This window comes from Bubalus bubalis, chromosome 5 (assembly GCF_019923935.1).
Source record: "Bubalus bubalis isolate 160015118507 breed Murrah chromosome 5, NDDB_SH_1, whole genome shotgun sequence".
NCBI lineage: Eukaryota > Metazoa > Chordata > Mammalia > Artiodactyla > Bovidae > Bubalus > Bubalus bubalis.
Window position 1 is genome coordinate 5,227,002 of NC_059161.1, and position 72,089 is coordinate 5,299,090.

Genomic DNA, 72,089 nt, shown 5'->3' on the forward strand with positions numbered 1-72,089 from the left:
CAGGGCCTAAGAATTCCCCAGTTTACATCCAAAGCCTCCCAGACCTAAGGCTGAAAAAGATAAAAAAAAAAAAAATCCTTTTAAACAAAGGAACTTTTAAAAAATACACAATATACAGAGCCTGCTCATTGCAGAAAACCCCCTCAGGGGGGCCTCACCCAAGCGGGGGAAAAAAAAAAAAAAAAAAAGAAGAAAGAAAAATAAAAAAAAAAAAAAAAGTGAAAAAAAAAAAAAAGGAAAGAAAATAGAGAAAGATCTAGAGAAAGAGCTAAAGAGTGAAAAGGAGAGGAACAGAGAAGGAAGGAATCAGGGAACGCATCAAGATAGAAAAAGGAAGTTAAAAAAGGAGATACACAGAAAAAGATAGGAAAAAAAAAAATTAGGGAAAAAAAGAGGGTAAAGAAAAAAAAACGAAGGAAAGAGAAGGGTAACAAAAAAGGAAGGGTGAGAAAAAAGTGAGAAAGGCAAGAAGAGAGAGAGAGACAATAAGAGACACTGTGACCAGGTGCCCTGGCGAGCTCCCTCCCGCTCTGCGCAAACCTTTAAAAAACAAAAAACTTATCCACCACTTTCTGATTTAAGGCCATCGCCGCTGCCTCCGTTTGCGCTTTTCAGGGCCCAAGAGTTCCCCGCTTTGCCCCCAAAGCCTCTCAAAGTGTTGCCTAAGCCTGAAAAAGATAAAAAGTTTTTGAACAGTGGAGCTTTTAAAACAGACTACACAATATACAGAACGTGCTCCTTGGAGAAAACCCCCTCAGGGGGGTCTCACCCAGGCTAAGAGAAAAACCTTAAGGGGATTTAACAACAATATTAACCCTTGACTAGCTGGTTACTCCAATTCCAATGGGAGTGGCTGGCCCCCTACCTGAGGGCATTGTAGGACTTGTGCTAGGGCGTAGCTCGCTTTCTTTTCAAGAAATTTTGGTGGTGTATGGTGTGGTAGATTCTGATTATATTGGAGAAATTAAAGTTTTGATCTCGCCGCCTACCAAAACTGTGCAAATTAATAAAGGTCAAAGAATAACACAGTTTTTGCTTTTACCTTATCAGACAGGAAAAAATTTGACTTCTCAAGCTAAGAGCCACAGAGCGTTTAGATCTAGTGATCTAGCCTTTTGGGTGCCAGGAAATTACAGCTCCAAGGCCTTTAAAAGATCTTTTAATTCAAGAAAGTAAAATGTCAGGGCTATTAGACACAAGAACTGACCCAGCTCCTGGCCAACACATACTACTGAAAATGAGTTGGTAGGATTAGAGAAAGTGGTATGCAGGGTGGGAATGCTGTAGAGAAAAAGGTGAGGGAGAGTTTAAAACCTTGAAGAGTAGTGAGTTCCCCGTTGCTGGAAGTATTCAAACAAAGATTAGATGGTTACTTGTCATCTAAAAAGCTATAGACCAGATTTCGTTTACAAAACGATAATTAGAAAAGCTTATAAAGATGTTGTACAACACCTCTTTACTTGCTTCTCATATTTAGGTGCCAAAAGTTTTAAAAATTGATAATGCCCATTTAAAGCTGCAGAGAGATTGTTTACTAACTTTAAATGATTTCCAAAAATTATTAGGAGTTATTAAGGGACAGTAATTGGATACACCCACATTTAAAACTGACTACTGCAGATTTAAAGCCTTTGTTTGATTACTTAAAAAGCGATCCTAATTTCAGTTCTAAGAAAAAGTTGACTAATGAGACAGACGGCTCTTGTTAAAGTAGATGAGACTTTAAATGATCAGTTAATTAAGATTAATATTACCAAAAGATGAGATTAAATTATTCTTGCCACAGAACATACACCTACAGAGTGCTTGTGACCAGTGACCCCAAGAAAAATAGTTTTATCTTTTCCCAGCTTGGTGACACAATTAATTATAAAAGGAGGAAATAAGAAGTGTAGAACTTTTTAGAAAACAAGTAACAAATATAATAATTTCACTCAATAAGGATCAACTGCAAGTCTTTTACAAAATAGTGATGATTGGCAAGTTGCCCTGATAGATTTCAGGGGTCAAATTTTGTTTCATTTGCCCTCGAGCCCTCACAGTAGTTAAAAGTTCAAAAATGTTAAATTGGCAGTTTGAGGATACCTGTGGAACTTTCCAACCCTATGTAGTTCCTACGCTCCCCTTTACCCTATGGGGGAGGGACATGCTATCTCAAATAAGAGATATTCAGAGAAGTTTTCTCAATTTCTTAGTTATCAACAGGCGGTACAATTAACAATACTTTATATATTGTTATAAATACATGATATAAATATATTTGCCTAATTACAGTTTGCCTAATTGGGTATGGGTACAAATAAAATATAATAAAGGTATACCTAATTCTATTTATGGATCTATACTTGATTAATTTGTATATAAATTAATATGTATACTATATATGCATATTATATATATACTGTATAATTGAATATATATTGCAGTAATATAATGTGTGTGAGTGGCTGATATTAATTGGTATAGATTGATGTGCTGTGATGATATATGTTCTATATACTGTATAATTATATATGTGTGACATGTATTATTGCAGTACATTGGTTTGTGTTGGTTGGTATTAGCTGTGTACGTGTTGTATTGCTGTAATATATATATTAATATATTAATTATAAAGATTAATTCAAGTATATCGATTTATATATATTATATGGTAACAAGTATAAACTATATAAATACATTTTGCATTTAGGTATATCTGTATACTAAAATGAGATAAAGAGGTTATACATTTATTATTTAAATTTATACAGAGACCTAAACTAAACATTAGACCTAAATTAACATATCTCTAAATTCATGTTGTTAAAATGTAAATTTTAAAAATTAAAAAATTAAATTGACAACTGCTTGACAATTCCTTTGCCATAAAACCCCCATAGGTGTAATTGGGGAAGCCAGACAAAAAATTGGTTTTATGGCAAAACGGCCCCCTAGAGTGGGTCCATCTTCCCACTCAAACTAAAAAAGTAGCGGCTTCTTATCTAAGATTGATAGCTACTTTGATATTAAAGGAAAAAAGTGGAACATTGAATAATTTGGTAAAGAGCCATCAAAAATTGTAATTCCATATAATAAAGAACAACTTGATGTGCTTCTAATGTTTGATGAAAATTGGCAGATTGCTATAGGAAACTATTTTGGTCAAAATTTTTGCATCATTTACCTTCACATGCTTTGCTGAATTTTATATCCAGACATCCAGTTAATTTTCCTGTCAGATATAAACAGTCTCCTATTCCAAATGCTCAGATAGCCTTTACTGATGGGTCAGCAAATGGTAAAGCCTTCATAGTTACTAAAAATCAGCAAAAAGTTTTAAAAACACGAAAAACTTCAGCTAAAAGAGCTGAAATAACAACAGTCATAGAGGCTTTTGCTATGTTTGCAGATGAGGAATTTAATCTTTACTCTGATTCTCAGTATGTGGTCAGGCTGATTCCACACATTGAAACTGCGGTTTTGCCTGAAAATAAAACTGCCATATTTCATTTGTTAACTAAATTACAACAACAATTTGAAAAAAAAATAAAATATTTTTCATTGGACATATTCAGGTTCATTCCGGATTGCCTGGCCCTTTAAATGCCTTTAATGATTTGGCTGACTTGTTAACCAGAAATACAGTGGCTACTGTGATTGAGGAGGCCAGAGCCTCTCACTCACTTCATCATCAATACGCTACTGCTTTAAGATATCAATTCCAAATTCCCAGAGAGACTGCTCAAGAGATTGTGCGTTCTTGCTTACACTGCCCTACTGTTTATAATAGTCTACCTATGGGAGTTAATCCCTGTGGTCTCAAACCTAACGTACTCTGGCAAATGGATGTAACTCATGTTTCTTCATTTGGAAAACTGTCCTTTGTTCATGTAACTGTAGATACCTTTTATCACGTTATTATTACAACTGCTCGTACTGGAGAGGCAGGTAAAGATGTGATACAACATCTCTTTACTTGTTTTTCATATTTGGGCCTGCCAAAAGTTTTGAAAACTGACAATGCTCCTGCTTACACTTCTAAGTCTTTTCAAAAATTTTGTATAAAGTTTCAAATTAAACATAATACAGACATCCCTTATTACCCACAGGGACAAGCCATTGTTGAAAGAACCCATCAAACATTAAAAATCCAAATTCAAAAACTAAAAGAAGGGGAGTTTAAGTATAGTTCTCCCCATCAAATCTTGCAACATGCTCTTTTCATAATAAATATTTTAAATACTGATTCAGCCGGAATTACTGCAATGCTTCCCATTGGTGCCTGGAGCAATTAAATACAAAACCATTAGTCAAATGGAAGGACCTCCTCTCAGGACAATGGAAGGGTCCTGACCCATTATTAACTATCGGTGGAGGATGTGCTTATATTTTTCCACAGGATGCAGATTCTCCAATTTAGACAGGATGATTCACCATGTTGCAGACCCCCAGACATCCAGTTCCCCCATTGCTTCAATCGCAAAAGAGGAGCCCGCCAGAAGGGGAGGCAAGATAAACATCGAGATCCCGGCGGGACTGACGAGGCTGCTGCAGCGCGAACTCCAACCAGAAAATAATTCTACTTATTCTGTTTTGGCTTGTCTACCCTCTTCTTATGTTTTTCTCTTTACCAATGATTCTGGAAAACTTAATGTACATGTGACTTTAAACTGGTGGACCCAATGTAGTGACCTGTGAATAATGTATGCTCTCATCTTGTTTAAACCCTCAATATAATGTTTGCTCCTTTGTAAGTGTTACAACGTCCACCTTATCTTATAATGTAACCACTTATTGATATAACTATAGTCTTGCTGTATTACAACAACTTCAAGATTTAATGCGATTGCGACGATTTGTGGGCTTACTTATTTTAGGAATATCGGCTTTGATAGCAGCAATTACTTCTGTTACTGCAGCAGCAATATCATTGAGTCAACAAGTGCATACTGCCCAATATGTTGATACCATGTCTAAAAATGTTTCTCTAACTCTAACAACACAAGAAGCTATAGATAGGAAATTAGAGATGAGAGTAGACGCCTTAAAAGAGGCAATAATGCATATTGGGACTGAGTTACAGGCGTTAAAAGTGAAAATGGCTCTGTCTTGCCACGCTGATTACCGGTGGATATGCGTGACATCTTTAAAGGTAAACGAGACAGATTATGAATGGGAAAAAATCAAAAATCATATCTCAGGTGTTTGGAACAGCTCTGACATTGGCCTGGACTTAGGGAAACTTCATAATCAAATACAGACCCTGGAACACTCTCGACTGGATTTTACTGCCGCTGGGGCAGCTAATGACTTTTTTCACACTTTCTCTAACTTCATTTCAGGAAAAAACATTCTGTCTAATATCCTTGGATACATCGCTGCTGGTGCTTTAATTTTGCTTCTCATATTCATTCTTCCTTGTATTGTCAGGATTCTTCGGCAGAACATTCAGAAGCTCGCGACTGAGCTGCATCTGGCTGTTTTAAGAAATAAAAAAGGGGGAGATGCCGGGAGCCGGCATATTGCATATTGAGTGCATATTACATATTGAGTGCAGCACTTTCCACAGCATCATCTTTCAGGATCTGAAATAGCTCAACTGGAATTCTATCACTGCCGGGAGCCAGCGTGAGGCACTCCGCCCATGACAAAGGTCATGAGGAAGGAGGCTCGGCATACGCAAAGGCAGAATCGAGCCTCAGGAGTCCCCCTGGAAATTCTCGAGCATCTACCCCCAAAACCAGAGTCTGCCTACTTTCTGCTTTGTGCTTTCACCCACACCTCTGACTTTACGGGGGGCTGTCTCCCACTACCTCTCTCTGGAAAAAGAGTTAGCTCACAGCTCCAGTTAATAATTTTTGGATGTGACAGTGTTTCAACCTACAAACTCCTTTGGAAATCCTCTAGCCTGCCTGAATGGGTTTTTCCGGCCACATGTGATTGTTCAGAGCCTCCCAACTGTGAGAGGCAGGAGATGTTCTAAACTGCCTAAACACAGATTCCTTTGAGTAGTTAAGAGATTGATTAGAAATTGTATTGGTGAAGGGTTTTTCACTTGTTGGGCCAATGTTTGCTGCTAAGTCTCCATACTCCTTACCTACTGTGTTCTTGGCAGTGTATTGATTGATATAATGGGTGTATAGAAATGTAAAATGCAGCTTTGTCCAATGCTTTTTGGAAGGCTGGCGCCTGACTTTGGAATAATCACCTTTAGAGAAAGATAAGTTTCTTAAAATGTTAACAGGCCTCCTGGCCAGAAGATGATGTCAATCACCTGAACTTTTGCATATGATAAGGAAGAAAGCCTGGCTTGCTGCATGGCTCTACCCCTTCCCCCATTATCCTCTATGCATACCTTTAGGTATAAAAACTACTTTAGAAAATAAAGTGCGGGCCTTGTTCACTGAAACTTGGTCTCCCCATGTCATTCTTCCCTTTAACTTCCGGCTGAGCGTCCATCTGGAGCGCGGATGTCCTCTGCGACCATTTATTTGCCTGGGCTTCTAAGACCCACTCGAGAGGGTGTCTAAGGTGGGGCACCTTCCGCTATTCGAGAGGGCGCCTGCGGCCTCCGTGGTCAGAGCTAACCTGGTGTCACGGGTTATATTGATTTTTCGCGTAAACCAAGCCACTCAGCTTCTTTTTTCTACTGAATTTTCCTACTGAGCTATCTTTATTTCAGCCGCTTTTCTCCACTGAATTTCTTCACTGAGCTATCCTTATTCTATTACTCTTTATATCTTTGATGAATAAATAATTAAATAGGTCGCCGACGCCGTCCCCGCTTCGAATACCCTGGATCAGCCGGGGCTGGACCCCGGCAAGCACCCAGGACAGATCTCCTTTAGGATGGACTGCTTGGATCTCCTTGCAGTCCATGGGACTCTCAAGAGTCTTCTCCAACACCATAGTTCAAAAGCATCAATTCTTTGGGCCTCAGCTTTCTTCACAGTCCAACTCTCTCATCCATACATGGCCACTGGAAAAACCATAGCCTTGACTAGATGGACCTTTGTTGGCAAAGTAATGTCTCTGCTTTTGAATATGCTATCTAGGTTGGTCATAACTTTCCTTCCAAGGAGTAAGCGTCTTTTAATTTCATGGCTACAGTCACCATCTGCAGTGATTTGGAGCCCCCCAAAATAAAGTCTGACACTGTTTCCATTGTTTCGCCATCTATTTCCCATGAAGTGATGGGACCAGATGCCATGATCTTCATTTTCTGAGTGCTGAGCTTTAAGCCAGCTTTTTCACTCTCCTCTTTTACTTTCCTCAAGAGGCTTTTTAGCTCCTCTTCACTTTCTGCCATAAGAGTGGTGTCATCTGCATATCTGAGGTTATTGATATTTCTCCTGGCAATCTTGATTCCAGCTTGTTCTTCTTCCAGCCCAGCATTTCTCATGATGAACTCTGCATATAAGTTAAATAAGCAGGGTGACAATATACAACCTTGACGTACTCCTTTTTCTATTTGGAACCAGTCTGGTGTTCCATGTCCAGTTCTAACTATTGCCTCCTGACCTGCATATATGTTTCTCAAGAGGTAGGTCAAGTGGTCTAGTATTCCCATCTCTTTCAGAATTTTCCACAATTTATTGTGATCCACATAGTCAAAGGCTTTGGCATAGTCAATAAAGCAGAAATAAATGTTTTTCTGGAACTCTCTTGCTTTTTTGATGATCCAGTGGATGTTGGCAATTTGATCTCTGGTTCCTCTGCCTTTTCTAAAACCAGCTTGAACATCTGGAAGTTCACAGTTTATGTATTGCTAAAGCCTGGTTTGGAGAATTTTTAGCATTACTTTACTAGCGTGTGACATGGGTGCAATTGTGCAGTAGTTTGAGCATTCTTTGGCATTGCCTTTCTTTGGGATTGAAATGAAAACTGACCTTTTCCAGTCCTGTGGCCACTGCTGAGTTTTCCAAATTTGTTGGCATATTGAGTGCAGCACTTTCACAGCATCATCTTTCAGGATTTGAAAGAGCTCAACTGGAATTCCATCACGTCCACTAGCTTTATTCATAGTGATGCTTTCTAAGACCTACTTGACTTCACATTCCAGGATGTCTGGCTCTAATTATTAGCCTATTAATTCTAGGTAATTCAGTTGTTGACCATGCTTTCATCTCAAGAAAAATCTGTTATTTCAGTGTCCTTCCTTAACAAAGTACTACAAAGCTGAAAAACACCTCAAATTAAAATATTGATTGGGAAGAAGCCAATTCATGTCACCAGAATGAAATCTGAGACTCAGAAAACGTTTGAAGTGACTTCACAGAAATGCAAACATGTGCTCTCTAAGATGTTGAAGCTCTCCCAGCATTCAACGAAGCTCCCTCCTCACTCTGGGTTCTGGTCACCCCCTTCACCCTCTTCTCTTGTGCTGAAAGCATAGATTATCTAGTCAGGGAAAACTACACTTAGGATTTATAAGTAGTTACAAAGACCAACCTAGACAGCATATTAAAAGCAGAGACATTACTTTGCCAACAAAGGTCCATCTAGTCAAGGCTGTGGTTTTTCCAAGAGTCATGTATGGATGTGAGAGTTGGACTATAAAGAAAGCTGAGTGCTGAAGAATTGATGTTTTTGAACTGTGGTGTTGGCAAAGACTTGAGAGTCCCTTAGACTGCAAGGACATCCAACCAGTCCATCCTAAAGGAAATCAGTCCTGAATATTCATTGGAAGGACTAATGCTGAAGCTGAAACTCCAATACTTTGGCCTCCTGATGCAAAGAACTGACTCATTGGAAAAGACCCTGATGCTGGAAAAGATTGAGGGCAGGAGGAGAAGGGGTCGACAGAGGATGAGATGGCTGGATGGCATCACCAACTCAATGGACATGAGTCTGAGTAAACTCTGGGAGTTGGGGATGGACAGGGAGGCCTGGCGTGCTGCAGTCCATGGGGTCGCAAAGAGTTGGACACGACTGAGTGACTGAACTGAACTGAACAATGACTTAAATATGTCACCCAGGATTTCTGTTTACATGTTTGTCATTTTTCTTGTGAAAGTGAAGTGAAAGTCAAAGTCAGTCAGTCGTGTCTGACTCTTTGCGACCATGGACTATACAGCCCATGGAGTTCTCCAGGCCAGAATACTGGAGTGGGGAGCCTTTCCCTTCTCCAGGGGATCTTCCCAACCCAGGGATCGAACCCAGGTATCCCACATTGTGGGCAGATTCTTTCCCAGCTGAGCCACAAGGGAAGCCTAGTCATTTTTGTTACTTATTGTCAAATATTTTAATTAATATTTTTAATACAGAATGGTAATTGAGGAGAATTTGGAAAATGCATGAGGAAGACATGTAAAACTAGTCAGTGTGTGTAATTATAGTACCTAATGATAACCACTGTTAATATTTTAATTTTTTTCCGATAATCTTTCTTCATATGTTTCCTAATACACATACTTTTGTTAAATAGTTATTTTTCAATAGGTATTATTCTTTTAAGATCAGAATATATTTCTCCAGATAGAGTAATGCATGCTGTGTCAATAATATGCTGTCACAATAATATGCTGTATCAATTCACACTTTCTCAAGGGAAAAAATATAATTTCTAGAGACACATAATTTTTTTTTAACTTCAGTATATACTGCTGCTACTGCTGCTAAGTCACTTCAGTCATGTCCGACTCTGTGCAACCCCATAGACGGCAGCCCTATACTAACTATGGGTAAAATACTCTTTTGCCTGACTTTGCTTGTATTATTGAGAGGCTCTGCTCACCTCTGGCCTTACATTTTCATCTGAAAAGCAGGAATTGGAACAATGGGTCTCGAAGTTTTCCTAGTGATAGCATTCTAATCTTTTGTTTCATTTGCCTTTTTGTACAGTTATGTGTGAGTTGTAAGTTAAAGTCTATGATGTTTAAATGTACTGTCTCCACCATTATAAAGAGAGAGGAATAAAAGATACTATCTTTGCAAGGCTACTTCTGGAATGCGGTTTGTAACACATTTTTGGTGTGAAGCTTCCGAAAGCCAAGAGGAAACAAAGCACCCTCCTCCCTGCGCCTGGCGGTTCCGGATCCCTGTGTCGGGTGTGGCTCCACGGTGATTCTCCTGAGGTCTGGCAGGCGCCTACCAGGTGCAAGCAGAGGTGGCGGGGCTCCCAGGACCAACATCAGAAAGGCGGCTTAACTATGCTTCGTTAAGCCATTCTCTTTCAGGTTTCCACAAATGCCTAACCTGTAGAGAGGGGCAAGCCCCTTCTGAGAGTTCACAGGTCCCTTCATGCTGCTGTGCCCACTTCTGAAAAGCAGAATGCAAATATACCTGCCAGAGTCCAGCTCCAGCAGCCAGGGAATCAACCTGAAGAGATGAGTGGTGTCCGCGAGAAACGATGCAGCCTCTCAATTTTCTTGGACTGCATATTTATTTCAAACTTAAGATTCTCTTTTATACTTTTAAAAAGCATTAGGTCAGAGGTTTGACATTTTTAGTTCCCCCTGACCCAGATTTGTTGTCTCCATAAATCACTGTTGCCCCTCAAAAGGAGTTCCTGCCTCCGCGATTCTCTTATCTACTTCTTCTCATGAGTCCTTGTGAATACATAGTAACTCATGCTAATGTCTGGGCTGCATACCACATTCCTCAGTTTATTTTTTATCTAAGTCCTGTTTGCCCCTAGTATCCTAAGCTCACTATTTCTTAAAAAGGGCTTCTAGCTATTAATATCTCTAAAGTTCTTAATCTCTATAAGCTATAGTAGAATATGCTAACATTACAACATTCCTTAAATCTTTAGCTTCTAACTATTTTAATTATTCCTAAGCCCTAAATTCAGCAAAATCCTTTGCCATAAACATTTCCCTCACAAATAGGCTTCAGATAGCAATCCCTCCCATGGCCTCAAGCTACGGCCTACGTGCTCACCCTGGAACACTCTTTTGTAAAAGTCCTTGAACAAATGTCAATGACTAACTTTATGAATTATTTTCTGAGCACAGCTGCAGAAGGCTTTGTGCCTTCTCATGCTCCTCTCAAGGACAGTAAGCACCTTAATATTCTTTTCAGTCAACTCAGCCAAGGAGAGGAAAAAACAAGTCAGAATCACAAGGCCTAACTCCTTCATCCCAGGTCTGTGCCTGCAGGACAAGGAGAGGCAGTTGGGGCTGTGCCTCCATTTTATCAGTAATGCCTAATGCGGCTCCTGACATATACCCATTGAGGAGGCAAAGGATCATCTAACATCATTTAATTTAGTGAACATCCCCAGACACCTCCCTCTACTTACCACCATTCCTAAAGCTTGCAGGAGAGCTACTGCATTGTTCAAAACATCTCCTTTATATCACTCTTTCAAAACCGTAAGAATTAAAAGAAATGACAATGCCCCCTCATTATATTTTCTTGCATATGTCTCCTTATATCTCATTTAGTTGTGTTACCATAGAAAGTCTGGATTTTTTAACCCAAGATACTAAGGTATGGTCTTCCCTGGTGGTCCGTGTTAAGAATCCACCTTCCAATGCATGAGAGACAGGTTTGATCCCTGGTCTCGGGATCTAGATTCCCACGTGCCCATGGGGCAATTAAGCCCATGCTTCACAACTACCGGCCCTGCACACCCCAGATTCTGTGTGCCACAATTAGAGAAACCCACAGGCCACAAAAACAAGACACTAAGATGTTTTTTTATCACACCCACACTTTGAGTTTTATATTCTCTTCCAAGAATTAAACAAACTGTGTTCTGGGAGGAAGAAGAAATCCCATGGTTTGTGTATCCCAGAATATCTTTAGCATATTTCATATATAAAATTGCTTAAATGTACATAAAGTATTGTAATTCCAGCTGATGCATTTGACTTTTACAGGGAGAATTTCCATTTCCTCACCATCCTCTCATTGCTTTATTCTGTGTGATGCAGGCTCTGTCTCCACCATTCTATGAACATTTGAAATGCTGCTGCTGCTGCTGCTAAGTCGCTTTAGTCATGTCCGACTCTGTGCGACCCCATAGATGGCAGCCCACTAGGCTCCTCTGTCCCTGGGACTCTCCAGGGAAGAATATTGGAGTGGGTTGCCATTTCCTTCTCCAATGCATGAAAGTGAAAAGTGAAAGTGAAGTTGCTCAGTCATGCCTGACTCTTAGCAACCCCATGGACTGCAGCCTACCAGGCTCCTCCGCCCATGGGATTTTCGAGGCAAGAGTACTGGAGTGGGGTGCTGGTCACATGTAAATTTTTTTTTTTCTTTACCTGATTAGAAATGGTAACATAGGGTCAATAAAGAAAGCTGAAAAGCACAAAGAAAAGGAAATATCCATAATCCTATCAACTACTAGTTAATTATGGAGTATTTCCTGCTAATCCCTATATGTGTATCAAGTAGTCCTTATGCTTTAATAGAAGGAATGACAAAAGTTATGTAGTAATTGGAGCCTTCTTTTTCCACTTAAAATATATCATAGTTTCTCACATTCAGATTTTTTTACATTGCTGCACAGATTTCCATGCTGTAAACTACCTATCATAAAATCCTTAAGACTTATGCTAGACACACAGGGTTTAAATTTTTCCCAAAACTATCATCTTTGCTCACGGCTCTGATTATTTCTTTGGAATAAATTCTCAGTGGGACTGCTGGTTAAAAAGTCATGTCCATATTAAGACTTTTAACATACAAAAATGTTATGTTAAAAACTAAAAGTTTGGGGGTATTGGTCCCCTCAACACGTTTACTCACACTGGTTGACCTTTTTATTCTTTGCCAAGTAATAAGAAAATGGCAGCTCCTTTTGTTTGTTCCTTAATGCCAGCCATGTTACTTTCGTTTCTCTTCTACTAACCATACAGGTTTACTTACAACTTTACACATAAATCGTGTTCACTCTTAATTTTCCAGCATTGTTTGCAAGAGTGTTTCAACAGAAAAGTTTTCCCCTTTATCCATTCCACCTAACCAACTCCTACTCCACCCAACTATAATGACATTCATTGCCTCCAAGAATTTGGCCCTTAATGCAGCTTTCTTTTTACCTTTTTCATGTATGTATATTTCATCTTCCATAAAACATTTAGTCCCTCAATAGCAAGGCTTCCATAAAGTTGAGACCCATTATGCTAATGGCCAGGGGTTGTTTAACCATTTACTTTCCCAGAGATGCTCTCCTGGGAACACAGGGTAAAACAAATTGATTTTAGCAGTTGGGAGAGCGATGGCCAAACCTTTCGTGATTTGGAAATCTATCCGGCCATGAGAGGCTTCAGTAGCAGAGGCTCAGCCACGGAAATCTCAAATATTGTCGTGAATGATGCCTGACTAATGGCAAAGACCGAGCAAGGGCCCAGGTGTCCCGACAATATGGAGGGCCTCAGGTCCAAAAGGAGTCATGACGGGTGTCTGTCGCACAGTGACCACTGCCTAAGCTCTAGATTTCTATTTTCAGGTCGTTACGCTTGATTTTTCCGGAAAAGGGACAATGATGACCACGCCAGCCCTTGATTCCTTTCCACCCTTCCTGCGTAGGGTGGTTAACAGTCTTTTCACCAAAGGCAGTGAACCAGCTATTCCGGCCGAGTCGCCGCGGCTCTCCTTCAGGTCTGCAGGCAGAGGAACCAGAGACACGCCGTGTGCCGGCGGAGACGCTCCGACGTCTCCGCGCCCACGGGGAACACTCTGCAGTGCCGCACCCCGCCCCACCAACGCGGGGACTGCCCCTCCAGGCGCGGGGACCTCCCCTCCAGCGCAGGGACCGCGCCTCTAGGAGCAGGGACCGTCCATTGGCCCTGCTAGACCCTCACCCCGCCCCCGGCACGGCCCAGCCACGCCCCCCCCCCCCCCCACGTTACCGCTCCGGACACCTTGTGAGTCTGGGGATTGTTGCGTCTGGCAACCGAGCTCAGACCTCCGTCGGGCTGGGCTCAGCTTTCCCGCTGGTCTCCCCGAAAGTGACAGAGGCTTTCGTATCGCGCAAGCCCCCTCCTGGTCGCCCCGAGAGTCCCCTTTTTCTGGTGCCTCGTAGGGATGCTTTTGGTGATCCTCGTGCTCCTGCTGCCCTCCGTCTCAGGTAGGAGCCTGCAGAGTGTGCGCGCTGGTGGGGAACCGGAGCGGCTCGCGAGGCCGGCCGACTGGAACCGAGGGTGGGAGGAGATTTGCTTTTAGTCTCTAGTGAGAATCGTGGGGCTGCGTCCACTCCGGGGTCATAAGGAATTGCGGTAGAAAGCGTGACCAGAGCGTCCGCGGGTCGTGCTGCGTCGAGATCTAGAGGAGAAGGGACCACATAGCGCTGGAAGAGAAGTCTTGCTTGCGGTGGGCACTCAGCGGTGCCGGGTAATGGGTGAAACTGAGGCTTACCAAGGGCCAGGCTGGTGTTCAGTCGCTAGTCGTATCTGACTCTTTGCAAACCCATGGACTGCAGCAAACCAGGCTCCCCTGTCCTTCACCATCACCTGGAGTTTGCTCAGACTCATGTCCATTGAATCGGTGATGCCATTCAACCATCTCGTCCTCTGCCGTCCCCCTCTCTTTCTGCCTTCAATCTTTCCCAGCATCAGGGTCTTTTCCAACGAGTCAGTTCTCGTAAAGTGACCAAATGAACCACAGAATTGCTGATCTGGTGCTGGTGGTGACGGTTTGCTCGTGAGTTCCCAGGTGCCTGGGGATGTAGTTAGGCTGCTGTTGTGCCTGGGGGGAGCGTTTGCCCTATATTCTCTGGGCAGTTTGATAACTTGGGAGTAGGGGTGTTTGTGCCCCTGGGGCTTGGCTGGGCTAGGGGAGCCCACACAGTGTTCCCTAGTGTGTACTCTGTAGAAGTGGCCACCCAGATGTGCCAAGTGTGGACCCAAGAAGCTACTGCTTGCTTTGTGGGGGCTGAGAAGTTCATTTGGAGATCACGTAAGAACATGTTCTGGGTGGGCCCCGCCACCCACCCTCCTCGTTCCTCTTTAGTGGTGGAGGCTGTAACTCAGGATCCTGGAGGCAGCAGAAGTCACCATCCTTGTGCCCCACGTGGTGATGCCATTGACGCTGGCAGCAGCAAGGCACAAACACCCAAGAGGTATAAGAAGTAACAAGGTGGCCACTGGGCAAGACCTGTGAAAGAGGCAGCGGAGGGTGAAAAGTGCCCACTTGCAGATATTGCCAGAGGCAGCACAGAAGAGAGAAACCAAAGACTTGTGCTGTAGTGCCACCTGCTGGGAAGAAAATCTTTTAATTTCTAACAGGTTGAATCATTCTCTTCCTGCCTTATTGCACCTCACACTTTTTATACATGTTCAAGTTCCAAAGAAGTAAGTTAACCATGCATAGGGGTGAATTCTAACTAATCAAAATACTATACGTGGTGTTTTATAAAAACATTAAGCCTTTTTTTCCCAAGGTATTTTATTTTATTTATTTGTGGTTTTTTAAATTAATTTATTATTATTATTATTATTAATTTATTTATTTTAATTGGAGGCTAATTACTTTACAATATTGTATTGGTTTTGCCATACATCAACATGAATCCACCACGGGTGTACACGTGCTCCCCATCCTGAACCCCCCTCCCACCTCCCTCCCCATACCATCCCTCTGGGTCATCCCAGTGCACCAGCCCCAAGCATCCTGTATCCTGCATCGAACCTGGACTAGGCGATTCATTTCTTATATGATATTATACATGTTTCAATGCCATTCTCCCAAATCAACCCCCCCTCTCCCTCAGAGTGAAGTAAGCCAGAAAGAAAAACACCAATACAGTATACTAACGCATATATATGGAATTTACAAAGATGGTAACGATAACCCTGTATGCAAGACAGCAAAAGAGACACAGATGTATAGAACATTAAGCCTTTTATACCCCAGCCTACCTGCTGGGGGCCTACCTGCAAGGAAAGCAAACAGACAGAAAGTAAGAAATAGTCATGAATTGTTTATGAAGACTTGGATTCAGTATCTTTTCTTTACAACTGGTGATGCATCTTCCATCCAGTTTCATCTTCCCCACCAACCAGAACATGATTTTGTAGCATATTTTCCAAGTTTGATTAAAAAAAAAAGTGTGCAGTGTTATAGAATGTAGATGTTCTTGCTTACAAGCATTGTACCAGCCTTCTAAAAAGTTCATTAAAGGAGCATGGACATTAATTTCAATAAACGTTTGTTTTTCATATTCATTTTAAAAGGTAGTCTATGTAGACAGTGAGAGAAGGGGCAGGATGGTCAGGTTTCAATGAGATTTCACTTGATCAGAGACCAGAATTTTCCTGAAGGTACTGCCTGGGGGAGGATCTGGTTTTGTGCACGAGTACCAGAGTAATGTTTAAATTTAGCAAGCAGGTAGAGAGTCTCTGCACAACTTTTGTAAGTGTACAGAAGGTGAACAGTTCTCTTGATATGTAGTAGAGACTGTTTCATCTTCCTGAAACTCATCTGGAAAACTAGGGAATTTTATGAATGCAGCTTATCATATTATATAATGGCAAACATACAGCATTGCAACCCAATAATTATTATATTGTAAACTATCTAGAAAAAAACTTAGTCACAATACTATTTTTCTGAAACTAGAAATGTTTAGTTTGAAAATCCACACACGAGTACAGAATTCAGTATTCTGAGTGAGAGAAGAAATTTGGTAATTAAAAAGCGTGATATTGGACTCAATCATTACAGTGTTTAAACCTTGTGTTCAACTGGTTGCTGAAGCATACATTCCAAACTGTATATAGTTGAAAGTGTGCCTTTCATGATGCTTGTTAGTGGGAAGAAATACTTGCTAGCTGAATGGATTAAACCATCCCATTGACATTTCTTTTCTTTTAATATTAGAAATTCTTTCTTCATGATATGGTTTTGAGATAGGTAGTGAAGTCAAATACATGAACAAATGGCACTTGTATCATTTAATTTTGGATGTGCTGTTAACTTGATTTCTCTCTTGGTTCCAGGAAACTCTGAAGATGTTATAGATTGGTATCTATTAATAGGAATTATATTGCATTTCTAATCCAGTTTTTTCCTATTGCAAAATGACAATGTATGGCTCAGAATATTCAGTATATTTAATGTTATTAATAAAATTCAATGCTATACTGATCTTTTTGTTGTTCCTGTTCAGTCGCTAAGTCGTGTTCGACTCTTTGCAATCCCATGATCTGCAGCAAACCAAGCTTCCCTGTCCTTCACTCTCTCCCAGAGCTTGCTCAAATTTATGTCCATTGAGTCAGTAATGTTATCTAACCATCTCATTCTCTGCCCCCCGTTCTCCTTTTGCCTTCAATCCTTCCCAGCGTCAGGGTCTTTTCCAATGAATTGGCTCTTCACATCAGGTGGCCAAAGTTTTGGAGTTTCAGCTTCAGCACCAGTCCTTCCAGTGAATATTAGGATTGACTGGTTTGATCTCCTTTCTGTCCAAGGGATCTGCAAGAGTCTTCTCCAGCACCACAATTCCAAAGCATTAATTTTTTGGCACTCAGCCTTCTTTATTGTCCAATTCTCATATCTGTACATGACTACTGGAAAAACCATAGCTTTGACTATACAGACCTTTATCAGCAAAGTGATGTCTTTACTTTTTAACACATTGTCTAGGTTTGTCATAGCTTTCCTTCCAAGGAGCAAGCATCTTTTGATTTCATGGCTGCAGTCACTGTCCACAGTGATTTTGGAGCCCAAGAAAATAAAAATCTGTCACTGCTTCTACTTTTTCCACATCTGTTTGCCATGAAGTGATGGGACCTGATGCCATGATCTTGGCTTTTTGAATGCTGAGTTTCAAGCCAGCTTTTGCACTCTCCTCTTTCACCTTCAAGAGGCTCTTTAGTACTGATCTCTAAACAATGTTTTTAATAACTACATCCTTTTTTGTTTGTTTTTTGTTTTGGGCAGTTGATTGAGGAGAATTCATATATTAAGACCAGAATATTTGAAATGTTGAAAACATTTTGCCAAAAGTGGATTTCAGCACGTGGTGTAGTGAAGTGTTGGACAGAATGTCAAGAGAGGAATTTAGAATTTAGAAAATGATGAAAAAGGAGGATAACATTCACTTGTTTAGAGTCCTCTCTTGACTAGTCTTTCAATCTAAAGACCTAGACCCAAAGAATAAGAAAGAAAATTTCCCTCAGGGATCAAAACAGTCTATCTCCCACCTCCTTAGGTCCTATAACCTTATAGGAGAGGCCTCTGCATCCTTTTAGGACTTTAACCAATGTGTCTCCACCATAATCTTTTACATTATTTTCTAACAGATTTATAAGATTTTCAAGAGCACAGATAATTAAAAGGAAGAGGACTTGCTGAAGTAGGAACAACACTGTTCTAGGGAAGAACCCCCCCCCAAAAAAGGACAGAGGTAAAAAAAAATTCTAAAAGCATAACAATATAACAGCTTTACTGTCTGGATGCATTGGATAAACAGCCCAAAGAGCTACTGCAGGGGGCTTCTAAGGGAATGCACAATTCATTAATCAGTGAAAGAAGATTAAATTATTACTACTGGAACATCCAAGAAACCAATTTTTACTAAGGCTATTCAAAGTAATAAAATTTGATATTTCAAGGGTTTCCATTTATTTGCAAAATGCTCAATTCACTAATACAAAACACATAAAAGGAAGTCATCATTTTAAATATTTTAGCCAATATTTATTTTGACCTCTGATATCCACAAGGCTTATTTGATATTTACCTCTTGCCATAGCATGTCTCGAACACCCAGTGTGTACAGAGTGTAACAAAAAGAAGGTATATGCTCTCTGCCCTCTAGGACCTTGCCTTCTGAGAGGAAACTGAGCCCGAAGTGATAGGTAATCATATGTTTGTGTTTCAAACTATGGAAGCAGAATCTGAGCAGAGTGCTATAGACTATAGAAGACCTCTTAGAGGAGAGGTGAATGTCAAAATAGTGAGTTTAGAAAGAAGTGGGGAAGGACACATACCTATAAACATATTTTAAAACCAAAAACATTGATGCTATCTCTTCAATTTAGTGTTGAATGAAACTTTACCTTAATCCTCAACAAACCGAAAGCTCATAGATTATCATTTAAAATAAGCAAGACACATCCTTTGTGACAATTATCACTTGGGTAAAAGCAATAACAGTCATTTAAAACCTTGCCAAGAATCTTTCTATTTATTCTGTACTACCTACCTGATCTGATGCCAGTCCACAGTTCCTGCCTGATTAAATAAACTACTTTATTTTCATGTTCTTATTCTCTTTATTCCTAGATGCCTGTGGTGATCCACCAAGGTTTGAAACTATGAGGCTCCGGGGTGCGCCTAAACCCAGATATCGTCCTGGGGAACGTGTACAATATGACTGTCGCCTAGGTTTCAAGCCCATAATTCCTCTTCGTCCCAGATCTGCTGTTTGTGAGGATGACAATACATGGTCAGCTCTCGAGGAAGCCTGTACAAGTGAGTAAACTTTTTTTTTATTATTGCTCTGGAGAGTTTCACACATTTTAGCGCACATATTCATCTACTGCAATAATGGTTTTCTCATGTGAATATAGGTTTTAGATGGCAATGCATTTTTTCAGGCTTAAAAAAATCCCCAAAGAAAAATCTTCTTGGCAATTGGTTACCTGGGTAGATACAAATCATGTTTGGCCATATAATATGTAAAGAAAATAATAATTAAATAAAATAATAAGATCCCCATGGATTCAAACAAGAATTGTAGACTTTTGAATTTGATTTAAATCTATTTTTGAAATTGCTGTAAACCAACAAATTTTAATATTTTCTCTTAGGAAAATCATGCCCTAATCTGGGGGATCCAGTGAACGGTCAAGTTTACTTCGTCAATGGAAGTATTCTGTTTGGTTCACAGGCTCACTTTGTTTGTAATCAGGGGTGAGTAAGATGCTACTTACAGAAAATAAGGTTCAGTTCAGTTCAGTTCAGTCGCTCAGTTGTGTCTGACTCTTTGTGACCCCATGAACCGCACTCGCCAGGCCTCCCTGTCCATCACCAACTCCCGGAGTTCACCCAAACCCATGTCCATCGAGTGGGTGATGCCATCCAACCATCTCATCCTCTGTCGTCCCCTTCTCCTCCTGCCCTCAATCTTTCCCAGCACCAGGGCCTTTTCCAATGAGTCAACTCTTCACATCAGGTGGCCAAAGTACTGGAGTTTCAGCTTCAACATCAGTCCCTCCAATGAACACCCAGGACTGATCTCCTTTAGGATGGACTGATTGGATCTCCTCACAGTCCAAGGGACTCTCAAGAGTCTTCTCCAACACCACAGTTCAAAAGCATCAATTCTTCTATGCTCAGCTTTCTTTCTAGTCCAACTCTCACATCCATACATTTCCACTGGAAAAACCATAGCCTTGACTAGACAGACCTTTGTTGGCAAAGTAGTGTCTCTGGTTTTGAATATGCTGTCTAGGTTGGTTATAACTTTCCTTCCAAGGAGTAAGCATCTTTTAATTTCATGGCTGCAATCACCATCTGCAGTGATTTTGGAGCCCAGAAAAATAAAGTCAGCCACTGTTTCCACTGTTTCCCCATCTATTTGCTATGAAGTGATGGGACCAGATGCCATGATCTTCGTTTTCTGAATGTTGAGCTTTAAGCCAACTTTTTTACTCTTCTCTTTCACTTTCATCAAGAGGCTTTAGAGTTCCTCTTCACTTTCTGCCATAAGGGTGGTGTCATCTGCATATCTGAGGTTATTGATATTTCTTCCAGCAATCTTGATTCCAGCTTGTGCTTCTCCCAGCCCAGTGTTTCTCATGATGTACTCTGCATATAAGTTAAATAAGCAGGGTGACAATATACAGCCTTGACGTACTCCTTTCCCAATTTGGAACTAGTCTGTTGTTCCATGTCCGGTTCTAACTGTTGCTTCCTGACCTGCATACAGGTTTCTCAAGAGGCAGGTCAGGTAGGTTTTAATTGTGATCTCCTCAAATATTTTCTCATGATTTTCTTTTTCTCACTCTCTCCTGGGACCTCTGTAATTTGAATGTTGGTTTGCATAATGTTTTCCCAGAGGCCTCTGAGACTGTCCTCTCTTATTTTCATTCTTCTTTATTCTCTGCTTCAGTTATTTCTCCATTCTATCTTCGTGTTCACTTACCATCCTTTTGCCTTGGTTATTTTGCTCTTAGTTCCCTCTAGTGTACTCTGTTTCAGTTATTGCCTTGCTCATTGCTGATTGACAATTCTTCATTTCTTCCAAGTCCTTATTAAACATTTCTTGTATCTTCTCTATCCATGCCTCCATCGTATCTATCTATGCCTCCATTTTATTTCTGAAATTTTGGGTCATCTTTACTATCATTACTCTAAACTTTTTCAGGTAGACTGCATGTTTTCTCTTCATTTGTTTGGTCTTGGGAGTTCTTACCAGGCTCTTTCATGTGCTACATGTTTCTTTGTCTTTTTAGTTTGTTTCATTTGCTGTGCTTGGGTCCATTTTTCACAGACTGCAAGGACGTAGTTCCTCCTACTTGCAGTGTCTGTCTCCCACGGGTGGGGTTGCTTTCCTGGTAGGCAGTGCCAGTGCCTGTTCTGGTGGTTGGAGGTGGATCTTGTCTCTAAAGGGCAGTGCTATACATCCAGTAGTGTATTTTGAGATGTCTGTGAACTTGGTATGGCTTTGAGCAGACTGTCTGCTAATGGGTAGGGTTCTATTCCTGTTTTGCTAATTGTTTGGCATGAAGTGTCCAGCACTGGAACTTGCTGGCCTTTGTGTCAGTCCAGGTCTTATGGTTGAGATGGAGGCCTTTTGGAGAGTTCTTGCCAATTAATATTCCATGAGGTTTGAAGTTCTCTGGTGGTCTAACATCATGGATCAGGTCTCCTATCTCAGAGTTTCAGGCCTAACCCCATTGCTGGAGCACCAAGATTCCACAAGCCATACAGCACAGAAGAGAAAGAGAAAAAAAAAGACAGAAAAAAAGAAAAATTCAAACATACAAATAATGGACAAAGGCCCAAGACAAATATTAAAAGCAGCACTTAACATGTAATAACATACTATCAAACAAACTAAAAAAAAAATTTTTTAAGAATGAAAATGGGAATGAAAAAATGAAAAGAGGAATTAAACCATAAACAAAGCCATAAATGAAAACAAAGAGTAGAAACTAGACTAGCAAAAATACAAAATCAAAAACATGGGGAAAACTGTAAGATAATGAGAAAGTACTGTGGAAATAGGAAAAACATTTTAAAACATTTATTTAAAAGCAAAAAGCATTAAGTAAAGGAAAAATAAAAGCAGTAATAAAGAACAATAAAACAATAGAAAAAAGAAGAAAGAAAAGATATTTAGAGAAAGATTGGTAGTAAGAATATTTTCCTGTGGCTTTCATTTGTACATGTCCATGTCCATGTCACACACAGAGCTCCAGCATGTCTGCCTACTCAGGAAGGTCTCCAAAAATTCTAGGAAGGCCTCTGGCACCTGCTGTGGGCCCTATGGGGTCAACTCAGGTTCAGATCTGGTTTTACTCCAGCTTTTACTTGCTTACAAAGTCTACAGTTGCCCTCACAGTCCACAGCCTTAAGCTAATTGTGGGGATTTAGTAGGCTGCTGCTGGGGCTACACAAGCGAATTCCCTTCCTCCGAGTCCCTGGTGCTCAGTTTTGGTTTTGGCCCCCTCTCTTTTTACAGATCATCATCTGGTGTGTGTTCCCCACCCAGGCAATGGAGGCATGAGCTGCGGCTTATTGGGGCTCACTTGCTTAGTCAGTCTGGGCAGAGGGAGCGATATGGCGGACACAGTTGGGATGTGCAAGGAAAACCTGTGGCAGCAGAGAGCTGTAGGAAGTTACTACAGCCTCAGGCAGGTCGTCTGCTCCCCCGGGGGAACTGGCCCCAGGTCGAGGCCCTTGGCAGTGCCAAGCAGCACAGGTACGGGCAGTGACTTTTGCCTGCTGACAGCTTGGTGGAGGCTGCAGTGGACGTCATGCCAACCTCTGGGGCGGGGGTCTGCCGTGGCACTTTGCCCCCCATCTCTGGCATGTGCTTTGGCGGCAGCCAGCCTGCTTGCCCACCTCTGGGACGACAGACCGCAGCCCATCTCACCTGTGGCATTCACGAAGGCAGTGTCCTGCTGTCTGCAAGCGCACAGAGTTGGAAGGTCCCCACAGCAGTGATCTCTTAACCCTCTGGCTGCACAGAGTTTTCCCTGGAGTCCCTCGTCTGTGCTGCACTAGGCCCTTCAGACTTTTATCATGGCCCTCAAGCCCAGTCCTCTCCCCATGGCCCTATCTCCACAGCCCGAGCCTCAACACCAACTCGCCACGGCAGGCGCGCAAACAAACGTCCCAGACTGGGAAGTGCTGTCAGTGCTGAGGTCTGTGGTGAATTCTTTCCACTTCTTTTTCCAAGCACTTGTTTGCAGGCTCCCCTCTGAGGTTCTGAAGCTCACCCCTATCCCCGCCCATCAGGGGATTTCCTAGTGTGTGGAAACGTTCCCTCCTTCATAGCTCCTTCCCAGAGGCACAGGTCATGTCCCCATACCCTTGTCTCCTTTTTAAATTCTTTTGCCCTACCCCGTTACATGAAAATTAGCTTGCCTTTTTGGAAGTCTGGGGTCTCTGCCAGCATTCCAATATTCTATAGGAGTTGCTCCACATGCAGATTTATTTTGGTGTATTTGTGGGGAGGAAGATGGTCTCTATGTTTTACTTCTAATCCATCGTGAAATCCCCCTCTTGTAGAACGATTGGTATAACTTCTCTTTTAAACATTTGGCAGAATTAAAGAGTTGAAAAGCATCAGATCCAGGACTTTTTTTTTTTTTAATGGAAGATTTTTGGTTACTGATTCAATCTACTCACTTGTCATATTCAATTCAAATTTTGTAATTTTTTAATGAAGTCATGGTAGATACTGTGTTTACATGGATTTGTTCATTGTATCTAGGCTATCATTTGTTGGCATAAAATTATTCATAGAGGTCTCATATTTTTAATTCTGTAGAACTAAGTGATAATATCCCCATTTAATTTCTGATTTGGGTAATTTAGATTTTTCTTTTTTTCTTAGTCCATCTAGCTAAGGGTTTGTCAGTGTTTTTGGTCTTTTGGAAAACCAACTTTTGATTTCACTGACGTTCTCTACTAATTTCTCTTCTCTATTTTACTGCTTTAATCTTTATTATTTACTTCCTTCTGGTAGTTTTGGGTTGATATCTTCTTTCACTAATTCCTTAAGTTGTAATATTAGGTTTCTTACTTTAATTGAAGAATAATTTACCTACAAACTAAATTACTTCAGGTACATCACATGCTGCTGCTGCTAAGTCACTTCAGTCATATCCGACTCTGTGCGATCCCATAGATGGCAGCCCACCAGGCTTCCCCGTCCCTGGGATTCTCCAGGCAAGAACACTGGAGTGGGTTGCGATTTCCTTCTCCAATGCATGAAAGTGAAAAGTGAAAGTGAAGTCTCTCAGTCGTGTCTGACTCTTCGCGACCCCATGGACTGCAGCCTACCAGGCTCCTCCGTCCATGGGGTTTTCCAGGCAAGAGTACTGGAGTGGGGTGCCATTGCCTTCTCCAAGTATATCACATAGGGATTGATATTTCTATATGTTTAAAATTGATTACCATGATGTCTAGTTATCATCTGTCAGCATACGAGGTTATTGCACAGTTATTACTGGTTTCCTACTTTCATCCTCATAACCTCTTTCTTTCATAACTGGAAATTTGTGCCTCCTAATCTCACTCACCTAATTCATTTCTCCCTCCACCCCTCCCTCTGGCAGCCCCTTTTTTGTTCTCTGTGGCTGGAGTGTGTTTGTGTTTTGTTGTTTCTCATTTGCTTTGTGTTTAATTGCACTTATAGATGAAATCATGCAATATTTATGTTTCATTTTCTTACTTTTCTCACTTTGCATAATATTCTCTAGGCCCATCCCATGTTGTTGCTAATGGCAAGATTTCCCTGTTTTTATGGCTGAGCTATAGTCCATTGTGTTTGTTTATCCATATGTTCTTAATCCTTTTAGTCCCCTGAAGGGCATATATTTAGCTACTGTATCATCTCTACTTTATGCAGCAATGAAGGTAGGGGTGCTGGGAAAAGTTGAAGGCAAGAGGAGAAGGGAGCAGCAGGGGATGAGAGGGTTGGATGGCATCACTGACTCAATGGACATGAATTTGAGCGAACTCCAGGAGTCAGTAAAGAAGAGGGGAGCCTGACATGCTGCAGTCCATGGGGGTCGCAAAGAGTAGGACATGACTTAGCGACGGAACAACTTTTCAACTCCAGAATTTCCTTTAGGCTTCTTTCTAGTTTTTCTGTCTCCTGTTTGAGATTTCCATGTTTTACATGTCTTTTCTTGATTTTCTAGATTTCTTCCTTTAGTTTTTTAAGCATCATTAAGGCAGTCATTTTTTTCTGTCAAATTTTATTGGGGGCTCAGGACCTTGGGATTTAGGCAAGAGACCTCCCTGCTGGCAAAGAGGCACCAAGGTATGGGAATCATTTAATGTTCTTCTGGAGGCACAGGTTGTTGGTGTGGACACATTTCTTCTTGTGGCAGTTGGCAGCATTGAGATGGAAGTGAGCAAATATTTGTGAGAGATGGTTTACTAACAGTGTGTTTGGGGGCAAACTTGTGGAAGGAAGGCTCAGTGATGCCACCCCACAGGCAAAGTGCGAAGTGTGAGTTGACTCCTTTCTTGAATTTGTGGTCTGAGAGTGTGTGGTCAACCTCCAGCTATATGCCCCCAAAATTCAAAACTGTTAGGCAAACAGGACGTCTCCCTTTTCTTGGATTTTAGCTTTGATATTCTCAATGGTGACATTGAACTTGACCCTGAGAGTGATGTTGTTACTTGCAGGGTGTTCATAAAGATCTGCAGCTCTGCGTCTCCCACTTAGCCCCCTCATTGAAGAAAAATCAGACAGCAGAACTGGCATTAATTGATTTACCACTGCAAATGCCTTCATAAGACAGTTATTTAAAGTCTTTGTCTAGTTCATCTGCCATCAGTTCTTTTTCAAAGACAATTTCTTTTGATTTATTTCTTCCTTTGAAAGGCCCGTACTCTTGTTTCTTTGTATGCATTGTGATTTTCTTACTGAACAAAAAACACTTGAATCTAATACTTTGGTTATTCTGAAAATTAGATTTCCCCTCTTACCTGGGGGTTGCTCTTTTGTGTTAATGTTTTTTGTATCTCTATGATGAAGATCAGCCTGCTATATAAACTGAAGATTGTCTAGGTCTTTCCTGAGCCTTTCCCTGGGCATACATGATCACTTACTTATTTCCCCTACACATGCAGTTGCTTTTGAATGTCCTGATGTTGAACGTCTGGCTCCTGAAAGGGGAAAAAGCAAACAATGAAAGGGGGAACAAAGGCCACTAAATATTTAAGCCCCTTTAAGTTACTTCAACCAGGATAGAAGGGGCTTGCAAGAATGGGGCAAGGTGTGACAAAAATGGAACGCCATCTCTTTGATTATCTGTGATCAGAAGCAGCAATCAGTGATAAGAACACAGAGCCTCATATTTGGAGGGCAGGGTCCTTTTTGCCCACTTTGGCTCCCACAAGCTACTTGTAAGCTGCTCTGATGCAGAGATCCCTGCTACACTGCTATGGGTGAGGATGGGTAGCTCCCACTGTGCTAAACAAGAGTTGAAATTGACCAAAACAAGTCAATTTACCTGTCTCCATCTTCACGGAAACTGTAAACCATCAACAGAAGGCAGAATTCCAAAATAGTGACATCAGGCAGATTCTACCCGTGCAATTGTTATCAAGGTGGGGAGACAGATTCCTGATACTTCTTAAATTGCTGTCATCCCAGAAATACACATTGCAATCTAAAATCAAGGAGTGAGCCTTGTGGGAAAAGTCAGCTGGAAGCAGATAGGGCATTTTTTAATGTAGTCAATTAAAAATAATGGAACATTCAGTGAATATTTATATAGAGAGTCTCTGCTAGATACTTTGAGGGATGCCAAAACTTTAATACATAGATTTTTCCCAAAGAAGTTGTATCCTTCTTGAGAAATACAGCATATACAAAGAGGAGTCAAAGCATAGTAGTAAATGAGAAGAAGTATCAAATAGATAGAATCACTCACAATCATTACAGTGAACTTCCAGAAGGAGGAGAGTGTGTATTGTGAATTTAAATCATCAGAGAAGATTTCATCAAGTAGGAGTATTCCTGAGCTACTCCTAAGAAGTCAAGTGACTGAGTCATGTCCGACTCTTTGCAACCCTATAAACTGTAGCCCACTGGGCTCCTTTGTCCATGGGCTTCTCTAGGCAAGAAAACTGGAGTGGGTTGCCATTTCCTACTCCAAGGGATCGTGCCCACCCAGGGATGGAACCTGGGTCTCCACATTGCAGGCAGATTCTTACCCTTGAGCCACTAGAGAAGCCCATAATCCTAGGAAGGTGAAGACATACCTTGGAGATGTTGCAAGTTCAGTTCCAGACCACCGCAATAGAGCAAGTAAAATGAATTTTTCACATATGTTTACAACAACAACAGCAACAACATATACCATAGTCTACTGTGATTAGAATTATATCTTAAAAGTGTACATACATTAACTTTAAAATAACATGTTACCAAATCTAAGCCTGCAGTAAGTCATAGTAGTAACATTCAATAGCATTGATCACAGATGACCACAACAAATATAATAATAGTAATAAAGTTTGAAATATGTGACATTTACCAAACTGTGCCAGGAGAAACAAACCGAGCAAACATTGTTGGGAAAATGAAACCAATGAATTTGCTCAATGCAGGGTTGCCACACACCTTCAGTTTGTTAAAATCTCAAAAAGTTAAGAGAAATAAAATAAGGTGCATGTGTATTCTGATCTAAAAAAATAGCAATAAGAGTTAAAACTTGCCTAGTACTCACTATGTGCCAGAGGCTAACTCATCCAGTCCTCAGAACAATCACATGAGTTATGTAGGGGAAGCATTAGGGAAGCATTAAGGGATTTCTCAAGCTCAAGGCAGTCATGGAGCTGGAACTTGAATCCAGGCGGCAAGTTCTAGGGCCCTGATCTCTCTGCTTAGTCCTTACTGAGCAAAATGATGTGAGCAAAGAGTAGAAGTCAGTGTGTAATACACTTGCCAGAGGGAGCAGAGGGGCTGCACTGACCACCGTGACAGTAATTTACACATTTTCACTTCAGTTCAGTTCAGTCGCTCAGTCGTGTCCGACTCTTTGCGACCCCATGAATCGCAGCACGCCAGGCCTCCCTGTTGTTGGGGATTTTCTCCCTGGGACGTGGAAGTGACGAACCTGAAAGAAGGACATTTGGACAGTCTCTTGCACGGACTGACAAGTTTATTTCTGCAGTCAAGCCTTTTTATAGAAGTAGGAACAAAGAGCTTAGAGTATACAGCCAGCAGAGCGCGTACGGGGTTAACACCTAATCAGTAAAAATATTTCAAGGACAGCACACTCTAAGTGACCCATGTGCTTATCCCATAACCCGTTTTCTCAAGCAACATCCTTAATATTTGTTATTAAATCTTGGCATCAGGCATAACCAAAGGCAGGAGATGTTTTTCTGCCCAAGCATACCAAGCTGGGGTATTTCTGGCCCTTCGCCATTTTCCCAAGGACTTCCTCCAACCGGCTATTTTGTACTGGGCTTCCCAACATATTTTCCTTTTGTTTTTAATTTAAGCATGGTAGCTGCTAGTTGGACTCCATTGTGGGAGGCATGGAGTCTCGAGTAGAGACATCTATATCCTATAAGCAATGACAGAAAAAGCAGGGTGATTAATACATATATAAAAATGTTGCTTCCAGAAAACCAAGCTCTAGGGTCTAGAGACAATAGGATTTTGGTTAAAGTATCATAAAATTGAGTGCTGTACAATTCCTTAGGTACCTTAACTTGAAAATTAGCAACTTGTTGTTTCAACAAACTGATGTCTAAACTTGAGTTACTTGTGAGATCCTGCAAATGCGCCTTAACCTTATTCCAAGGATATTCAGTGCTATTATAGGGCATGTTAGTCAGACAAAAAGAAGTAAAATTCCAGTGACAGAGTATACGTGTTCGGAAAGTCAGTTGCTGCGTTTGGTCTCTTAAGTAGATAACCACAGTTTGTAACTCATTAATTCGTGTTTGTAATTGCTGATCTATTTGAGCTTGTTGAGTCCAAAGATCATGAGAGTCTTTGTGCCAAGCAGTGATAAAATCATGATTTTGTATAGAATTATGTAAAGCCATACCAGACAAAGTTCCTACAGTTGCAATGGAGATAAGGCTTAAGATGCCTGCAACAATCCACCCAATGATACGCTTAGATCACCTAAGTCCAGTTTTCAACAATACAGAAAGAAATACAGAATCAGTCCAAGGCTCAGTTAAGTTTACGGGAAGCCGTAACTCAGATCTTTGTTTAACTAGCGCAATGCTAGCATTGTGATATGAAATGGTGTGGTTAAGGCAGGTATACAATGCACATGCAGTACAATTGACAATCTTGGCTGATAAGTCAATATCAAAATGCCCTACAATAAACAAGTACGGAAGGTGAACACATGATTGAATATAACCAGTACTATTGTATAGGAAGGTGTAATTAGAAGGATGAAACATACCCACAGTCCCATAAACACTAGCGAAGTGCTTTAAGGCTGCTGGAATTTTCCAAATGTGCCATTGCTTTGGCCCCACAATGGGGACGACAATCCTGGGTCATGGGGGTGATAAGCCCCCATTATACCAATTCAGCAATATGTCCTTATCAGTCCATAAACTTGTCTTAGATTTATGAAAGCCTCCAATGCTTGATCTATTAAACCAGGAGCAGTTATGATGTTCTTCTTGCTCTTCAGAACAGTTTACAAACAACCCGTGAGGTCCCCAGCTAACAAATTTAAATGTATGAAAAGTATGATTTTGCTGAATTATAGAAACTTTCCCAAATTGGCCTCGACAATCAGACCAATGTAACGGTTGTATCTCCTGTTTTCTTCTCCAAGATACAGTATGACATGAAGGTTCCTCTGGTTGAAAAAGCGAGTTCGAATAGTTGGCTATCCAGCCTGGATAATATCGCTTGGTGCCATTAAGTAAGAAAGATGCCGTAGCAAACACTCCCAGATGCAAAGCAGTCCCATTGTTGGCAGAGTATGTCCACCACTGTGGGAAGACAGTCATGCAAAGGGGATGAGATCCGAAACAGATAGGCAAGGTTTTGAATCCCACGGAAATGTTGATTGGCTTTCCCTCATCTTCTTCATGAATTGGTCGCTTTATGGACCAGGGACTTGGAAAATGCATGCTGTCATTAGTAAATATCATAGGGGCTTTATCTACCCAATCCACTATGGAGAGAAGTGGTGGGTTGGGTATGTATGCTCAATAAACATATTCTGCACTTACCCCAGAGGAACAGGAAAGAACAGCTAACATTGCCAGAAACAGCTTATCTGGAGTCATAGGAGTTCCAGTACTCTTCAGTGTCTGCTTAGCCTGACGAGTCATGTTTTTCACTTGAGCCCATGTCGGGTAAGGATTCAGACGATGGCGTTTCCTCATTGGCTCCTCCAAGGTCATTGACGAGACCCTTCGTGTCACCTTCGTCACTTGCCGAGGGAGTCTGGTCTTGGGGTCCTTCTCAGGAATGGACATGGAGAATGGGAACCCAGATTTCCTCTCCATCTGTAACGACAAGACCATAACCCTTGCCTAGAAGTCGTAAGATTCCTGGCAGCCATTGATTAAATTGCTTATACCATATTGGTGTATTGATTTCTAATTTGCTGGTTTTGTCTTCTGCAAAATGTCTATCTGCACGAGTGTCAGAATTATTTTTTGTTAAGTTTAAAAAAGTCAGGGAATAAAGAGTTAAAGATAATAGTAATTGAGGGTTCATGGGATAAGAAGTGTATCTTTTCTTCTATTATCCCCCTTACTGTTTTAATAAATGAGTTTTTAGGGTGCGGTGGGCTCTTTCAATAATGGTTTGACTCTGAGAATTATAGGGTATTCCTGTAATGTGTTATGTTCCATTCTGATAAAAATAAACGAAACAAATGCGAGGTGAATGTAGGTCCATTGTCTGTTTTCAAGACAGAAGGAATCCCCATAATGGGGAAGGTGAGTATGAGTGCGGAAATGGTGTATTTACTGGATTCTGAAGAGACAGGTATTGCCCAGATAAAGCCTGAAAATGTATCAACTGAGACAAAAAGCAAAGAAAAATTTCCTAAGGAGCAGTGAGTGAAATCAGATTGCCAAAGGGAGTTAGGCTGTTGCCCCCTAGGGATTAACTTCTGAAATCGTAGTTCGTAAGTGCAGAGGTGCACAGACATCACAGGTTTTAATAATATGCTGCCCTTCAGTGAGAGGAATATGGTATTTAGAGTGCAATCTGTTAGCATTGGTATGAAGATTAGCATGTTCATCATTGGCAGACGTAAAAATGGGAGCTATGAGCCTGTCAACAGCATCATTTCCTGCAACCAGAGGGCCAGGTAAACCTGAATGAGTATGTATATGTGCAATAAAGAAAGGTTCCATACGTGAGCGAATTAAAGCTTGAGCCTGTGAAAAGAGAGTATATAATTCTTCATCTAGCTTGTATAAAAAGGCAGTAACAAAATCAGGAAAAAGGGAAGCAAGGTATTTGGAATCAGTATATATGTTGAAGGATAATGGTTGAAGCGACAAAAGAGCATATAAAGCATACAATTTAATTCTTTGTATTGAAGAATAGGTAGTGGGTAATTTCTCTTTGATATCAGGGTCAACAATCCCTGTTATGCCTTTCTTGTTGCCATCACTGAAATGGGGGGGGGGTGCATTGGAAATAGGTTGGATGTAATGATATTAGTTACAATGAATTTAGTACATTGTAGAAAGTCCCATAATTTTCCTTTCAGCAAATTAAATGAGATAACATTTTGAAAATCACTTAATGCCATTTGCATGGTCAAGTTATACTGTAAGGTAATTTGCAATTCCTTTTTTGTCAAGGGAACATGTATTGCATATGGATCAAATCCAAAGTTTGTATATGGCTTCTTCCTGACACAATTAAGTGCCCTATTTTCTCAATATACCCATTCTATTGGGCTATAATTGCAGTGGGCGAATGTTCAGTGGGGAATATATATAAAGAAACTGGTTGATCATAATCTAGCCGTGTTGAAAAAGATTGTTGAATGTGTTTCTCCATAAAGGCCAGTTCTTCTTTGGCCTCTTTTGTTAGCTGCCTAGGGCTATTAGGGTCAGGGGAGCCCTCTAAAATTTTAAATAGATTTTGTAAGTCATAGGTGGGGATGCCAACAGATGGCTGTAGCCAATTAATATTTCCTAGCAATTTTTGAAAATCATTCAGCGTGCGTAGAGATTGCACAGAAATTTGAGTTTTTTGAGGTTTGATTTTAGATTCTTCCATAACATGTCCTAAATAATTAAAGGGTGCTTTACATTGAATTTTATCTGGTGCAACAAGCAGGCCATGATTTTGAAGAGTAGTAGTAACTTCATTGTAACTGTTGCAAACAGAGTTCAGATTTCATAGAAAGAAGTATATCATCCATGTAATGAATTATAAACGCAGTAGGATATTTATCTCTAATAGCTTGTAATAAAACAGATATGAGATATTGGCAAATGGTAGGAGAGTTCATCATCCCCTGAGGTAGCACCTTCCATTGAAATCTTTTAACAGGAGCCATGTGATTTATAGAAGGAACTGAAAAGGCAAAACGTTTTCTATCTTTAGGGTGCAGAGGTATAGTAAAAAAGCAGTCTTGTAAGTCGATAATAACTATAGACCATCCTTTTGGTACCATAGAAGGGGAGGGCAATCTGGGTTGTAAGGGCCCCATAGGTAACATGGTATTATTAACATTTCTTAAATCTATTAACATTCGCCATTTTCCTGATTTCTTTTTTATTATAAAAATAGGGGAGTTCCATGGGGAAAATGAAGGTTCTATATGAGCTTTTTGTAGTTGTTCATTTACTAATTGTGTAAGAGTTGCCAATTTTTCTTTAGTTAGGGGCCATTGAGGTGTCCATACTGGGGTATTAGATTCCCAATCGAGAGGCAGCGGTGTTAACTCAATGGCCCCCATTAAAAAGGTTCATTTAAAGAAATTGTGGCTTTCGTTTGTTCAGGAAAATCCCGTCCCCATAAATTGATAGGGATATTAGTAATATATGGTTTAAGATAAGCTACAATTTGATCAGGGCCATACACTTGTAAATAGGATGCACTGACAAAAGTTTGTGTGGCATCAGTTTTACCCACTCCTAATAGTCTAGAAGGAGCCATAACTTTACCCCAATCAAGGGGCCATTCTGCAGCTCCAATGATTGAAATGTTAGCTCCGGTATTAACATGCCTGTGGCATTCTTTCCCCGTATGTGTAAAGTAAGCATGGGTTTCCGATGTTCCTTTAATAAGGTGGGTAGTGCAGCAGTAAGGTTGGTATTGCCAAAGCCTCCTTGCCGAACTTTATCAGATGCCTTCATTGGTTTGACATATGGCAAAAGTAATAATTGTGCAAAATGTTCCCCTTTTTGTAAGTATACAATTCCCGTTTTCACAACATTTACCATAACATGTATTTCCCCTTCATAATCTTCATCCACAACACCGGTCAATACCATTAAACCTCTCATTGTGCAGCTACTACGTCCCAAAATCAATCCCATTGTCCCGGGTGGAATCGGGCCATAATATCCAGTGGGCATTTTGTGGGGGTTGTATAATTCTATTAGTTCCCTATCATAAGGACTAGGTGCGAGCACTCTTAGATGTAGCTGCTTGTAGCGTCATAACGCTAGGTCCTCCTTTTGTAATGGGGCTAGAGGACGGCCCCTTTATCAGTTTCCCTGTTGTTTTTGTTGTGCACCGGGGTTCAAGGTGTTTCCATCCTTATCAAATGTAGAATGACATTCATTCAGCCAATGGAACCCCTTTTTACATCTTGGACATATTTTGGGGGGTCTCTTCTTATTAGTATTATTTTTTTCCGGCCTGTGTTGGCATGTGACATTGTTTTTTCATATGGCTGGGCTTCCCACAGTTAAAACATTTGGCATTAACAGCTTTTTGTACATTAAAGGTTTCCAACGCTGCCAATTTTGCTCTATGGGACATAGATCCGATGTCCTTATATGCTTTCAAATATTCCATAAGAGAGCCAGTCTCTCGAATTGGTCTGAGCATGGATTGACATTCCTCATTAGCATTTTCAAAAGCAAGTTGTTTTAAAATAATATTTTGTAAAGTCACATCCTTAATAGATTTCTCAATGGCATCCTTTAATTTTCCTAAAAATGGAGAATATTCGTCCTCATGTCCTTGAATAATCTTAACAAATGAACCATCGGAGTTAGTGCTATCAACCTTTGCTTATGCCCTGTAGGCAGTTTCTTTAATGAAATGTAACATCTGAGGGGTAATATTAGCTAATTGCACAATCATATGGGCCATGGCTCTTGTTCCAGTTAGTATATCATAGGTTAAATTGGCAGGGTTACCATGAGATTGCTGGTCAATCAGCATTTGTTGGGCCTCATCATTAACCCATATTTGCCATTGAAGTAATTGTTGAGGATTTAAAACCATCTTTGCTACTTGAAAAAAATCACATGGCATCCAATGGTCAGCCCATCCTCTGAGAAATTCTATACAGTAAGGAGAAGTAGGTCCATACAGAATACATGCTTTCTTAAAGCTAGACAACACGCCAAAATCTAGATTAGCCCAAGTATTTTGGCCTTGGGCAGGTTGATTAAATTGCATTGGGAAAGCAAAAGTGCAAGCAGGCATCTCCCGAGGAGGAGTGAAATGATTAGTACGAGCAAAGCTAGCAATTGCTGTTACAGGCGGAGCAGAAGGAAAAACCTCAGATTTGGGCTGTCTGTTCTAAGTGGCTTCAGTTTTGACACATCCTGTATATATGTCTCTAAGTTGTTTTTCTAAGGATTGTGTCTGGTTGAGCATAACATTCTTATATTTCAAAGCACCTTGCATATCTTGTTCCTTATGCTCATATTCATGTAAAGATTGAATAGTTTTTTACTTCCAAATTAACGTTATGCCCTTCAATTTGTTCTATGATAGCCTGTATGAGTGACCATGTAACCCTTGCCAATATGCTTGCAAAACATTATTTTTAACCCTTTTCTATGTGTCTAGATTGAGTGTCCCCTCTTCTGGGAACCATGAATTGTTCCAGTAAAATATGATAGCCGTCGTTCAACTGATCTCTTGAAACATTAACACTATTTTGTTTCAAAAAATGATGCATTATAGAAATGAAAGGAATCTTACTGCTATGTTGTTCCATCCTACTTACCTCTTTCTGCAGGGCTCGTCGCTTTGTTCAGCCTTCCTCTCAAGTCCCTGTTCAGGCACCACTTGTTGGGGATTTTTCTCCCCGGGACTTGGAAGCGACAAACCTGAAAGAAGGACACTCGGACAGTCTCTTGCAAGGACTGACAAGTTTATTTCTGCAGTCAAGCCTTTTTATAGAAGTAGGAACAAAGAGCTTAGAGTATACAGCCAGCAGAGCACGTACGGGGTTAACACCTAATCAGTAAAAATATTTCAAGGACAGCGCACTCTAAGTGACTCATGTGCTTATCCCATAACCCGTTTTCTTAAGCAACATCCTTAATATTTATTATTAAATCTTGGCGCTGGGCATAACCAAAGGCAGGAGATATTTTTCTGCCTGAGCACACCAAGCCAGGATATTTCTGGCCCTTAGCCATTTTCCCAAGGACTTCCTCCAACCAGCTATTTTGTACTGGGCTTCCCAACACCTATCCATCACCAACTCCCGGAGTTCACTCAGACTCACGTCCATCGAGTCAGTGATGCCATCCAGCCATCTCATCCTCTGTTGTCCCCTTCTCCTCCTGCCCCCAATCCCTCCCAGCATCAGAGTCTTTTCCAATAAGTCAACTCTTTGCATGAGGTGGCCAAAGTATTGGAGTTTCAGCTTTAGCATCAGTCCTTCCAAAGAACACCCAGGATTGATCTCCTTTAGAATGGACTGGTTGGATCTCCTTGCAGTCCAAGGGACTCTCAAGAGTCTTCTCCAACACCACAGTTCAAAAGCATCAATTCTTCAGCGCTCAGCTTTCTTCACAGTTACACATTTTACTGTAGGCCGAAGTGGGTCCACATGCAGAAACTCTCTATTCAATTGAGTTCCAGATTTAGCATATCCATAATATTTTAAGAAATGTCTTCCTCAATTTACTATAGTGTAGAAAGACAACCCTATAAACATTTTTTTCATTTTTATCCACATTTTCTAATTGCTAAAGAACATAGTAACTTTTCTTTTCTCATTTAGTTTTTATCTGATTGGAGCAAGAATTCTATATTGTGAAATTTCTGAAAATAATGTGCACTGGAATGATGATTCCCCAATATGTGAAAGTAAGTACATCCTCTCTTTAGAATATAGAGCAGCATTTCTCAAACTTTTTGATGTGGTGAGTGTGAGTGAGTGAAAAGCACTCAGTCGTGTCTGACTCTTTGCGACCCCATGGACTATACAGTGGATGGGATTCTCTAGGCCAGAATACTGGAGTGGGGAGCCTTTTCCTTCTCCAGGGGATCTTCCCAACCCAGGGATTGAACCCAGGTCTACTACATCGCTGGCAGATTCTTTACCAGTTGAACCTCAAGGGAAGCCCCTTTGATGCAGGGACCCCTTTATTCTTTTAAACTAAAATAGACATCCAAGAGCTTTTCTTTATATGGTTATGTCTATTGATATTAATATTATACTGGAATTAAAGCTGAAAAAATTTTAAATAATTATTAATTCATTTTTAAGGAGAGTAATCTTAATACATGTAAATATATGCAACAAATTTTTATGAAAAATCAAAAAATTTTAAACCAAATAGAATTGTGGTACTGTTTTACCTTTTTCCATATTACTTAATCTTTTTCTAGAGTCCATGCACACTTTTTAATTTTTTAAAGTTAATTTATTTTTGGTTATGCTGGGTCTTTGTTACTATGCACAGGTGTTCTCTAGTTACTGTGAGCAAGAGGCTACTCTTTTTTATTTTATTTAATTTATTTATTTTTACACCAAAGTCATTTTGTATTGGAGTATAGTTGATTAATAATTTTGTGATAGTTTCGAATCCAACTGTACATACACATGTATCTCTTCTTCCCCGAAGCCCCCACCCATCCAGGTTGGCACATAACATTGAGCAGAGTTCCATGTGCTATACAATAGGTTTTTGTTGGTTATCCTTTTTAAATATAGCAGTGTGTACATGAGCTTTTCAAAGTCCTCAACTATCCCTTCCCCTCGGCAACCATGAGTTCATTTTCTAAGTCTGTGAATCTCTTTCTGTTTTCTAAGTAAGTTCATTGGTATCATTTCTTTCTAGTTTCCACATACAAGGGATGTCATATGACGTTTCTCCTTCTCTGTCTGACTTATTTCACTCAAGATCACACTCTCTAGGTCATCTGTATTTTGCTGTGAATGGCCTAATTCATTCTTTTTAATGGCTGTATGTATATATACACCACCTCTTCTTCATCCGTTCCTATGTCAATAAACATTTGGGTTTTCTCCATGTCTTGGCCGCTGTAAACAGTGCTGCAATGGACATTGGGGGGCATGTATCTTTTCGAGCCATGTTTTTCTCTAGGTATATGCCCAATAGTGGGATTGCAGGGTCATACGGTAGCTCTATTTTTAGTTTTTTAAGGAACCTCCATACCATTCTCCATAGTGGCTGTACCAATTTACATTCCTACCAACAGTGCAGGAGGATTTCCATCTCTCCACACCCTCTCCAGCATTTCTTGTTGGTGGATTTTTTTGGTGATAGCCATTCTGACCAGTGTGAGGTGATATCTCTTTGTCGTTTTGATTTGAATTTCTGTAGTAACCGGTGGTTTTGCACGTTTTCATGTGAGGCTGATCTTCGTTTCGGTGCGCAGGCCTCTCCCTGTGGTGCAGAGCACAGGCTCTGGATGCAGGGCTTCAGTGGCTGCAGCACAGGGCTCATTAGCTGTGGGTTGCAGGCCCTGGAACGCTCTGGCTTCAGTGGCTGTGGCCCACAAGCTTTAGCTTCCCACAGCATGTGGAGTCTTCCCAGACCAATGTCCTCTGCACTGACACATGGATTCCTATCCTCTGTATACCAAGGGAGTCTGCAAATTACTTTAATATCCGGCTTAAAGGAAGACATCTGGATTCAGCCTATTGCAAAATCACACAGTTTGTAACCTCTGAAAAATTTAACCGTACTCTCAAAGGGATGAAACTGAAAAACGACAGTAATAGTCAGCATTAATGTTAACGATCAATTTGTTAGTGAAGATATTTATAAATCATAAAGGATTTTCTTAGCACAGGGTTTTATTTTTAATCACAAGTACATTTTTGCATTAAATTGTCAGCCTCTTTTATGATGGTGAAAACAAGACTTAGAATGGCCTTGCAGATAGATATATGGATGTTATATTTTGGGAATAAGCTTCATTCTAAAAGTTAGTTTCTAAATTAATGGTTTGAATTTGAAATAGTACGTTTTGACATAGAGACTTTCTTCTAGTTCGATATTGGATTCACAGCTAGCTTATATTAATCATATGTTATGAATTATTTGAAGAAAGTTCAGGACTTTGCTAATGCTGTCCCACTATTTTATCTTTGCTTCATGTCCTTTTCCCCCCTTTAAAGAGATTTTGTGTTCCACACCTGGAAATATAAAAAATGGAAGATTTACCGTTTACAAGGATGAATATCAGTACAATGAGGTAGTAACTTATATGTGTGATCCTTCAAATGGACCAGATGAATATTCTCTTGTTGGAGAGAGTAGGCTTATTTGTGTTGATTATGACAGATGGAGCAGTGATCCTCCGGAGTGTAAAGGTAATAATATTTGCATTTATTTCCTCCTGAGTCTGCAAAGATCATGGAAGCACTTCATAAATAGTTTTACCTACAAGTAAACAAAACAGTCATAAAGTTACTCCTCTTGCTAAATTGACTTCTAATTTAATTTAATATTGGTCAAATCAAATTAAAAGATAATTCTAGTTGCAGAGTTTCCCACCAGTCACTCCAATGTCCTTGGCATTCCAATTTATACATCATGAGCTACTGTGTATATGCATGAGCTAGAACTTTTTGGTTTTCTTGATTGTTTGAAAGCATCAGAAAACTCAACACACCCTGGCTTAAGAAATAAGAAAATTTTATCTTGTATTACAAGATCTCTGAGAGTTCTGGCTACAGGAATATTAAAAGACTAACCCACTAAGTATCCATCACTATATGAATAGATAAAGAAGATGTGGTGTGATGTGGTGTGGTATAGTGTATGTGTGTAATGGAATATTCAGTTCAGTTCAGTCACTCAGTCGTGTCCGACTCTTTGTGACCCCATGAATTGCAGCACGCCAGGCCTCCCTGTCCATCACCAACTCCTGGATTCTACTCAAACTCATGTCCAGCGATTCGGTGATGTCATCCAGCCATCTCATCCTCTGTCGTCCCCTTCTCTGCCTGCCCCCAATCCCTCCCAGCATCAGGGTCTTTTCCAATAAGTCAACTCTTTGCATGAGGTGGCCAAAGTATTGGAGTTTCAGCTTTAGCATCAGTCCTTCCAAAGAACACCCAGGATTGATCTCCTTTAGAATGGACTGGTTGGATCTCCTTGCAGTCCAAGGGACTCTCAAGAGTCTTCTCCAACACCACAGTTCAAAAGCATCAATTCTTCAGCGCTCAGCTTTCTTCACAGTTACACATTTTACTGTAGGCCGAAGTGGGTCCACATGCAGAAACTCTCTATTCAATTGAGTTCCAGATTTAGCATATCCATAATATTTTAAGAAATGTCTTCCTCAATTTACTATAGTGTAGAAAGACAACCCTATAAACATTTTTTTCATTTTTATCCACATTTTCTAATTGCTAAAGAACATAGTAACTTTTCTTTTCTCATTTAGTTTTTATCTGATTGGAGCAAGAATTCTATATTGTGAAATTTCTGAAAATAATGTGCACTGGAATGATGATTCCCCAATATGTGAAAGTAAGTACATCCTCTCTTTAGAATATAGAGCAGCATTTCTCAAACTTTTTGATGTGGTGAGTGTGAGTGAGTGAAAAGCACTCAGTCGTGTCTGACTCTTTGCGACCCCATGGACTATACAGTGGATGGGATTCTCTAGGCCAGAATACTGGAGTGGGGAGCCTTTTCCTTCTCCAGGGGATCTTCCCAACCCAGGGATTGAACCCAGGTCTACTACATCGCTGGCAGATTCTTTACCAGTTGAACCTCAAGGGAAGCCCCTTTGATGCAGGGACCCCTTTATTCTTTTAAACTAAAATAGACATCCAAGAGCTTTTCTTTATATGGTTATGTCTATTGATATTAATATTATACTGGAATTAAAGCTGAAAAAATTTTAAATAATTATTAATTCATTTTTAAGGAGAGTAATCTTAATACATGTAAATATATGCAACAAATTTTTATGAAAAATCAAAAAATTTTAAACCAAATAGAATTGTGGTACTGTTTTACCTTTTTCCATATTACTTAATCTTTTTCTAGAGTCCATGCACACTTTTTAATTTTTTAAAGTTAATTTATTTTTGGTTATGCTGGGTCTTTGTTACTATGCACAGGTGTTCTCTAGTTACTGTGAGCAAGAGGCTACTCTTTTTTATTTTATTTAATTTATTTATTTTTACACCAAAGTCATTTTGTATTGGAGTATAGTTGATTAATAATTTTGTGATAGTTTCGAATCCAACTGTACATACACATGTATCTCTTCTTCCCCGAAGCCCCCACCCATCCAGGTTGGCACATAACATTGAGCAGAGTTCCATGTGCTATACAATAGGTTTTTGTTGGTTACCCTTTTTAAATATAGCAGTGTGTACATGAGCTTTTCAAAGTCCTCAACTATCCCTTCCCCTCGGCAACCATGAGTTCATTTTCTAAGTCTGTGAATCTCTTTCTGTTTTCTAAGTAAGTTCATTGGTATCATTTCTTTCTAGTTTCCACATACAAGGGATGTCATATGACGTTTCTCCTTCTCTGTCTGACTTATTTCACTCAAGATCACACTCTCTAGGTCATCTGTATTTTGCTGTGAATGGCCTAATTCATTCTTTTTAATGGCTGTATGTATATATACACCACCTCTTCTTCATCCGTTCCTATGTCAATAAACATTTGGGTTTTCTCCATGTCTTGGCCGCTGTAAACAGTGCTGCAATGGACATTGGGGGGCATGTATCTTTTCGAGCCATGTTTTTCTCTAGGTATATGCCCAATAGTGGGATTGCAGGGTCATACGGTAGCTCTATTTTTAGTTTTTTAAGGAACCTCCATACCATTCTCCATAGTGGCTGTACCAATTTACATTCCTACCAACAGTGCAGGAGGATTTCCATCTCTCCACACCCTCTCCAGCATTTCTTGTTGGTGGATTTTTTTGGTGATAGCCATTCTGACCAGTGTGAGGTGATATCTCTTTGTCGTTTTGATTTGAATTTCTGTAGTAACCGGTGGTTTTGCACGTTTTCATGTGAGGCTGATCTTCGTTTCGGTGCGCAGGCCTCTCCCTGTGGTGCAGAGCACAGGCTCTGGATGCAGGGCTTCAGTGGCTGCAGCACAGGGCTCATTAGCTGTGGGTTGCAGGCCCTGGAACGCTCTGGCTTCAGTGGCTGTGGCCCACAAGCTTTAGCTTCCCACAGCATGTGGAGTCTTCCCAGACCAATGTCCTCTGCACTGACACATGGATTCCTATCCTCTGTATACCAAGGGAGTCTGCAAATTACTTTAATATCCGGCTTAAAGGAAGACATCTGGATTCAGCCTATTGCAAAATCACACAGTTTGTAACCTCTGAAAAATTTAACCGTACTCTCAAAGGGATGAAACTGAAAAACGACAGTAATAGTCAGCATTAATGTTAACGATCAATTTGTTAGTGAAGATATTTATAAATCATAAAGGATTTTCTTAGCACAGGGTTTTATTTTTAATCACAAGTACATTTTTGCATTAAATTGTCAGCCTCTTTTATGATGGTGAAAACAAGACTTAGAATGGCCTTGCAGATAGATATATGGATGTTATATTTTGGGAATAAGCTTCATTCTAAAAGTTAGTTTCTAAATTAATGGTTTGAATTTGAAATAGTACGTTTTGACATAGAGACTTTCTTCTAGTTCGATATTGGATTCACAGCTAGCTTATATTAATCATATGTTATGAATTATTTGAAGAAAGTTCAGGACTTTGCTAATGCTGTCCCACTATTTTATCTTTGCTTCATGTCCTTTTCCCCCCTTTAAAGAGATTTTGTGTTCCACACCTGGAAATATAAAAAATGGAAGATTTACCGTTTACAAGGATGAATATCAGTACAATGAGGTAGTAACTTATATGTGTGATCCTTCAAATGGACCAGATGAATATTCTCTTGTTGGAGAGAGTAGGCTTATTTGTGTTGATTATGACAGATGGAGCAGTGATCCTCCGGAGTGTAAAGGTAATAATATTTGCATTTATTTCCTCCTGAGTCTGCAAAGATCATGGAAGCACTTCATAAATAGTTTTACCTACAAGTAAACAAAACAGTCATAAAGTTACTCCTCTTGCTAAATTGACTTCTAATTTAATTTAATATTGGTCAAATCAAATTAAAAGATAATTCTAGTTGCAGAGTTTCCCACCAGTCACTCCAATGTCCTTGGCATTCCAATTTATACATCATGAGCTACTGTGTATATGCATGAGCTAGAACTTTTTGGTTTTCTTGATTGTTTGAAAGCATCAGAAAACTCAACACACCCTGGCTTAAGAAATAAGAAAATTTTATCTTGTATTACAAGATCTCTGAGAGTTCTGGCTACAGGAATATTAAAAGACTAACCCACTAAGTATCCATCACTATATGAATAGATAAAGAAGATGTGGTGTGATGTGGTGTGGTATAGTGTATGTGTGTAATGGAATATTCAGTTCAGTTCAGTCACTCAGTCGTGTCCGACTCTTTGTGACCCCATGAATTGCAGCACGCCAGGCCTCCCTGTCCATCACCAACTCCTGGATTCTACTCAAACTCATGTCCAGCGATTCGGTGATGTCATCCAGCCATCTCATCCTCTGTCGTCCCCTTCTCTGCCTGCCCCCAATCCCTCCCAGCATCAGGGTCTTTTCCAATGAGTCAGCTGTTCACATGAGGTAGCCAAAGTATTGGAGTTTCAGCTTTAGCATCATTCCTTCCAATGAACACCCAGGACTGATCTCCTTTAGGATGGACAGCTTGGATCTCCTTGCAGTCCAAGGGACTCTCAAGAGTCTTCTCCAACACCACAGTTCAAAAGCATCAATTCTTTGGTGCTCAGTTTTCTTCACAGTCCAACTCTCACATCCATACATGACTACTGGAAAAACCGTAGCCTTGACTAGATGGACCTTTGTTGGCAAAGTAATGTCTCTGCTTTGAAATCTGCTATCTAGATTGGTCATAACTTTCCTTCCAAGGAGTAAGAGTCTTTTAATTTCATGGCTGCAATCACCATCTTCAGTGATTTTGGAGCCCCAAAAAGTAAAGTCTGACACTGTTTCCACTGTTTCCCCATCTATTTCCCATGAAGTGATGGGACCAGATGTCATGATCTTAGTTTTCTGAATGTTGGAAGTGAGAAATAGATTTATGGGACTAGATCTGATAGACAAAGTACCTGATGAACTATGGATGGAGGTTCCTGACATTGTACAGGAAACAGGGATCAAGACCATCCCCATGGAAAAGAAATTTAAAAAAGCAAAATGGCTGTCTGGGGAGGCCTTACAAATAGCTGAGGAAAGAAAAGAAGTGAAAAGCAAAGGAGAAAAGCATCTGAATGCAGAGTTCCAAAGAATAGCAAGAAGAGATAAGAAAGCCTTCCTCAGCAATCAATGCAAAGAAATAGAGGAAAACAACAGAATGGGAAAGACTAGAGATCACATCAAGAAAATTAGAGATACCAAGGGAACATTTCATGCAAAGATGGGCTCGATAAAGGACAGAAATGGTATGGACCTAACAGAAGCAGAAGATATTAAGAAGAGATGGCAAGAATACACAGAAGAACTGTATAAAAAAAGATCTTCACGACCAAGATAGTCACAACGGTGTGATCACTCACCTAGAGCCAGACATCCTGGAATGTGAAGTCAAGTGGGCCTTAGAAAGCATCACTACGAACAAAGCTAGTGGAGGTGATGGAATTTGAGTTGAGCTCTTTCAAATCCTGAAAGATGATGCTGTGAAAGGGCTGCACTCAATATGCCAGCAAATATGGAAAACTCAGCAGCGGCCACAGGACTGGAAAAGGTCAGTTTTCATTCCAATCCCAAAGAAAGGCAATGCCAAAGAATGTTCAAACTACCACACAATTGCACTCATCTCACACGCTAGTAAAGTAATGCTCAAAGTTCTCCAAGCCAGGCTTCAGCAATACGTCAACCATAAACTTCCAGATGTTCAAGCTGGTTTTAGAAAAGGCAGAGGAACCAGAGATCAAATTGCCAACATTCGCTGGATCATAGAAAAAGCAAGTTATATGTATAATTCCCAAATATTTGAAAAGTATGCAAGACACTACTAAGGAACCTATGAGTCAAAGAAGCAGTCAAAAGGACAGCTAGAAAGTGTTTTGAATCAAATAAAAATTATAACACAACAGATCAATATATCAAAAGATGTGGGATACAGCAAAAGTATTGCTCAGAAAGATATTTTTAGTGTGAAATACTTATGTTAGAAAATTCTCAGATCAATCATCTAAGTTCTACCATAAGAAACTAAAAAAGAAGAACAAATTAAACCCAAAGCAAGAAAACACAAGGAAATAATAAAGTTAGAAATCCATGAAATTGAGAAGAGACACAAAACAGGGATAATCAAAGAAATCAGCCTGGTTCTTAGAGAAAATAGATGAAGTAGATAAACTTATAGACAGTCTGACAGGAAAAAAGATACAAATTACCAATAACAAGAGTGAAAACGAGAATATCACAAAATATCCTACAGACATTTGAAGAATAATAAGGAAGAAAACAAACCATTGTATGCCTATAAATTTGACAACTTAAACCTTCTCCCAAAGAGTACTATAAACCCTGTGTCCTCACTGGGGAATTCTACCAAACATTTAAGGAATAGATGGTAGCAGTTCTACACAAAGCCTTAAGAAAATACAAGAAGAGGGAATCCTCAATTCGTTTCATGAGGACAGCACTGCTCTGAGGCCAAAACCAGATTGTGTACAAGATAGTGATTTGACATTTACAAGATCAAAGCAAGTTGATCACCATGATGTGTCTATTGTGTATGTCGTAACCTCATAGCTTATCTATTTGATAACCGGAACTCTGTGCCTTTTAATCCACTTCTTTTATTTTGTGCATCCTCCCAACCACCTCCTCTCTGTCTATCACTTGTTCTCTGTATCCATGAATCTATTTCTGTTTTGTTTTGTTAGTCCATTTGTTTTATTTTGTAGATCCCACATATAAATGAAATCATATGGTATTTGTCTTTCTCTGACTGACATTTTACTTTGCATAATACCCTCTAGGTCCATCAATGCTGTCCTGAATGGAAAGATTCCATTCCTTTTATGGCTGGGTAATATTCCATTGTATACATACCACATCTTTTTCATCCATTACTACCCTTAGGCGCCTTCCATATCTTGTTGTTCAGTCACTATGTAGTGTCCGACTCTTTGCAACCCCATGAACTCCAGCACACCAGGATTTCCTGTCCTTCACTATCTCCCAGAGCTTGCTCAAACTCATGTCCATTGAGTCGATGATGCCATCCAACCATTTCACCCTCTGTCGTCCCATTCTCCTCCTGCCTTCAGTCTTTCCCAGCATCAGGGTCTTTTTCAGAGAGTTGGCTCTTCGCATCAGGTGGCCAAAGTATTGGAGCTTCAGCTTCAGTGTCAGTCCTTCCAATGAGTATTCAGAGTTGATTTCCTTTAGGATGGACTGGTTGGATCTCCTTGCAGTCCAAGGGACTCTCAAGAGTCTTCTCCAGCATCACAGTTCAAAAGCATCAATTCTTTGGCACTCGGTCTTCTTTATGGTCCAACTCTCACATCCATACATGACTACTGGAAAAATCATAGCTTTGACTAGAAGGACCTTTGTTGGCAAGGTGATGTATCTGCTTTTTAATACACTGTCTAGGTTTGCCATAACTTTTCTTCTAAGGAGCAAGCGTCTTAATTTCAGAGCTGCAACCACAGTCCACAGTAATTTTGGAGCCCAAAGGAAATAAAGTCTGTCACCGTTTCTATTTTTTGCCATGAAGTGATGGGACTGGATGCCATGATCTTCTTGTTTTGAATGTTGAGTTTTAAGCCAGCTTTTTCACTCTCCTCTTTCACCTTTATCAAGAGGCTCTTTAGTTCCTCTTAGCTTTCTGCCATTAGGTGGTGTCATCTGCATATCTGAGGTTATTGATATTTCTCCTGGCAATCTTGATTCCATATTGAGCTTCATCCAGCCTAGTATTTCACATGATGTAGTATGCATATACATTAAATGATCAGGGTAACAATATACAGCCTTGACGTTCTCCGTTCCCAATTTTGAACCAGTTTATTGTTTCTTACCCAGTTCTGTTGCTTCTTGACCTCCATACAGGTTTCTCAGGAGACAGGTAAGGTGATCTGGTATTCCCATCTCCTTAAGAATTTTCCACAGTTTGTTGTGATCTACACAGTCAAAGGCTGTAGAGTAGTCGATGAAGCAGAAGTAGATGTTTTTCTGTAATTCTCTTGCTTTTTCTATGATCCAACAGATGTTGGCAATTTGATCTCTGGTTCCTCTTCCTTTTATAAATCCAGCTTGTACATCTGGAAGTTCTTGGTTCACGTACTGTTGAAGTCTAACTAGGAGGATTTTGAGCATTACCTTGCTAGCTATTGTAAAAAAAAAAAAAAAATGCTGTAATGAAAAAAGTGCTGCACAAATCTTTTTGAATTAGTGTTTTGTTTTCTTTGGATTAATACCCAGAAGTAAAATTGCTGGATCATACAGTGGTTCTATTTTCCCCTAGGCTATGGCTCGCCGTATTCATTTCTATACACTATCTTTCGAAGTAGAAATTAACTGTTCTTTAAATGTTTATTGCAATTCACCTGTGAACCCACATAATCCTTATTTCGTTTGTGGAGTTATTTGATTACTGATTCCATTTCATTACTAGTAGTCAGCATACTCACATTTTCTATTTCTTCTGGACTCAATATTGGAAGAGTGAATGTTTCTGAGAATTTATCCATTTATTCTAGGCTTTCCAACTTTGGATGTATAATTGTTCATAGTATTCTCTATGATCCTTTGTATTTTTGTGGTATTGGTTGTAACCTCTATTTTTTATTTCATTTACTTGTATCCTTTCTTTTGTTTCTTGATGAGTGTGGCTATATGTTTGTCAATTTATCTTTTCAATGAACCATCTCTTATCTTCATTGTTTTTTACTCAATTTCATTTATTTCCACTCTGTTCTTTATTATTTTCTTCCTTGTACACATTTTGTGGGGAGGGTTGTTCTTTTGTTGCTATGGGTATAAGTTTAGATTGTTTACTTGAGACTTCTTGTTCTTGAGGTAAACCTGTGTGGCTTTAATCTTCTCTCTTAGACTGCTTTTCCTGTGTTGCACAGATTTGAAACACACCATTTTCATTTTCATTAATCTTAAAAATATTTTTATATTCTTTTGATCTCTTCAGTGAATGACTGACTGTTTAGTAACATGTTTTTTGGTTTCCATGTGGCATTTTTTTCCAGTTTTCTTCTGCGGTTGATTTGTGATTGGAAAAGATATTTGATCATAGATTCAAATGTAAGACCTAAACTCTAAGACTTTATGGGAAGAGATAGAAAATATTTATGAGTAACCAAAGATTGCTTTGAAAACCTTAGAAGCATTATCCTTTAAAGAAAAATAAATAAACCAGACTTCTTAAAATCTCAGAACTGCTGCTCTCAAACACATTGGAGAAAGAAAAAAAAAAGCCATAGACTGTGATAAAATGTTTGCCAAGGACATTTCTGAATGGACTTCAAACTATGATAAATAAAGAACTCTTAAAACACAATATGAAAGAAGCAACCCAATTTACAAAAAAAAGGGGGAACATATTTGAATGGAATTTTTTCACCAAAGAAGAAATGTGAATGCCAATGAAGTATATGAAATGTTGCTCAATATCATCAGTAATAACAGAAACTTAATTTAACACCATGATGAGAAACCACTAAAAACCTATTAGAATGCCTGAAATTAAAAACAGTAACTAACAATTCCATGTTTTGGTACGGATATGATGTATTTGAAACTCCAATACATTACTGTTAAGAATGCAAAGTGGTATGACCATTTTGGAACACAATTTAGCAATATTTTATATAGTTAAGCATCCACTTAAGTGTTCAATCCCTGGGTCAGGAAGATCCGCTAGAGAAGGGCACGGCAACTCACTCCAGTATCCTTGCCTGGAGAATCCCGTAGACAGAGGTGCCTGGTGGGCTATGTTTCATAGGGTTGCAAAGAGTTGGACGTGACTGAGGAACTAACACTTCAAGGTACAACTCAGCGATCAAAGTCAAGTGCAAACATGTACAGATGGAAGCCTCCATGAGAATGTTCATAGCATCCTTATCATAATCATCTCGCTCTGGAAACAAGCGAGAATTTCCTGTCAATTGGAACCTGCCGGGTTACAGTCTGTAGGGTCTCAGAGAGTCGGACAAGGCTAAGTGACTACCACCTTTACTTTTTCATTTGCATCTATTGCAGATTTAATCTCATAAGATATTCTCTTGAAGTCACTGCCCAGTCCAGCGCTTTTTGGTTTTGCTTTGTTTCCAAGTTCTGCAAAACCTATTAGCAGATCCTGAAGTCAAGCTAGAGTGTCATGATCTATAATTTACTTCTGGAGAAGCAGAAAGAGAAAGTGAAGTCAAGTCGCTCAGTTGTGTCCGACTCTTTGCATCCCCGTGGACTGTATCTCTGTCCATGGGATTCTCCAGGCAAGAGTACTGGAATGGGTTGTCATTTCCTTCTCCAGGGGATCTTCCCCACCCAGGGATCGAACCCAGGTCTCCCACATTGCGAGCAGACGCTTTAACCTCTGAGCCACCAGGGAAGTCTGGAAAAACAGAGTAGAACGGGAAATAGCAGAGCACACTGGTGTGAGGGCTAAGTATTAACTTGAAACCTGATCTTGGGTCTGCATGCTTGTATACTGCTTTACAACTTAAAAATTGTTTCCTGATCTCTTGATTGTAGTCCAAAATGTTTGGAAAACGCTGTCCTAATTACATTGGCCTTTGTATTTCTTGAACATCCCAATTCCTGTGTGTTTTTGCCATATGAAAACTTTTTTATTTTTTGTATTTTTTTTCATAACTGGCTTCTTTTAAACTTTTAAATTTGAGCCCAACTATTACCTTCTCCAAAAGTCTTTACTATCTTTCTAAAAGAACAAGGTATGTAATTAGTCTCAGCATGAGCTGAAAAAAATCCTAGAGCTGAAGAATATCAAAAGTCACTTTTGAACTTACCCTAAATTTGTATCTGACAGTCAGACCTTTTCAAAACTTGTCAGCACTGGGGAAAAAAAAATGTAGAGAAGTCAATAAACTATAATGATAGTCTGTTCCTAGTAGAAAAACATTATTAGATCCCTCTAAATCTGTTTCCCTGGAAGTTGAATGCACAAATAAAGTCTTTTTTTTTTTTTTCTAATTAACACCCTGCCTTTCATTCCTTGCTTCTTTCTTCCCACCAGTAATTATTACTTTGCACTAGATTTTTGCTCCTATGTGAAGCAGATTTCTATTAATTTTGGAATTTCTCCACTTTTCAGTGGTCAAATGTGACTATCCAGTTGTTGAACATGGAATGATATTATCAGGATTTAGAAGAAAATTTTACTACAAAGCGCAAGTTGTATTTAAATGTAACCAGGGTTTTTCCCTTCATGGCAGCAGCACAATTGTCTGTAACGCAAACAGTGTTTGGGAGCCCAAGTTACCAACGTGTACTAAAGGTACGACGGTGTCTTTCTCCTCACTGGTTTTTTTTTTTTTTTTTTTTTTTTTGACAGTAAATTTCAATGATACAGAATAACAGAAAAGAAACACTTTTGGTGCTCATATCTGTCTTATAGCCATTTCCATGTTACATGCATGACAACTAATTCACAAAGCTGCTGTTTTGATTTTTCTGTGCTTTTATAGGCTCTTAAAATGTGATGTTATATACATCGCAGATGCATAAATTTCTCTTGTTCAGCATCTTTACGTGTAAAATGGATAGGAAACATTTTTCAGTGTAAATTAAAGCAATTGCATTTTTAAGTAAGTAAGTATGTAAATGGACAGAAAGTGGTAAATTCCAAGTAATTCAATGAGTTTATATTTTTGTTTTCCAGCGCCAATTGCTGCTACTACTGAGCCTTCACCTACCCATGCTTCAGGTTTCATAAAGTCCTGCTCATATTTGTCAATATCCTTTAAATTCTTTGTGAATTTTCAAAATCTTTTAAATGTCTGGTGACTTACACTCGCTGTAATTTTTGGTCATAGAAGGAGGGAGAATGCATTTACAACCATTTTTGTACTGAGTCTAAAATTATTTACTAAACCAGACGTGTAAACTTAGGTAATGTATATAAACTTGTTTACGTACACGTGTAATGATGGAGTGCCTCCCTCACTGTGTGATAGCAAAGTTACAACAGGATGCATTTAAAGCACTGAGCACAGCGCCTCATGTCTAGAAAGCTCTTAAACGGAGCTCACCTGATGCCCAGTTTCACTGTAATTAGTATTAGTGTAGAGGAAGAGCCACAGCTTCTGTTTTTTAACATGTATGTTTTCTGTATCATCAACATAGATAATTTATTCATTTTAAAAGTGACCTGTTGACACCTGTACAGGGTATCATCTGGGTCCAGGAATGTGTTTCATTTTCCTGCCAATAAGGAATTTGGTTCTTTTTAAATAGTGTAATTTTAACTGAGAAATTTCGGCTGTCTTCAGAACAAGACTGGTGTTTCTACTCCTCACCCCCAACACCTGCCAACCCATGCAATTATTATTTTTCTCTTTACTTGGCTTTTTTGTGTGTGTGTGGCAGCGGAAAATAAGTTTTATAACAACTGAAGGGCAGGAAACGTCCCTACTTACTGAAATGAAATAGAGACTTCCTGGCAGCAACCACTGATCAGCTACTCTTCCTAAGACTTGAACGACTATTTTGATATTTCCTGACTTCAGGGCTGCTGTCTCTTCTCTTTGGTTGCAGCAGAAGCAAGAGACAAGGGAAAGAGTGGGAAGACAGCATTTTTATGATTTATTGCTTGTTACCTTCTACATAATACAAAGCTATAGTGAACATTCTTATGCGCACAATTTTATGTACCTGTATACATACATTTAGGTTAACTTCCCAGAAGTAGAATAACAGAGTTTGGAAAATACATTTATTTTTCATTTTGAGAAATAATCTTTTAAAAAATGAAAAATCAAAATCAATTCTATATTTTGTACTGATGAGACTGATGAATTAAATTTATTTTTCCAGGTCCTCGTCCAAATACAACTACAGTGCCAAGTTCGACAGGTCCAGTACCTCTTTATCCTATCTACACAGTTAGAACTTAAAAGGTGATGGGTGAAAAATGATATCCTGTGCTAATTTTGCATTTTTAATTATCAATGAAGCTGAATTTTTTAATCTACTTTCACTGATTTTTGGACCTCTGTTCATTTTTTCTCTGTGGTTTCAGAAGTATTTTCTTGTTAACTTATCAGAACTCATTATAAGTTAAAGCCCTTTTAACATGAAGTGGAATTTTCTTTTAGGTTTTTTGTCTTATTTTACTAGTCACTTGTATAAAATTGTAAGATTTTATACTATTGAATATAGATTGCTTTATAACTTTTAATTAAAAAATAGTATCTAACATACATTTGTAAGATTTGTCCTTATTTATTGAAATGAAATGGAGGTTTTCTGGCAGAGACAGGAACTGATCAGCTACTCTTCCTAAGACTTGAGAGACTACTTTGATATGGTGGAAGGAATTGTCTTCCTGACTTCAGAGCTGCTATCTCTATCTTCTTTTCTTTGGTTGCAGCAGAAGCAAGAACAAGAGAAAGAGTGGGAAGACAGGATTTTTATAATTTATTATTTGTTACCTTCTACATAATACACAGCTATATGGTGAACATTCTTATGCATACAATTTTATGTACTTATATAAATGTATATTTAGGTTAACTTCCCAGAAGTAGAATAACAGAATTGGGAAAATACATTTATTTTTCATTTTGAGAAATAATTTTTTAAAAACTGAAAAACCAAAATCAATTCTATAATTTTGTACTGATGAGACTGATGAATTAAATTTATTTTTCCAGGTCCTCATCCAAATACAACTACAGTGCCAAGTTCGACAGGTTGAGTACCTCTTTATCTTATCTACTTGCTGCTGCTGCTGCTAAGTCGCTTCAGTCGTGTCCGACTCTGTGCGACCCCATAGGCAGCAGCCCACCAGGCTCCCCCATCCCTGGGATTCTCCAGGCAAGAACACTGGAGTGGGTTGCCATTTCCTTCAATGCATGAAAGTGAAAAGTGAAAGTGAAGTCGCTCAGTCGTGTCTGACTTTTAGCGACGCCATGGACTAAAGCCTACCAGGCTCCTCTGTCCATGGGATTTTCCAGGCAACAGTACTGGAGTGGGGTGCCATCGCCTATCTACATACGTAGAACTTGATAAGGTGATGGGTGAAAATGATATCCTGTGCTAATTTTGCTTTTTAAATTATCAATGAAGCTGAATTTTTTATCTACTTTCACTCATTCTTGCACCTTTGTTCATTTACCTATGTGGTTTCAGAAGTAATTATCTTGTTGACTTATCAGAACTCATTATATGCATTAAAACCCTTTTAACATGAAGTGGAATTTTCTTCTAGTTTTTTTCTTTGCCTTATTTTTACTAGTCACTTGTATAAAATTGTAAGATTTTATACTATTGAATATAGATTGCTTTTTATAACTTTTAATTACATAAGTAGTATACTAACATACATTTGTAAGATTTGCCCTTATTTATTGAAATGAAATGGAGGTTTTCTGGCAGGGACAGGAACTGATCAGCTACTCTTCCTAAGACTTGAGAGACTACTTTGATGTGGTGGAAGGAATTGTCTTCCTGACTTCAGGGCTGCTGTCTTGGGCGTCTCTTAGGTTTCAGCAGAAGCAAGAGACAAGAAGAATAGTAGGAACAGCATTAGCCTGGGCAGACCTCACTCAGGGGCCTAGTGTGGCTTGGCTCACAAGTAACATCACTTTCCCATTGTTTAATGGTTCCACTTTCCCATTGTTTAATGACTCGAAACAAATGTCACTTACTGCCTCTTGTTTGTTTTTTTCCTTCTGCCCTAACATTTTGAGGAAGTGAGAGGCATTATTCATGTTAACATGGTAACTGGAACATCTTTTTATAATTCCTATAAACCTGGTACCCTCACTGAGTTGACTCATTGAGTACCTTGGTGAGTGCTGTGACGTTTTGTGGGGAAAGAGATTTTTTTTTTTTGGTGGATGATATATAAAGATTGCATATATTTACTCATTGACCCACCAATGTTTAATCACCTGTTCCTAATGGGAATAGGCACTGTGGTAACTATATTGATATGCTCTTTTGAAAGAATTGATTGTAAGCATTTCATAAAGCATTTATAAAACACTGATCCAGTTTAGTGTTTGAACGAAGACAGACTTGTGAGGGCAGGTTTATAAAGAAGATAAATTACAAGGACCTTTTTTAAAATATAAAAATCAAAATTCCTCATGAGAGGACATGAGTTAGAATTTTTATCATCAGAACATGAGTTTTTATCATCAGTTAGAAAAAGACTATGAAAAGGATCATTAGTGAAATGTAATGGCATAAAGTAGAAGTGATTGTGTGTGTGTCTGCTCAGTCGAGTCTGACTCTTTGTGACCCCATTAACTGTAGCCTGCCAGGCTCTTCTGTCCATGGAATTTTCCAGGCAAGAATACCGAAGTGGATTGGCATTTCCTTCTCAAGGGCATCTTCCAGACCCAGGGACACCCGCATCTCTTTCATCTCTTTCATTAGCAGATAGATTCTTTACCACTGTGCCACCTGGGAATTTTATGCCCTTCCAGGGAGGTGTGATTATGTGATTATGTGTGTATGAAAAAATGTGGGCAAAATATGAGGTGAAAAAGAAACGATGCAAAATATGAGGTGAAAAAGAAACAATACAAAATCTGTAGCATCATACTATGCGGATGGTATTTTTAAAACATTGTATATTTATTCTGAATACATGATCTTTGTGATTTATTATTTCTTAATTTCTAAGATTTCCATTATATAATACAAAGCTATAGTAAACATTTGTATGTATACATTCTTATGTACTTATGTTAATATACGTTTTGGTTAACTTTCCAGAAGTAGAATAGCATAGTTTGGAAAGGATGTATATTTTTCATTCCGAGAAGTCATTCATTTTGTGAAATAATCTTAAAGAGTGAAACATCAAAATTAAATCTATAATTTTGTATTGATGAAATGGGTGAATTGAATCCAATCAATTTTTCCAGGTCTTCGTCCAGCTACAACTGCAACATCAAGTCATACAGGTTCAGTACCTCTTTATCTTACTAACATTGGTTAGAATTTAATAAGGTGGTGAGTGAAAATGATGTAATATACTAATTTACATTTTTAAATTATCAGTAAAGCTGAATTTTTTGTCTGCTGTCGTGTATTTTGGTACTTTGTTCATTTTTCTATGAAGTTTCTGAAATCTTTTTTTGGTCAATTTATTATTTAAGCTCTTTTAACATGAAGTGGAATTTTCTTCTAGGTTTTTTCTTTGCCTTATTTTACTAATCAGTTTTCTTTTAAGATTTTATTCTATTTCTTATAGATTGCTTTCTGCAGCTTTTAATTATATAATAGATACCAATATGAAAACTGAAAGTTGAAAGTTAGTCGCACAGTCGTGTCCAACTCTTTGCAACCCCCATGGACTGTAGCCCACCAGGCTCCTCCGTCCATGGAATTCTGCAGGCAAGAGTACTGGAGTCAGTTGCCATTTCCTTCTCCAGGGGATCTTCCCAACCCAGGGATCAAATCCAGGTGTCCTGCATTCCAGGCGGATTCTTTACCATCTGAGCTAATCGCAAAGGTTGCAAAAGCATACAGAGTAAAAGATTAGTTCTCCACCTCTTTCTCTGATCTATTATCTAAGCTAATATCTTTAGAGTTTAGGGTGTCTTTTTAATCTATTTCTACACATCAGCATTCTTATTTCTATACATATTTTAGCATTTTTTTTCTTTTTTGTCCAAAAATGTCATTATGCTGTTCATATTTTTCTGAAATTTGCACTTTTTCCACTTGAACTGGAGCTGTAGTTAGATTTATTCCCATCTTTTTAAATGATGATTTTAACATGTACCATATTTCACTCAACTATTATCTCAGTGGTAATTTATGAGTGCAGAATTTTTACATTAATAGGAAGTTGGATGTGTTGATGTTTTCCCTAATGACTATGAGTGTTGTGTCTCTCTTAAAAAAAGTTTCAGATCTTCTCCATGCTAAATTATATAAATGTTTCCACAACGTGACTGTGTGGTTGCGTTATATCACTGATTCATCTCACATTCTTTATGCCCTGGGAAATGAGATTGCGCTCCTCCTCATTCCACCGACCTTCATCCAATTGTAGGGAATATGCTGTGCACAGGCCTGTACTATAATTAACAGGGCCTCTTTGAAAAATAAAAATGATTTTCTCATCACTCCCAGATGAAGGGCTGGAAGCAGTAAAAAGTACATTGTGGAAAGACATGTTGAAAACAAGATGTTGAAGTACTGATGTGAGTGATGGAAAACCATAGTGACTGTTCCCGTAACCAGAGCCTTGAGGGAGTTGCTGAGAAAGGGCATCACTAGCTAAACAAAGTCATGAAAGGCCTGAAGGTTTGACACTGAGGACTGTGCATTGTTTATCTTTATCTGGGATCTGAGATTGTAAAGAACAGATATCTCTAGAGCATATCTGTAGAAGGAAGTAGAAGTTAAAAATAAAAGGCATGCAAGGATTAGGATCTGGGCTTTTGCCTGCGAAGGACATCAGCCCCCTGATCCCCACTTTATGTCTGAGTCTTATTTTTCCTTATTCTTCTGCGGCACCACTCCCTCAGGTCAGTTCGTTGCTGGGCTGGTCCTGACACCAGTGAGAAGCAGCACCATTTGTTGAGTAAGTTGTCTCCTTTCCAGCTTGTGAAAGTGCCAGTTTTTATCACACACTAAATTCATGCGTGATCTGATCTTTCTGTTCCCTTGAATTCTGCCCATTCCTGCCCCAGCACCAAATCGATGTTTTGATTACAGCACAATGATACATTTAATATCTGGCAGTACATTTCCTTTTCAGATGCTCAGGCTACTCTCTGTGTTAATTTTTCTAGATAAACTTCTGTTTTATTTTACTGACATTTTTAACTAGTTTAATTGTACATTTCAGTGGCATTAAGTATATTCACATTTTTGTGCAGCCATTACTACCATCTATCTCCAAATGCTTTTCATCATCTCAAAATGAAACCTTATGCCTATGAAACAATAACTCCCTTCTTCCTCCTCTAGCCCTGCTAAGCATTGCCTGTGTCTATGAGTTTCACTGTTCGAGGTGCCTCACAGAGTTGGAATCACTTCTGGTTTATTTCACTTCACATAATGTTTTCAAGGTTCATCTACCTTGTAACATGTATCAGAACTTTATTACTTTTGTAACTTAATAATATTCTATTATATAAACCACATTTCCTTAATTCTTTCATTTGTTGAAAAACCCTTGATTTGTTTCCACCTGTTGGATATTCTGAATAACGCTGCTCTGAACACTGGCATTCAAGTATCTGAGTCCCTATTTTTAATTTGGTGGTTATGTACCTAGAAATAAATTGCTGGGTTATATAGTAATCGTACGTTTATTTTTTTTGAGGAACAGCCATAGAGTCTTCCACAGCAGCTGACTATTTTATGTTCCCTCCAGTGATGCATAAAAGTTCTGATTTCTCCATCTTTTTGCCAGCACTTGTTATTTCCTGTTTTTTTTTTTATATAATCCATACCAATATATGAGAAGTAGTATCTCACTGTGGTTTTTCTTTGCATTTCTACAATTATTAGTGATTGATTATCTCTTCATGTGCATATTGTTGGTCTTTTCTATATCTTCTCTGGAGAAATGTCTGTTCAAGTCCTTTGCCCAATTTTGAATTGGATCTTTTTTCAATTTTTAAAAGCTCATAATATATGTTGAAGGTTAGTCCCTTATCAGATATATAATGCAGTTGTTCCCTCCCATTCTGTGGACTGCTCTCTCTCTGATGACAGTGTCCCTTTTTAAACATCAGTGTTTGGTTTTGATGAAACCCAGCATGTCTGGGCTTTTGGCGTCACATCCGAGAAATCACTGCAGACCCCACATCCTGAAGCTGTCCTCCATGTTCTCTAAGAGTTCCGTAATTTTAGCTCTTAAGTTCGTGGTTCATTTTTGTTCCTTTCTTCTTTTCCTCTCTTCACTTGTGCTCTGATGACTATATTTAGTGTTATGTTGGATTCCTTACTTGTCAGGGGCCAGAGTGAGACACTCCGCCCATGGCAAAGGTCATGAGGAAGGAGGCTCGACATACACAAAGGCGGGATCGAGCCTCAGGAGTCCCCCTGGAAATCCTCGAGCATCTACCCCCATAACCAGAGCCTGCCTACTTTACTACTTTGTGCTCCCACCTACACCTCTGACTTTACGGGGGGCTGTCCCCCACCACCTCTTTCGGAGAAGGAGTTAACCTAGAGCTCCAGTTAATAAAAACTCCTGGGCGTGACAAGAGTGTTTTAACCTACAAACTCCTCTGAAGGTTCTCTAGCCTGCCTGACAGGCTTGTCCGGCCACATGTGATTGCTCACAGCCTCCCAACCGTGAGAGGCACGAGATGCTTTAAACCTTCTAAAAACAGGTTCCTTAGAAAAGTTAGAAAACCATTAGTATAAGTATAGTGGGCTGATTAGAAATTGTATTGGTGAAGGGTTTTTCATTTGTTGAGCCAATGTTTGTTGCTAAGTCTCCACATCCCTTGCCCTTATACACATTAATGAATATATAGAAGAAATAAGTATTAACCTTTGATATAAATCACGTTAGACCTTAGGCTAAGTAAATTCTTTCCTTAACTAAAACCCACTACACCCTCACCCTATAGGAATGTAACTTTATTTGGGTGGCGTCTGTTTTGAGAATAATCACCCCTGGAGAAATAAGTGTCCTGGTTGACTGACTGCTGTCGCAAGGAGAGGGTCATAAATTGTCAGCAGGCCCCCTGGCCAGAAGATGATGTAACACCCCTAAGACCTCTGTATACATTTGTATGAAGCACCTGACTTTGATAAAAGTCAGGACTGCTGACCCCACGTGACTTTTGCATAACATCTCAGTGTAAAAAAGTAGACCATGGAAAATAAAGAATTGGGATCAGTTTCTCGAAATACTGGTCTCCCCATGTCGCTCTCTCTCTTACACTCTGGCTGAGTCTCCATCTGGAGCGTGGAACCCGCCATGCTTACTAATCTTGCCTGGGCTTCTAAGATCCGACCGGGGAGGCCTCAGTGTCTCCTCTCCTTCAGGAGAACGGAAGGACGTCTGCGGCCTACATAAGTGGTGCAAACTTCTTGTCTTGAAGTTTTATTGGTTTCCCGCATAAACCAAGCTACTCAGCCTCTTTTCTCCACTGAATTTTCCTACTGAGCTATCCTCATTCTATTACTCTTTACATCTCTAATTAATATCTAATTGAAGCTATTGTATCCTGATCCTCGCCGACGCCGTCCCCGCTGCAAGCTCCCTGGATCAGCCGGGGCTGGACCCCAGCACTTACTCTTTCTTATGGGTGTATCTATGATAGAGTTTTGTTTCATGATTCTCATGACATTTACAAATATCCAACATATGGTTATTTTAGTTGCTAAACTCTTAATTTTGAACTAATTCTAACAACGCTGGATTTTTACTCTATCCCATCACATTTAATGTTTGTCCCATCATATTTTTGTTTTGCTCATCTTTTAACTATTTATGGCGGATATAGATGATTTTACTGTAGCAGGGCTAGTACTGGCTGACTCGTTGGTAGAGCTGGGGAAACAGGCTGTGAGCCTCAGAGCAGGTGTCAGCCTTCTGGTCCATAGGGCAGTGGCCTGGAGGGTCCTGGTGAGCTGGTCATATCCTGACGTAGCTGACTATAGTGTCAGGGTGTCCTGGAGCTGTTGCTGTCCTGCTGCTGGATGGGGGTCTGACCTTGGGGAAGCTGGCTGAGGGGCTGACCGTTGCTGGTGCTGGTATCAGGCTGAAGTTGGTGGGGCTGCTGCCCATGGGGTTCCAGGACTCGTTCTGGCCCACTGGTGAGGAGAGTCAGGGACTAGGGTCTGACTGCAGCATACTGGGTCAGGTCCTGGACCGTCTGGAGGGCAAGGATGGGTTCCGGAGGATAGAAGATGACACTTCCCTGCTTGTGGGTGGGGTTGTGTTACCACTCCAATAACTGCTCAGTCTGCAGTGTCGAGACCATTTTGCCCACCTTACTGGGCGGGGAAGGGTCATATCACAGTCTTGGTGCTAATAAGATAGAGTGAGGATTTCAAAATGATGCTTGCCAGCACCAGAGTCTTTGTGGTATGAGTTCCTAACAGTGGCTACTGCCAGCCTCTGGTCCCCAGAGTGAGTCCTCGCTATCTTCTGCCTCTCCAAGATCAGCAAGTAGATCTAAGCCGAGATCTTTTCAAGTTGCTGCTTTGGCCCTGGGTCTCGAGAGTATATGACATTTTATTTGCACCCTTCACAGTGGAGTCTCTATTTCCTAAAACTCCCTGGATCTCCCAAAAGTATGCCATGCTGGCCTTCAAAGCCAAACATTCTGGGGTGGGGGGTGCTTGTCTTCCTGGTGCAGGATCCCCAGGCTGGGGAATCCCATGTGAAACTCAGACCCCTCCTTCCGTGGGGAGAGCTTCTGCAATTGTAATGGTCGCCAAATTTGTGGGTCAGCTCCCCAGAGTTACAGTTACTGTTTATACTATGTCTCTGGTCCTCTTTCCTGTCTCACATTGGTTCCTTCTTTATATCTTTAGTTGTAAAGATCATTTATGCTAGTTTCCAGGTCATTTTCATCCATTTGTTGTTCAGTTGCTAAGTCATGCCTGACTCTTTGCAGCCCCATGGACAGCAGGATGCCAGGCTTCGCAGTCCTTCACCATCTCCTGGAGCTTGCTCAAATTCATGTCCATTGAGTCGGTGATGCTATCCAACTGTCTCATCCTCTGTTGCCCACTTCTCCTCCTGCCCTCAGTCTTTCCCAGCATTAGGGTCTTTCCCAATGAGTCAGCTCTTCACATCAGGTGGCCAAAGTATTGGACCTTCATCTTCAACATCAGTCCTTCCAACAAATATTCAGGGTTTGTTTCCTTTAGGACTGACTGGTCTGCTCTCCTTGCAATCTAAGGGATGCTCAAGAGTCTTACCACAATTCAAAAGCATCAACTCATAGGTGCTCAACCTTTTGGGGGCTTCTCTGTTGGCTCAGACTGTAAAGAATCTGCCTGCTGGAGACTAACACCTTCAACTTTCACTTCATGACCTTCTTTGTGGTCAACTCTCACATCCATACAGGACTACCAGCAAAGTTTTGACTATATCTTTGTTGGCAAAGTGATATCTCTGCTTTTTAATATACTTCCTAGGTTTGTCATAACTTTCCTTCCAAGGAGCAAGCATTTTTAATTTCATGGCTGCAAGCACTATCTGCACTAATTTTGGAGCCCAAGAAAATAAAATCTGCCACTGTTTTCCCATCTCTTTGCCATGAAGAGATGAGACCAGATGCCTTGATCTTAGTTTTTTGAATGTTGAGTTTTAAACTAGCTTTTCCACTCTCCTCTTTCACACTTATCAAGAGGCTCTTTAGTTCCTCTTCACTTTCTGCCATTAGAGTGGTATCATCTGCACATCTGAGGGTGTTGATATTTCTCCCAGAAATCTTGATTACAGCTTGTGATTCATCCAGCCAGACATTTCTCATGATGTACTCTGCATAGAAATTAAATAAACAGTGTGACAATCTTTTTATTCTATTGCCTTCCTCTATTTCTTTGCATTGTTTACTTACGAAAGCTTTCTTATCTCTCCTTGCTATTCTCTGGAACTCTGCATTCAGATGGGTGTATCTTTCCATTTCTCCTTTGTCTTTTGCTTCTCTTCTTTTCTCAACTATTTGTAAAGCCTCCTCAGACAATGACTTTGCCTTCTTGCATTTCTTTTGCTTTGGGATGGTTTTGGTCACCACCTCCTGTGCAATGTTTGGAACCTCCTTCCATACCTCTTCAGAACTCTATATACCAGATCTAATCTCTTTAATCAAAAATAACAGGATGATCTCGGTTCGTTTCCAAGGCAAACCATTCAACATCATGGTAATCCAAGTCTATGCCCCAACCACTAATGCTGAAGAAGCTGAACAATTCTTTGAAGACCAACAAGACCTTCTAGAACCAACACACACACACACACACACACACACACACACACACACAAACAAAAACAAGAAACACAGATGTCCTTGATTGGAATGCAAAAGTAGGAAGCCAAAAGATACCTGGAGTAAAAAGCAAGTTTAGCTTTGGAGTACAAAATGAAGCAAGGCAAAGGCTAACAGAGTTTTGTCAAGAGAACACACTGCTCATAGCAAACACCCTCTTCCAACAACACGAGAGGATTCTACACATGGACATCACCAGGTGGTCAATACTGAAATCAGGCTTCCCCGGTGGCACAGCTGGTAAAGAATCCGCCTGCAATGCAGGAGACCTGGGTTCAATCCCTGTGTCACGAAGATCCCCTGAGAAGGGAATGGCAACACACCCAGTGTTCTTGACTGGAGAATCCCAAGGACAGAGGGGCCTGGTGGGCTATAGTCCATGGGACTGCAAAGAGTCGGACACGACTGAGCGACTAACACACATCCGGTTTTCCAAGATTCATTTTTTAAAAGATTGCCCGTTCACCATTAAATTTTCTTAGTACCCTTGAGAACTGTCATTTGACCATAAAAGTGAAAGTTTATTTCTGGGCTCTCTGTTCTTTTTTTTTTTTTTTTTCAATTGAAATATAGCTGTTTTACAGTATTTTTTCAGGTGTACAACATAGTGATTTTTTTTATTTTTAAAGATCATACTCCATTTAAAGTTATCCCAAAATAATAGCTCTATTTCCCTGAGCTGTACAATACATCCTGTTCTGTCTGGGCTCTCTATTCTATTGCATTGGTCCATCTGTTTTTCCTCTGTGATTATACGGTTTGTTTTGATTATTGTAGTTTTTTAAGTAAATTCTGAAATTAGAAAAAGTGAGTCTTTTCAACTTTGCATTTCCTTATCGGGAGATTTTCTTGTCTATTCTACTCCCTTGAGATTCCATATAAATTACAGGTTTAATTTGTCTCTTTATGAAAAACGCATTTTCAGTATGGTCAAAGGGTTGCATTTAATCTGTATATTGGTTTGTATGGTATTAACATCTTTAGAATATTGTCTTCCAATCCATGAATGCAGGATTTGCGTTCATATTTTTATATCTTCTTCAATTTCTTTAAGCAATGCTTTGTAGTTCAGTGTGCAAGTCTTTCACCTCTTTGGTTACTTTTATTCCTCTTGTATTTTATCCTTCTTGATGCTACTTTATTGGATTTTTTAAAAAATTTTATTTTTGATTATTGTAGCTCAGCTGGCAAAGAATCTGCCTGCAATGTAGGAGACCTGGGTTCAATCCCTGGTTTGGGAAGATCCCCTGGAGAAAGGAAAAGCTACCCACTTCAGTATTCTGATCTAGAGAATTCCATGGGCTGTATAGTCCATGGGGTCTCAAAAAGTCGGACACGACTGAGCGACTTACACTTTCGCTTTTAGATTGTCCATTGGTAGTGTATAGAAATGCAACTGATTTTTGTTGATTTTATAGCTTCCAACTTTGTTGAATTAATTTTTCTAATAGGTTTGTGTGTATTTGTGCATTTGTATGTATGTATAATCTTTAGAGTTTTCCACTTAAAAGATTATTTAATGTGGAACAAGATCATCTTATTTCTTCTTCCCCAGTTTGGATGCTTTTTATTGCTTTTTCCTGCCTAATTGCTCTGATTAGGCAAGAAAAAGAAATTAAAATACCATTTTATGTTGCTATAAATGGCAAACGTGGGCATCCTGTATTATGACTTAAGGGAAAAAATCAATCTTTTACTACTGAGTATGGGTCTTCCCAGGTGCCTCACAGGTAAAGAATGCAGGAGACACAGGTTTAGTCCCTGGGTTGGGAAGATCCCCTGGAGAAGGAAATGGCAACCCACTCCAGTATTCTTGCCTGGGAAATTCCATGAACAGAGGAGCCTGGTGGGCAACAGTCTGCGGGGTCTCAAAGAGTCAGACACGACTGAGTAAGCACAAAAGCACTATTGAGTATGTTGTTAGCTATGGGTTTTTCATAAATGATCTTTATTATGTTGAATTTCATTCTATTGCAGATAAACTTTTAAATGGTATTTAAGCCATCTTATGTCTTTTGATTTTAAGTGAAATCACATTAAATTCGTAGCTAATTTTGGCATTATACTAATGATAAATTTACTTTCTGTACCACAAAATATTATCCTAGGAAATGTTAATGGATAGGAAGAAGAATGCTTTGACACTGAATATAAATTTATGATTTTATAACACTAGCTTTAAAGAGAAGCATTAATATAATTCATGCAGGGGAAAATGAAATTAAGGATTTAATTTAGAAACAAATCAAACCTCTTAAATTTATAGATCTTTTAAACTTTATCATTTTCTTCTTCTACCTTTTTTCTTATACCCATTTTTTCTTCTTTTTTCAGCATATGTCTCTCCAACTGTTGACTTAGAGCCTGAATATTTTGAGGACTTCGGTATTATTTTGGTTATAAATAACCTTGCATTGTGAAACCCTAGTGTTCTACATGAAACTATTTCAATGATCTGTAATTAGAGAAGAAACATCGTGTCACAAATTGGTGGTTATTGACATACATTATTATTTTAATAGTGCAAATCCCATGACCAATGTAAGTAGTATTATGTGTAGACATGCAGATAACACTTTTCAAGAAGTGTCCCAATTTAGGATTTCCAATGGGATGATGTAACTTTCTTAAATGCTATGGTCATGTGTATATTAAAATGTATTGCTTGCCATTTGATAGAGTTATTTTGTGATGGAGATTTGTAGATAGATTTTCTTTCTGTTGCTATGTTGTATACACAAGCCTCATGAATAAGTGAAATACTTTTTCTACAACAGGCAGGAGTTGCCCACTGTATCTTTTCTCAGATAATTCACACAATATATGTTTAAGAGCTTGGTGAATTATAGAGCTGACAGTTAAATGAAATATAAATATTTCTTGATAAGAAAATGAAGAGAAATAGCTATTATTTTTCTTTACGTTAGACTAGTTTAGTCAGGTTAATCTTTTTATAAAATGCAGTTGAAGTTTGTTACGTTTTCCCCTCTGAAAACTGTAGCCAGACTGCCGCTGTGCCAGGTAAATTCAGCGCCATCTTCAGAGGCTACTCTTGCTGCTCTTCAGTTGTTCAGTGGTGTCCGACTCTTTGTGACCCCATGGCCTGCAGCACGCAGGCTTCCCTGTCCATCACCAACTCCCAGAGTTTGCTCAGATTCACGTCCATTGAGTCAGTGATGCTATCCAAGTGTCTCATCCTCTGTCCTCCCGTTCTCTTCCTGCCTTCAATCTTTCCCAGTGCCAGGGTCTTTTCCAATGAGTTGGCTCTTTTCATCAGGTGGCCAAAGTATCGGAACTTCAGCTTCAGCATCAGTCCTTCCAATGTATAGTCAGTGTTGGTTTCCTTTGGGATTGACTGGTTGGAACTCCTTGCTCTCTAAGGGACTCTCAAGAGTCTTCTCCAACACCACAGTTTGAAGGCATCAAATTTAGGCACTCAGCCTTTTTTATTGTCCAGCTCTTACATCCATACATGACTACTGGAAAAACCATAGCTTTGACTAGACAGACCTTTGTAGGCAAAGTAATGTCTCCGCCTTTTAATAAGCTGTCTACATTTGTCATTGTTTTACTTCTAAAGAGCAAGAGTCTTTAACTTCATGGATGCAGTCACTGTCCACAGTGATTTTGGAGCCAAAGGAAAAAAAGTCTGTCACTGTTTCCATTGTTTCCCCATCTATTTGCCATGAAGTTATGGGAACAGATGCCATGATCTTCATCCTCTGAATATTGAGTTTTAAGCCGGCTTTCTTCACTCTCCTCTTTCACCTTCATCAAAAGGCTCTTTAGTTCCCCTTCGCTTTCTGCCATAAGGATGGTGTCATCTGCATATCTTAGCTTGTTGATATTTCTCCCCACAGTCTTGATTCCAGCTTCTGCCTCATCCAGCCTGGCATTTCACATGATGTCCTCTGCATGTAAGTTACATAAGCAGGGTGACAAGATACAGCCTTGACGTACTGCTTTCCCAATTCTGAACCAGTCCATTGTTTCATGTCTGGTTCTAATCATTGCTTCTTGACCTGCATACAGGTTTTGCAGGAGGCAGGTAAGGTGGTCTGGTGTTCCCATCTCTTGAAGAATTTTCCATGATTTGTTGTGATCCGCACAGTCAAAGGCTTGAGAGTAGTCAATGAAGCAGAAGTAGATGATTTTTCCTATGCTTTTTCTATGATCTAATGGATGTTGGCAATTTGATCTCTGGTTCTTCTGCCTTTCTCTAAATCCAGCTTGTACATCTGGAAGTTCTCAGTTCACATACTGTTGAAACCTGACTTGAAGGATTGTGAGCATTACTTTGCTAGCATGTGAAATGAGGACAATTGTGTGGTAGTTTGAGCATTCTTTGGCATTGCCTTTCTTTGAGACTGGAATGAAAACTGACCTTTTCCAGTCTTGTGGCCACTGTTGAGTTTTCCAAATTTGCTGGCATAGTGAGTGCAGCACTTTCACAGCATCATCTTGTAGGATTTGAAATAGCTTAACTGGAATTTCATCACCTCCACTAGCTTTGTTTGTAGTGATACTTTCTAAGGCCCACTTGACTCCAGGATGTCTGGCACTAGGTGAGTGATCACACCACTGTGGTTTTCCAGGTCATTAGCATCTTTTTTGTATAGTTATTCTGTGTATTCTTGCCACCTCTTCATATCTTCTGTTTCAGATGCTAATACTTCATAATATTTATGGAATAAAAAGAGCAGGACCTAACATGACATTTTATGGTCTGAGTTTTAGATAATACAAATAATGGTAGTTTAGAAGCAGAGGTGCTACCGATAGACATTTCTGAGAATTACCATTTGGTAGTATATTTATTGTTCTCTGGATAGTTTTTAAAAAATGCATGCTTACATTTTGGTGTATAATTTTTATCCATGTGCCCTGATGTTTCATCTGCATTATTAGAGAAAATCTCCATATAATTAGGACTGTATCTTAATTCCGGGGACAGGGAAATAGAGGGGTGATGATAAGATAAAGCTATCATTTGTGAAGATGGCAAATAGCATATGTTTGATAGACTTATAGAACTTCATTATGGTTTATTAAACAATCACATTTTGGGGGGAAAAGTATGTAAAATTCCTAACAAAATCATAAGGAATAGACTTAATCAGATCAGATCAGATCAGATCAGTCGCTCAGTTGTGTCCTACTCTTTGCGACCCCATGAATCGCAGCACGCCAGGCCTCCCTGTCCATCACCAACTCTCGGAGTTCATTGAGACTCACGTCCATCGAGTCAGTGATGCCATCCAGTCATCTCATCCTCTGTCGTCCCCTTCTCCTCTTGCCCCCAATCCCTCCCAGCATCAGAGTCTTTTCCAATGAATCAACTCTTCACATGAGGTGGCCAAAGTACTGGAGTTTCAGCTTCAGCATCATCCCTTCCAAAGAAATTCCAAGGCTTATCTCCTTCAGAATGGACTGGTTGGATCTCCTTGCAGTCCAAAGGACTCTCAAGAGTCTTCTCCAACACCACAGTTCAAAAGCATCAATTCTTCGGCGCTCATCCTTCTTCAAAGTCCAACTCTCACATCCATACATGACCACAGGAAAAACCATAGCCTTGACTAGACGAACCTTTGTTGGCAAAGTAATGTCTCTACTTTTGAATATGCTATCTAGGTTGGTCATAACTTTCCTTCCAAGGAGTAAGCGGCTTTTAATTTCATGGCTGCAGTCACCATCTGCAGTGATTTTGGAGCCCCAAAAAATAAAGTCTGGCACTGTTTCCTCTGTTTCCCCATCTATTTCCCATGAAGTGATGGGACCGGATGCCATGATCTTCGTTTTCTGAATGTTGAGCTTTAAGCCAACTTTTTCACTCTCCACTTTCACTTTCATCAAGAGGCTTTTGAGTTCCTCTTCACTTTCTGCCATAAGGGTGGTGTCATCTGCATATCTGAGGTTATTGATATTTCTGAACTATAATTGGATAAAATGTTTTAAAACAATTTTCTTCTAATCTACTGAATTCTAATTGTTCCAGCTTCCTTACTAAATAACCTTGGGTGGTAGTTATAGCACACAATGTTAAAATGTAAGGGTCTTGTTAAGAATTTCAAAAGGAATCTATTTTGAAAAGTTCTGTGGTCAGAATGACATGGATGCACTTGCAGTCATGCTAAAACTAGATTGATAATTTTTTCTTCGCTGTAATTATAGCAGATCTACACATTAAGATGCAACAGCTATTTGGAGACACCTACGTGCTCAATTATCATCAAAGTGTTTTTGTTTTTCCCAGATGCAGCAGTCGTTGCTGTGATTATTCTTTCTGTACGTAAGTATTCCAAACTTTGATACCACTTAAATCAAGATATCACTCTGAAGAAGTGCATTAATTTTTTAGTGATTTTTCATTTCTTTAGTTTTAATATTGTGAAATTAAGTAAACCAGTTTAGGAAAACATAAACTTTCATGTAATATACTATCTTGTATGTATATATTCTTTTATATTGTATATGTCCACTTACTAACAAACCCTAAATAATATATATTGTTTCAAGATGCATAGCCATATGAGTTTACACCCCAAATATGCTGTGGGTCATTTTTGAAATTAATCTAGGGCTTCTCTGACTTACTGTGAACTATGTAAGTGATTCCAGAGAATTGGATTCAGAAAGTGAAGAGACAAAACAGAATAAAAATGTGTACTTGCTTAAATAAAATATCATTTTCTGACCATGGAAATCTAACCAACATTTATTTCTTCTGCTAGATTTTGAAACTTAGAAGTGATTTTTCAATTACATGTCCCTTGTTTCCTGGTTTTTTGTAGTTATTGCTGCTGGAATAGTTACTGCCTGCCTGTACAAATATTCTGCAGAGCGGACAGAGAGGGTACATTAAAGCATGTTTCTTTAATTTACTGGTCCTTCTCACTCTTGAACATACTTCTGTGAAGTTTTGTTTGTACTCTATTTTCCATGCTGACTTAAAAAAAAAAAAATGTGTGCATGTGTATGCCATTGGGGTAGAATTTCTTCACTAAAAATGTCTTTATCTGCTGTTAATATCAACTCAAGAAGAGTGACCATGCTGGTCACTTCAGCTATTATAAGAAAAATTTCCTTGGGATTAGAGGTTTAAGCGCTGCAGCAAGTCATGGGTCTTCCCTCCCTAGATGTACCCTGCTGCCTAGATTGGACAGATAGCCAAAATTAAATTTAAAATGGTTAGCTGTGGAGACTTGAAAACTGAAGTCACTGAAATTGTTATGGTAAATGTTTCATTTGTCTGTATAGCTTAGGTAGTTTTAAGAAGCTCCTTAGGTGTCTAATTCAAATACCCTGTTTGATTTCTTTTCATTTAGAGTTGTTATTTATCCAGGCTAAACTGGGGGTTAAAAGCAACACTATTTGATTTCCCTCTTATGTTGTTTTAATTTACTAGGTAGCAGTAAAACTGATGGGGTTAAACTAAGTTGCTGAGTGGGTTAATGTTGGGGGCCAGAGTGAGGCACTCGGCCCATGGCAAAGATCATGAGGAAGGAGGCTCGACATACGCAAAGGCAGGATCGAGCCTCAGGAGTCCCCCTGGAAATCCTCAAGCATCTACCCCCATAACCAGAGCCTGCCTACTTTACTACTTTCTGCTCTCCCCTACACCTCTGACTTTACGGGGTGCTGTCCCCCACCACCTCTTTTGGAGAAGGAGTTAACTTAGAGCTCCAGTTAATAAAAACTCCTGGGCGTGAAAAGAGTGTTTTATTTATTTATTTATTTATTTATTTTGGGGGGGTTCTTAACTATTTTTTTTTAATTTTATTTTATTTTTAAACTTTACATAATTTTATTAGTTTTGCCAAATATCAAAATGAATCCGCCACAGGTATACATGTGTTCCCCATCCTGAACCTTCCTCCCTCCTCCCTCCCCATACCATCCCTCTGGGTCGTCCCAGTGCACCAGCCCCAAGCATCCAGCATCGTGCATCAAACCTGGACTGGCAACTCACTTCATACATGATATTTTACATGTTTCAATGCCATTCTCCCAAATCTTCCCACCCTCTCCCTCTCCCACAGAGTCCATAAGACTGTTCTATACATCAGTGTCTCTTTTGCTGTCTCGTACACAGGGTTACTGTTACCATCTTTCTAAATTCCATATATATGCGTTAGTATACTGTATTGGTGTTTTTCTTTCTGGCTTACTTCACTCTGTATAATAGGCTCCAGTTTCATCCACCTCATTAGAACTGATTCAAATGTATTCTTTTTAATGGCTGAGTAATACTCCATTGTGTATATGTACCATAGCTTTCTTATCCATTCATCTGATGATGGATATCTACGTTGCTTCCATGTCCTGGCTATTATAAACAGTGCTGCAATGAACATTGGGGTACATGTGTCTCTTTCCCTTCTGGTTTCCTCGGTGTGTATGCCCAGCAGTGGGATTGCTGGATCATAAGGCAGTTCTATTTCCAGTTTTTTAAGCAATCTCCACACTGTTCTCCATAGTGGCTGTACTAGTTTGCATTCCCACCAACAGTGTAAGAGGGTTCCCTTTTCTCCACACCCTCTCCAGCATTTATTACTTGTAGACTTTTGGATCGCAGCCATTCTGACTGGTGTGAAATGGTACCTCATAGTGGTTTTGATTTGCATTTCTCTGATAATGAGTGATGTTGAGCATCCTTTCATGTGTTTGTTAGCGATCTGTATGTCTTCTTTGGAGAAATGTCTATTTAGTTCTTTGGCCCATTTTTTGATTGGGTCATTTATTTTTCTGGAGTTGAGCTGTAGGAGTTACTTGTATATTTTTGAGATTAGTTGTCTGTCAGTTGCTTCATTTGCTATTATTTTCTCCCATTCTGAAGGCTGTCTTTTCACCTTGCTAATAGTTTCCTTTGATGTGCAGAAGCTTTTAAGGTTAATTAGGTCCCATTTGTTTATTTTTGCTTTTATTTCCAATATTCTGGGAGGTGGGTCATAGAGGATCCTGCTGTGATGTATGTCAGAGAGTGTTTTGCCTATGTTCTCCTCTAGGAGTTTTATAGTTTCTGGTCTTATGTTTAGATCTTTAATCCATTTTGAGTTTATTTTGGTGTATGGTGTTAGAAAGTGTTCTAGTTTCATTCTTTTACAAGTGGTTGGCCAGATTTCCCAGCACCACTTGTTAAAGAGATTGTCTTTAATCCATTGTATATTCTTGCCTCCTTTGTCAAAGATAAGGTGTCCATATGTGCGTGGATTTATCTCTGGGCTTTCTAATTTGTTCCATTGATCTATATTCCTGTATTTGTGCCAGTACCATACTGTCTTGATAACTGTGGCTTTGTAGTAGAGCCTGAAGTCAGGTAGGTTGATTCCTCCAGTTCCGTTCTTCTTTCTCAAGATCACTTTGGCTATTCGAGGTTTTTTTGTATTTCCATACAAATTGTGAAATTATTTGTTCTAGCTCTGTGAAGAATACCATTGGTAGCTTGATAGGGATTGCATTGAATCTATAAATTGCTTTGGGTAGTATACTCATTTTCACTATATTGATTCTTCCAATCCATGAACATGGTATATTTCTCCATCTATTAGTGTCCTCTTTGATTTCTTTCACCAGTGTTTTATAGTTTTCTATATATAGGTCTTTAGTTTCTTTAGGTAGATATATTCCTAAGTATTTTATTCTTTCCATTGCAATGGTGAATGGAACTGTTTCCTTAATTTCTCTTTCTGTTTTCTCATTATTAGTGTATAGGAATGCAAGGGATTTCTGTGTGTTGATTTTATATCCTGCAACTTTACTGTAGTCATTGATTAGTTCTAGTAATTTTCTGGTGGAGTCTTTAGGGTTTTCTATGTAGAGGATCATGTCATCTGCAAATAGTGAGAGTTTTGCTTCTTCTTTTCCAATTTGGATTCCTTTTATTTCTTTTTCTGCTCTGATTGCTGTGGCCAAAACTTCCAAAACTATGTTGAATAGTAATGGTGAAAGTGGGCACCCTTGTCTTGTTCCTGACTTTAGAGGAAATGCTTTCAATTTTTCACCATTGAGGATAATGTTTGCTGTGGGTTTGTCATATATAGCTTTTATTATGTTGAGGTATGTTCCTTCTATTCCTGCTTTCTGGAGAGTTTTTATCATAAATGGATGTTGAATTTTGTCAAAGGCTTTCTCTGCATCTATTGAGATAATCCTATGGTTTTTATTTTTCAATTCGTTAATGTGGTGTATTACATTGATTGATTTGCGGATATTGAAGAATCCTTGCATCCCTGGGATAAAGCCCACTTGGTCATGGTGTATGATCTTTTTAATGTGTTGTTGGATTCTGATTGCTAGAATTTTGTTAAGGGTTTTTGCATCTATGTTCATCAGTGATATTGGCCTGTAGTTTTCTTTTTTTGTGGGATCTTTGTCAGGTTTTGGTATTAGGGTGATGGT

The 72,089-nt window shown here is 39.5% G+C and overlaps 1 protein-coding gene and 1 long non-coding RNA gene across 2 annotated transcripts; one reads left to right on the forward strand and one right to left on the reverse strand.

Annotated features, from left to right (window-relative positions):
* Positions 1-13,803: 13,803 nt before the first annotated feature.
* LOC102400242 (membrane cofactor protein-like) lies at positions 13,804-57,565 on the forward strand. The gene is made up of 8 exons (XM_045165641.1): positions 13,804-14,005; positions 19,162-19,350; positions 19,689-19,791; positions 36,246-36,331; positions 38,616-38,810; positions 49,847-50,029; positions 50,414-50,458; positions 57,465-57,565. Exons 1-8 carry the CDS (start codon positions 13,963-13,965, stop codon positions 57,563-57,565), a joined length of 945 nt encoding a protein of 314 aa, XP_045021576.1. The 5' UTR covers positions 13,804-13,962.
* On the reverse strand, positions 26,868-35,805 carry LOC112585034. The gene is made up of 2 exons (XR_003109327.3): positions 35,238-35,805; positions 26,868-30,576 (listed from the first exon to the last, which is right to left on the reverse strand). It is a non-coding gene; the product is annotated as an uncharacterized LOC112585034 (long non-coding RNA).
* Positions 57,566-72,089: the final 14,524 nt, after the last annotated feature.

Bases quoted from the DNA above. Each gene is read 5' to 3' on its own strand.
- LOC102400242 (XM_045165641.1), top strand. From the start codon at position 13,963: ATGCTTTTGGTGATCCTCGTGCTCCTGCTGCCCTCCGTCTCAG. The intron at 38,811-49,846 runs GTAATAATATTT...TCCACTTTTCAG, and splicing joins TGATCCTCCGGAGTGTAAAG to TGGTCAAATGTGACTATCCA. The intron at 50,459-57,464 runs GTTTCATAAAGT...TTTAAACATCAG, and splicing joins TTCACCTACCCATGCTTCAG to TGTTTGGTTTTGATGAAACC.